Genomic DNA, 72,089 nt, shown 5'->3' with positions numbered 1-72,089 from the left:
GAGCAACACAGTCTTATTTTAATACAATTACATCACTTTTATCTAGCATTGTATACTTTTGTAGTAAAACACTCCAAATTTATAATTCATTACTGGGCAAAATTAGGGTATATCCATACATGGATGAAAATAGAGCTGGAAGCTGTCTCATGACAGGTGTATACTGTTTGAAAATGGTCCAGGGGGCTGGAGAGATGGCTCAATGGTTAAGAGCACTGACTCCTCTTCTAGGGGTCCTGAGTTCAATTCCCAGCAACCACATGGTGGCTGACAGCCACCTGTAATGAGATCTGGTGCCCTCTTCTGGCCTGCAGGGACACATGCAGGGAGAATATTGTATACATAATAAATAAATAAATCTTAATAAAATAAAATAAAAAAATTATATTCTAAAGAAAAATGGTCCAAATCCCAGATTGGTACATACATAATCATTTATTCCTAATGATGTTAAAATCACAAGTAAAGTATAATTAAAAACAGCTTAAGTCAAATACAATAGCTTAAGAGTTATAAAGAAGAAGTAACACAGGATGAAACTTGGGAAGTTTGCTCAGCATTACCATTGGTCAGAGGACACATTGAATGGCTAATTGATAACTGAGCACGTATTTTTTCTTTCTAAGAATTTATTTATTTATTTATTTTACATCATGATGGCAGTCTTCCTTCCCTCTTCTCATGCCACTACTTTCCCCTTCCCCTGAACCCTCCCTCCATCCTCTCTTCCTCCATATTAACTCAGAAAGATGCAGGCCTCCCATGGGCACAAGAAAATCAAGGTATATCAAGTTACCATAAGACCAAACACCTTCCCTTGCATTCATTGCTTGTGGCAGTCTAGCCTGAGGAATAGGTTATTAATAGCCAGACAAAGTACTGGGACAACACACACTCCCATTGCCTGGAGTCTCAGAAATAGACCAATTGTCTATTACGCACAGAGGCCCAAAATCAGTTTCATACAGCTGAGCATATAGTTTTCATAGGAGTGGAGGAAGACTGATAAGTAACCCCACTGTCATGGCCATGTATACATACTGCCCTGTGTTGGCCTGAAAGTTCTTATTAATTGTATAATTGAAATAATTGATTGCCATACATCAAATTATATTGATATTTACGTAAGTTTTAGGTTTATAGCCGTACAGTCAACATGAAAAGAGTTTACAGTGCACCCCTGAACTTTTTGCAACATTCTCTGATTGAATATGTATCTTAGATGGGTGTTTTTGTGATAAAAAGGGAGACAATTCTTTAAACAAAATAAAAGATTATATATATATATGACTGGAGTTGTTGGGAGTGGATAAAACTAAGGCTAATGTTAACCTTAAGGTGTTTTAGCTGACTTTAAGAAGGAATCCAACTCAACATAAGCTCAGAGAGCTGGCCTTGCAGGGAGGATATAATTCCTGTTCCCTAGTGTCCTGAGTTAAAGGCAAATCAGCCTCCAAGTACTAGGTCCAGTTTCTGCACAGGATGACTGGATCCTCTTCACTGTGTGCATGGGGACACTGCAGGAAAAGCTCTTAGGAACCTGACAATTCAGAGGAGGACACCTGTGGATGGATGAGCAACAGATGGGTTTTAAAACAACTTTTTAGCACTTTGAAAAAAAGGTGTCATTATCACTTGTATTAAATCAGAGCAGTGTGATTGTGAAATCCTATCCATGTAGGTGATCTAGGGTTTGAGGGTCTACAACCTCAGTGATCTGTTGGTGGGTCATGTTTCTCTGGATTTATTCTGATTGGTGAGATCTTGTCTTGATGTCAGTTACAAACTCACTTGATATTCTGGTGAGGTTATTTACCTGTACTCTTTGGATTGTTTTTGACTTCTGGACGCTGACTGGGGAGAGAGTCATGGGTTATTTGCCAGATTACCTAAATCCCAACATTTGCCCTTCAACTTAGTCTAAAAAGTAATTAAAACTAAGATGTTCACTGAGATGTTAAGAATAGCTTTGCAGTATAGAGATCTCACCCATGTAAGAGGAACAACATACAACATGTCTTTGAATTCTATGTGCAGATACACTTAACATGTTAACACTGAAGTGTTGCTAGAGTTTTCCTGCCTGGCCCACAGTCAGGACAAATCTCTCTCACCCGCCAGTCCCAAGCCGCTTAAACCTGATCAAATAAACACAGAGACTTATATTGGTTACAAACTGTATGGCCGTGGCAGGCTTCTTGCTAACTGTTCTTACAGCTTAAATTAATCCATTTCTATTAATCTATACCTTGCCACGTGGCTTGTGGCTTACCGGTACTTTACATCTTCCTTATCCTGATGGCGGCTGGCAGTGTCTCCCCCACCCAGTTTCCTGTTCTCTCAATTCTCCTCTCTGTTAGTCCCACCTATACTTCCTGCCTGGCCACTGCCAATCAGTGATTTATTCATTGACCAATCAGCAACACATTTGACATACAGACCATCCCACAGCACTTCCCCTTTTCTTTTCTTAAAAAGGAAGGTTTTAACCTTTACACATCTCCAAAATCAGTTTGGTATATTTGGGAATTTGGGAGTAGCTTCTCTTACTACTTCCTGCTGGAGGGGGGCGCTGTATCTTCTGGGAAAACAAAGAAAATTTTAGGATCATGGAGTAGTCCATGAAGCTGTATCATCTGAGCCAGTTGCCTTGAAACGGTTCTGGATGTTGGATCATCTGGGCCATGGTGTCATCAGAGACCTTTCAGGTGGTCTTGGCTGGTCAAACCTGATGTGTCTTAATCTGGAACAAATCCATAGCCTCTGGCTTTCTGTGGAAACAAAAGCAGAGTCTCCTTTCCAAGGTAACATATCCTTATATCCAAATTTTGAAGTCAAGGTACCTTTAAAATATGCATATTGGTTTAACTCAGCTTCCTTTACAATCAAATATCTCTCTGTAGTTAAGCATCCCAAAGACAACACAATCCAGATTCTCTGTGTGATATCCATCTTTACTGGGCTTATTTTTTATATTAATTTTACTGTCTCTTTAAAGACTTTATTTTTTAAAACTATGTATTTGTTTCTGTAACTGTATATATCACCTTTTTAATCTCTTTCAAGCCTATGTATATTTTACACACTTTTTTTAAAATTTATTTTGCAATACAATTCAGTTCTACATATCAGCCACGGATTCCCTTGTTCTCCCCCCCTCCCATCCCCCTCACCTTCCCCCCAACCCCCCCATTCCCATCTCCTCCAGGGCAAAGCCTTCCCCACAGACTGAGGTCAACCTGGTAAACTCAGTCCAGGTAGGTCTAGTCCCCTCCTCCCTGGCTGAGCCAAACAATCCTGCATAGGCCCCAGGTTTCAAACAGCCAACTCATGCAATGAGCACAAGATCTGGTCCCACTGCCTGGATGCCTCCCAAACAGATCAAGCCAATCAACTGTCTCACCCATTCAGAGGGCCTGATCCAGTGGGGACCCCTCAGCCATTGGTTCATAGTTCATGTGTTTCCATTCATTTGGCTATTTGTCCCTGTGCTTTATCCAACCTTGGTCTCAACAATTCTCGCTCATATAAACCCTCCTCATTCTCACTAATTGGACTCCCAGAGATCCACCCGGGGCCTAGTCATGGATCTCTGCATCCAGATCCCTCAGTAGTTGGATGAGTTTTCTAGCACAACAATTAGGGTGTTTGGCCATCCCATCACCAGAGTAGGTGAGTTCGGGCTGTCTCTCGACCATTGCCAGCAGTCTGTTGTGTGGGTATCTTTGTGGATTTCTGTGGGCCTCTCTAGCACTTTGCTTCTTCCTATTCTCATGTGGTCTTCATTTACCATGGTCTCCTATTCCTTGTTCTCCCTCTCTGTTGTTGATCCAGCTGGGATCTCCCACTTCCCCAAGCTCTCTTTCCCTCAACCCTTGCCTTTCATTACCCCCACTCATGCCCAAGCTGTTCATGTAGATCTCATTCCATTTCTCTGTCATTGGGTGATCCCTGTGTCTTTCTTGGGGTCCTGTTTTCCAGGTAGCCTCCCTGGTGATGTGAGTAGCAGACAAGTCATCCTTGTTTCATGTCTAGTATCCTGCTATGAGTGAGTACATACCATGTTTGTCTTTCTGAGTCTGGGTTACCTCACTCAGGATGATTTTTTCTAGATCCATCCATTTGTCTGCAAACCTCATGATGCCATTGTTTTTCTCTGCTGAGTAGTATTCCATTGTGTATATGTACCACATTTTGTTTATCCATTCTTCAGTTGAAGGGCATCTGGGTTGTTTCCATGTTCTGGCTATTACAAACAATGCTGATATGAACATAGCTGAACAAGTGCTCTTATGGTGTGGTTGAGCATTTCTTGGGTATATGCCCAAGAGTGGTATAGCTGGATCTTGGGGAAAATTGATTTCCAATTTTCTAAGAAAGTGACATATTGATTTCCAAAGTGGTTGTACAAGCTTGCATTCCCACCAGCAGTGGAGGAGAGTTCCCCTAGCTCCACATCCTCTCCAGCATAAGGTGTCTTCAGTGTTTTTGATCTTAGCCATTCTGACAGGCGTAAGGTGGTATCTCAGAGTTGTTTTGATTTGCATTTCCCTGATGATTAGGGATGTTGAGCAATTCCTTAAATGTCTTTCGGCCATTTTAGTTTCCTCTGTTGAGAATTCTCTGTTTAGTTCTATAGCCCATTTCTTAATTGGACTGTTGGGCATTTTGATGTCTAATTTCTTGAGTTCTTTATATATTCTGGATATCAGTCATCTGTCAGATGTGGGGTTGGTGAAGACCATTTCTCATTCTGTAGGCTGTCGCTTTGCCTTGTTGACCGTATCCTTTGCTCTACAAAAGCTTCTCAGTTTCAAGAGGTCCCATTGATTGATTGTTTCTCTCAGAGTCTGTGCTACTGGTATTCTATTTAGGAAGTAGTCTCCTATGCCAATGCATTCAAGACTACTTCCTACTTTCTCTTCTAGCAGGTTCAGAGTAGCTGGATTTATGTTGAGGTCCTTGATCCACTTGGACTTAAGTTTTGTGCACGGTGATAGATATGAATCTATTTGCAAGTACTGTGAGATGTTCTGTATGGCAAATGTGTTGCTAATTAGTCAATAAATAAAACACTGATTGGCCATTGGCTAGGCAGGAAGTATAGGCGGGACAAGGAGGAGAATAAAGCTGGGAAGTGGAAAGCTGAGTCAGAGAAACACTGCCAGCCGCCATGATGACAAAGAGCATGTGAAGATGCCGGTAAGCCACGAGCCATGTGGCAAGGTATAGATTAATGGAAACGGATTAATGTAAGCTGTAAGAACAGTTAGCAAGAAGCATGCCATGGCCATACAGTTTGTAAGCAATATAAGTCTCTGTGTTTACTTGGTCGGGTCTGAGAGGCTGTGGGATTGGCAGGTGAGAGAGTTTGTCCTGACTGTGGGCGAGGCAGGAAAACTTTAGCTACATGCAGCCTTCTACATGTTGATATCCAGTTTTGCCAGCACCATTTGTTGAAGATGCTTTCTTTTTTCCATTGTGCACTTTTGGCTTCTTTGTCAAAAATTATATGTTCATAGGTGTGCGGATTAATGTCAGGGTCTTCAATTCGATTCCATTGGTCCACATGTCGGTTTTTATGCCAGTACCAAGCTGTTTTTATTACTGTAGCTCTATAGTAGTGCTTGAAGTCAGGGATTGTGATGCCTCCAAAGTTGTGTTATTGTACAGGATTCCTTTGGCTATCCTGGGTTTTTTGTTTTTCCATATGAAGTTGAGTATTATTCTTTCCAGGTCTGTGAAGAATTGTGTTGGTATTTTGATGGGGATTGCATTGAATCTGTAGATTGCTTTTGGTAAGATTGCCATTTTTACTATGTTAGTCCTGCCTATCCATGATCATGGGAGATCTTTCTATTTTCTGACATCTTCTTCAATTTCTTTTTTCAGGGACTTAAAGTTCTTGTCATATAGGTCCTTCACTTGCTTGGTTAGTGTTACCCCAAGGTATTTTATGTCATTTGTGGCTATAGTAAAGGGTGATGTATCTCTGATTTCCTTCTCCGCTTCTTTGTCCATTGTATATAGGAGGGCTACTGATTTTTTTGAGTTGATCTTGTATCCTGCTATGTTGCTGAAGGTGTTTATAAGCTGTATCAGTTCCTTGGTGGAATCTTTGGGGTCGCTCAAGTATACTATCATGTCATCTGCAAATAGGGAAAGCTTGACTTCTTCCTTTCCAATTTGTATCCCCTTAATCTCCTTATGTTGTCTTATTGCTCTGGCTAGAACTTCAAGTACTATATTGAATAAGTATGGGGAGAGTGGACAGCCTTGCCTCGTTCCTGATTTTAGTGGAATTGCTTTGAGTTTCTCTCCATTTAATTTGATGTTGGCTGTTGGCTTGCTGTAAATTGCCTTTATTATGTTTAGGTATGTTCCCTGTATTCCTGATCGCTCTAATACCTTTATCATGAAGGGGTGTTGGATTTTGTCAAATGCCTTTTCTGCATCCAGTGAGATGATCATATGGTTTTTTTCTTTGAGTTTGTTTATATGGTGTATTACATTGATGGACTTTCGTATGTTGAACCACCCTTGCATCCCTGGAATGAATCCTACTTGATCATGGTGGATAATTGTTTTGATGTGTTCTTGGAGTCTGTCTGACAGTATTTTATTGAGTATTTTTGCATCAATGTTCATGAGGGAGATCGGTCTGTAGTTCTCTTTCTTTGTTGTATCCTTGTTTGGTTTAGGAATTAGGGTAATTGTAGCCTCGTAGAAGGAGTTTGGTAATGTTCCTTCTGTTTCTATTGTGTGGAACAATTTAGAGAGTATTGGTATTAACTCTTCTTTGAAGATCTGGTAGAATTCTGCGCTGAAACCATCTGGTCCTGGGCTTTTTTTGGTTGGGAGACTTTTAATGACTGTTTCTATTTCGTTAGGGGTTATTGGACTATTTAAATAGTTTATCTGGTCTTGATTTAACTTAGGTATGTGGTACCTATCCATAAAGTTATCCATTTCTTTTAGGTTTTCCAGTTTTGTCGAATAGAGGTTTTTGAAGTATGACCTGATGATTCTCTGGATTTCCTCAATGTCTGTTGTTATGTCCCCCTTTTCATTTCTGATTTTGTTGATTTGGATGCTCTCTCTCTGTCTTTTGGTTAGTTTGGATAAGGGCTTGTCTATCTTGTTGATTTTCTCAAAGAACCAACTTTTTGTTTCATTAATTTTTTGTATTGTTCTCTTTGTTTCTATTTTATTGATTTCAGCTCTCACTTTGATAATTTCCTAGCGTCTATTTTTCCTGGGTGACTGTGCTTCTTCTTGTTCTAGAGCTTTCAGGTATGCTGTTAAGTCTCTAGTGTGAGATTTCTCCAACTTATTTATGTGGGCATTTAGTGCTATGAATTTCCCTTTTAGTACTGCTTTCATAGTGTCCCATAAATTTGGATATGTGGTGTCTTCATTTTCATTGATTTCTAGGAAGTCTTTAATTTCTTTCTTTATTTCTTCCTTAACCCATTGGTGATTCAGTTGGGTATTATTCAGTTTCCATGAGATTGCAGGTTTTCTGTAGTTTTTGTTGTTGTTGAAATCCAACTTTAGACCATGGTGGTCTGATAGAACACAGGAGGTTATTCCAATTGTTTTGTATCTGTTTTGATTTGTTTTGTGGCCAAGTATGTGGTCAATTTTAGAGAAGGTTCCATGGGGTGCTGAGAAAAAGGTATATTCTTTTTTGTTAGGATGGAATGTTCTGTAGACATCGATTAAGTCCATTTGAGTCATGACATCAGTTAAGTCCTTTATTTCTCTGTTAAGTTTCAATTTGGGAGATCTGTCCAGTGGTGAAAGTGTGGTGTTGAGGTCTCCCACTATTAATGTGTGGGGTTTTATATGTGATTTAAGCTTTAGTAATGTTTCTTTTATATATGTGGGTGCCCTTGTGTTTGGGGCATAAATATTCAGAATTGAGACTTAATCTTGGTGGATCTTTCCTGTGATGAGTATGTAATGCCCTTCTTGATCACTTTTTATTGATTTTAGTTTGAAGTCTATTTTGCTGGATATCAGGATGGCTACACCCGCTTGTTTCTTAAGACCGTTTGATTGGAAAGTCTTTTCCCAGCCTTTTATTTTTAGGTAGTGTCTATCTTTGAATTTGAGATGTGTTTCTTGTATGCAGCAGAAAGATGGGTCCTGCTTTCGTATCCATTCTGTAAGCCTATGTCTTTTTATAGGTGAATTAAGTCCATTGATATTGAGGGAAATTAATTGTTCATTCCTGTTATTTTTTGGTGGTGATGTATGGGTACTTCTATACGTTGGGGTTTACTGCTGTGGCTTTATCTGTTGCCTGTGTTTTCGAGGGTGTATCTGACTTCCTTAGGTTGGAATTTTCCTTCTAGTGCTTTCTGTAGGGCTGAGTTTGTGGATAAGTATTGTTTAAATCTGGCTTTGTCATGGAATGTCTTGTTCACTCCATCTATGTGATTGAAAGTTTTGCTGGGTATATTAGTCTAGGCTGACATCCATGGTCTCTTAGTGTCTGCATTACATCTGTCATGCATTACACACATTTTAAACTATTACATCTGAATGTGTCTTATTGTGAATCTATTGCCTTAAACTGCAGCAGCTGTGGCTGCTGGCTCTGCCCACCTCAGCTTCCCAACATGGCGGCGGTATGCTTACTGCCAGCTCTGGGAGCCATCATGGGTCTATGCTTTTATCCAAGCAGCATGTAGCCCAGAAGCCTCTTTTTTTTGTTTTGTACTAGCAAAGGCTAAATCCACCAAGCAGCTTAATGTGCCACTTGCAGAGGCCTCATTCCCGCCATACCGCAGGTCGAGCGTGCACACTAGGAACCCACCAGTAGCTCAAACCCGCAGCTGCCGCTCATTTGAGAGAGACAATTAGGAACTGTTTTTAGCTCCGTTTTAGAATCTTTTCTCAGTTTTTAGGTGGAAACTCTTGCCCCACATTGGGCACCATTTGTTGCTAGAGTTTTCCTGCCTGGCCCACAGTCAGGACAAATCTCTCTCACCCGCCAGTCCCAAGCCGCTTAAACCCGATCAAATAAACACAGAGACTTATATTGGTTACAAACTGTATGGCCGTGGCAGGCTTCTTGCTAACTGTTCTTACAGCTTAAATTAATCCATTTCTATTAATCTATACCTTGCCACGTGGCTTGTGGCTTACCGGTACTTTACATCTTCCTTATCCTGATGGCGGCTGGCAGTGTCTCCCCCACCCAGTTTCCTGTTCTCTCAATTCTCCTCTCTGTTAGTCCCACCTATACTTCCTGCCTGGCCACTGCCAATAAGTGATTTATTCATTGACCAATCAGCAACACATTTGTCATACAGACCATCCCACAGCACTGAAGATGCAGGAAACTGAATTGCATCACTGTAGTTTAGTATTTTTGAAAAACAGCTTGTTTGAGGGTAGTTGGAAGATGGAACTGCTTGGATGGTGATGGATTTAATATACAGCCATTCCAAAAGTTCCATAAAGGATAGTTACTTACTCGGTTTTCCAAACACAGAAGTGGCATATTTATTACTGGTTTTGTAATTCCTTATTGTCTCCTTCACAGCAAGAATTTTATTATTTCTTCCCTTGGAGGTATGGATTTTTTTAAGAATGTGAATAGTATGGGTCAGTATCAAGTAACAGTGAATGCTGAGTTATTTTGATGAATGATTACAAACCTTGAAAGACCCATTATATCAGAGACCTGCAACATGATATATCTGTATAAGGAACAACACACTCTAAGCAGTCACATGATTTATTCATTGATCAGACACCACCAAATACTTGTAAAGATATGGTTGAAGGAAAAAACACATTACTCTTTCATAAGATGATCTTAAGAACCAACATAGCTGAACTAGTGACATTATTATCATTGAAAAAAACTTGTACACTAATTTTTATAACACAAGCTGTTTACACAATCTGATATATTTGTGACATGAAGCTATGGGGACCCAAAACAGCTTGACCACACAGCTGTCATGAAAGGCTTAGGTGTAGTGAAGAAAACTCTCAATTGTGTTAAAAAAGTACTCACTAGCTGGGTGTTGGTGGTTTAAAAAACCTCACATCTTTTATCCCAGCACTTAAGAGGGAGAGGCAGGTGGATATCTGTGAATTTGAGGCCAGCCTGGTCTACAGAGTTAGTTCCAGAACAGCTACAACTGTTAAACTGAGAAACCCAGTCTCAGAAAAAAAAATCACTAACTTTCTAACAGGATTGTTTTCTCTTGATGTTGACTCAATGACTAAGTGTGGTGATTTAAAATGCTGCAGATATGCATCTGTGATTCTGTACCCTCGCCTCTCCTCAAAACGGCAACTATCTTTTCACCTGCCATAGCAAAGGACATACAGACTCCAGCATCAAAGACCCTTCCTGAGAGATGTTTGCCACAAATAGCAGGGATCAAGAATAATTACAAAATTATTGCTTTCATCTTTTAAGGGAACATTGTAAATGATGATCTGATAATTCTGCATCATGGGAGATGCAGTGAGAAAGGAACATTGAGTTATGACATATGAAGGACTGGCAGTCATCTATGGAAGTCCCATTGCATCCTTTTTTCCACCAGAGAAACAGATTTAGCTATTTCCTCTTTGTTATCCTCAAGAGACTACATCACTTAAGTTAGTAAAGAGAAAGGAAATGAGACAAATGGATGATAAAGATGTCATGAATCATAAGAAAATGGCAATAATCCACACTGAATGTTATTTTGTCCTCTGTTCAATCACACTCCGACACTGTGTATATGCCCATGTCTCATTGCCAATGGGTAGTTATATTTTGTAGTAAGGTGTGGTTTATTTAGAGCGCTATTGGTCACAGGAAAGAAGCTAAAAGAGTAAGTATTGAAAAAACATTGGAGGTTCTCAAATCTCTCAAAAGACAGTCTCAGTAGCAGGTGCTGTGACAGGCCAACTCTACCACGTCTGTCAGATACACCGTTGCTGCCCAAAACTGTTAAAAACTACAGATGATGTTCTCATCAGAGTTTTCTCCATTTCTTCTCACATTCCCAAATCCACAAAACCATCAAGGACAGTATTTGATTTGAGATAAAATGAGAAAGAGCATGCAGAGACAGGGATATTTGTCTTCCTGATGACAACCATTGACTGAGGGATGGGGAATAGCAAATATTTTTACCTTGAATTTAACTAATACAGATGGAAATAAACACTATGTTTCTTTTTTTCTTTTGGCAATTTGTGTTTCTTCTACCAAGATCTCTTTGTACTATTCATTAATATAATAGGTAATTCTGTAATTCCTGGGATACAGTGAATTTAATTTTTCATGTCTTTTCCTGATTTATACACTAATATGCTCTCAAATATTTTCTTAACAAGAATTTTATTCTCTTTTTGCTGTTTGTATTCTTATTACATTTATTTCTTTGTTTTAAAGAGGTGCTTTTTTTAAATGAGTTTGGAGGTTACAGGACAATTGTTCTCTCCATTCACATGAGGGCCACCAGAATTGAACACATGATCAGGAAGATGATTGATTCAGTGAGTGAGTTTTGCTGAATTTCTTTTCTCTCTGGTTTTTAGAATACTCTTCAAAACATTGGTGTCAGCTCTTTAAAGGTTTGGGAGAAGTCAGCAAAGGACCCATCCAGTCCTAGGATTCTTGTGTAAGGACCATTTTTATGATGATTCCTCAGTCTTCTATAATTGCTTATACCTTTTGGACTATCCATATCAGGTCATATGTATATAGGAATTTATCTACTTATATATGTTTCACTTTTTTAAAACAGAAAATTCAATATATTTCCTAATAATTCATTGAATTTTACTGGGATCTTCTAAGACACCTGTTTTCACTGCAAATTTTATAATCCTTGCTCTTAGTTCTCCTTCAGTTTTACAAATGGCTTCTCTTAATGCAGAAATCTTGGCTCTAAGTTGTTTCCTTATATTTTTTATTTAATAACTCATTTATTTTGAGACAGAGTCTCTCCATGTAGCCCTAGCTGCCATCTACTTTTCATCTGAGAACAAGCTGTCCTTGAATGTATAGAGATCCAACTGTCTCTGACTTGCCAGTGCTTGGATTAAAGCAGTGCTCTCGTTAAGTGTTGAACCACATTTTTCCATTGCTGCTAAGTAGATGGTAATGAGAGTCCTGACATCCCTCTGTTGTGTTTTCACTTGCAGAGTGATGTCATTTTCCTTTATATCTTGTTAATTGTTTTATTAGCTATGTATTTCCCATTATCTGACTACCAGATGAGGGACAGAGTTTCTCCTCTGGCCATATCTCTCTAGACTCTTAAGTACCTCTCTTGTTAGAATGTCCATTTCTCTCTCTTCATTTGAAAACTTCTTCATTAAACACAATCTCTCTGATAACTTTTAACTTAGTTTTGTTCTCTTGATTGCATCCTAGAAATGTTGTGTTCTTTATTCACCATCCTTTCCACTATTGATTTTTAATCACTGAATGTGGAGTTACCAAAAGACATTAAAATAATAAAAATAAATAGAGGGAATCTGGAGAAGTGTCAAAACCAGAAATCAGATCATAATTTTTCTATATGCTTTCACTGCTTTAGAAAACATGACCACTTCCAGTTGTCCCTGTAAATAATGTTTCATAGCTATAAATTGGATGTGATTGTCAAGACCACTTCCAGCACAGACACTGAGAGAAATAATCTATCAATGGGACCTCTTGAAATTGAGAAGCTTTTGTAGAGCAAAGGATATGGTAACAAGGCAAAGTGACAGCGTACAGAATGGGAAAAGGTCTTCAACAACCCCACATCTGACAGAGGACTGATATCCAGAATATATAAGGAACTCAAGAAATTAGACATCAAAATGCCCGACAGTCCAATTAAGAAATGGACTATAGAACTTAACAGAGAATTCTCAACAGAGGAAACTCAAATGGCTGAAAGACATTTGAGGAATTGCTCAACATCCCTAATCATTAGGGAAATGCAAATCAAAACAACTCTGAGATACCACCTTACACCTGTCAGAATGGCTAAGATCAAAAACACTGAAGACAGCTTATGCTGGAGAGGAAGTGGAGCTAGGGGAACTCTCCTCCACTGCTGGTGGGAATGCAGGCTTGTACATCCACTTTGGAAATCAATATGGCGATTTCTTAGAAAATTGGGAATCAATCTCCCCCAAGATCCAGCTATACCAGTCTTGGGCATATACCCAAGGAATGTTCAATCATACCACAAGGGCACTTGCTCAGCTATGTTCATATCAGCATTGTTTGTAATAGCCAGAACCTTGAAACAACCTAGATGCACTTCAACTGAAGAATGTATAAATAAAATGTGGTACATATACACAATGGAATACTACTCAATAGAGAAAAACAATGACATCATGAGGTTGGCAGGCAAATGGATAGAACTAGAAAAATCATCCTGAGTGAGGTAACCCAGACTCAGAAAGACAAACATGGCATGTACTCACTCATAGGAGGATACTAGATGTAAAACAAAGATGACTAGACTGCTACTCACAAATCCAGGGAAGCTAAATAGAAACCAGTACCCCAAGAAAGACACAGGGATCACCCAATGACAGAGAAATGGATGAGATCTACATGAGCAACCTGGATGTGAGTGGGGTTAATGAAGGGCAAGGGTTGAGGGAAAGAGAGCTTAGGGGAGCAGGAAATCCCAGCTGGATCAAGAACAGAGAGGGGGGACAAGGAAAGAGAGACCATGATAAATGAAGACCACATTAGAATAGGAAGAAGCAAAGTGCGAGAGAGGTCCACAGAAATCCACAAAGATACCTCCACAATAGACTACTGTCAATGGCCGAGAAAAAGCTCGAACTGACCTTCTCTGGTGATAGGATGGCCAAATACCCTAATTTTCGTGCTAGAAACCTCATCCAATGACTGAGGTAACCAGATGCAGAGATCCATGGCCATGCCCCAAGTGGAGCTCCAGGAGTACAATTGGTGAGAAAGAGGAGGGTTTGTATGAGCGAGGATTGTTGAGACCAAGATTGGAAAAAGCACAGGAACAAATAGCCAAACGAATGGAAACACATCAACTATGAACCAATAGCTGAGGAGCCCCCAACTGGATCAGTCCCTCTGGATAAGTGAGACAGTTGATTAGCTTGATCTGTTTGGGAGGCATCCAGGCAGCGGGACCGGGACCTGTCCTCAGTGCATGAGTTGGCTGTTTGGAACTTCGGGCTTTTACAGGGACACTTGGCTCAGCCTGGGAGGAGGGGACTGGACCTGCCTGAACTGAATCTACCACCAGGTTGAATTCAATCCCCAGGGGAGTCTTTGCCCTGGAGGAGATGGGGATGGGAGGTACTCTGGGGGGAAAGCGGGGGGGGGGGGGGTTGTTGAACAAGGGTATCCGTGCCTGATAGGTAAAATTAAATTAAATTATAAAACAAAAAAAGAAAACATGACAACTTCCAGTTGACCCTGTAAATAATGTTTCATAGCTTTAAATTGGATGTGATTCTCAGGATGTACAGATATTAACACAAGAATAGAATCAGAGCAAGATGAAGTCAGTTTTATTTAACATGCTCATCACCAAACATACAAGAAAACCTGAACATAATTGTTCTTTTTAGTCAGTTTATCATGATCATAGTAGTTTTTTTCAGAATTCTAAATTTTATAGATAAATTTTTATTTAGCCTTTGTAGTTACAATGTGTTACCAAAAATTTGACAAGCACATTGTATGAAGTAGGGTAAACAGAATCTGAGTGAGTGTTTTTATGCACTTGCTGAAATATTGATGCATAAAAGCACATACATTAATTAAACACAAAAGTTTATATACTCACACATCAATGTTCTGTGATGGTTGTCCACAATGTACATACCCTTCTCAGGCATGAGGGGTTAATCAAGAACCATATATGGTGCTTCAGTTTATGTTTTAGTTATATCAGCTTCTGATAAATTTCTCATCCAGGGAACAGAGTGGCTGGATGCTATAGAATTATGGACATGATCAGACAGGGACTCACAGCTGGGAAACACTCAGAGATGACTATGGATGTTTTTACCAGGAGATAGCTAGGATTAATCAAGAACACCAGAAACAGTTGAAAGAGACAAGGGATTACATAAAAGAAAGCAAATGTACTCACTTCAAGAAGGATGGTCTTGATAGCCCTGGACTCAGTGGAAGATTTTGGGGAAGTTTTGGTAGTAGGCATGTGTGCATTCTCTGTTTGGGTCTATACAGGATAAGAACAGTTGAAATGCTGACCCAGACCATGAGGCCCCCCCATACAGCATCAAAGAGAGGCAGAAACACAGCATGCAGAATTTTGCCAGGTTTTTCAAGAAAAACAGAGCAGTACCCACAGTCTTCTTTACTTATGTTTCTACCTTCCAATTTTCAAGTCATGTGGATGAGATTATAAGAATTTAAGAAGATGTTCAGGATGCAACAGAAGCATAGGAATAAACCACTGTGCTTGAATGTTTTGTCTCTAATCTCTGCTCACCTGGAGTCCCTGTGGCTGAAGGTAATGGCCTGGAAAACACTTATGAAGCTGCTACTTCAAATACATGTACTGCTGTTCATTTTTTCAAGGTGAAGTAAAAGATTGCATCCACAATCAGTTACAAAAACTTTCAGCCTAAAAGCTTCCATGGTCTTCAGCAATCCTTTGTAAAGCAGAGTTAAGACAAAGGCTTGAACCTGGATGAATGGCAATTGAGAAAATGTGCAAAGTTACAGTGCAGTGCCCTGACTGCTGCTTTGATGGCTTCTTCAAATGCAGTTTACAATATTTCCCTTGTGCTTACACATAAATGCTCAACCTACAATTCTGGGGCTTTGAGCTTTTTTTTACATCATGTGTACACATGAATGCAAACTTCTATTTTCAGGTCACTGTAAGTCATGGGTGAATATTTACAGTAACTAACAGATACTATAATGTGACAACAGCTTGCCCCATAGTGAATCATGTTCAACCTTGAGGTACTACCTGGAAACCTGTATGGTTTCAAATAGCCTTTCCCAAGTAAACGTGAGGAATATAGGTGTAATGTGTTACAGAACTGTTAAAACCATGCCATGTATTTTGGACAATAAACACAAATACATTTTATAATATTAAGTGTGAGAAAAATAACTTATCTTCAGTCTCAGATCACACACAAAAATCTTAGTGAATACCAGCAGAATATAAAAGTATTGGCTATTAACACAAGAATGGAGAAAATTTAATATACAAGATGTATATGCGAAACTGTTGTGTAAAAAATGAAAGTTAATTGTCTAAACTGGGAAGAGTTCAAATGCAGACTTTTTAGACCATTGCTTAGGATCACTTTCAGTTCAGAGATGAATTTTAGGATGTCAAAATGTTTTCCACATCCATCTTATACATATCCAAACTCATTACTTTCAAAATCTTACACCCACGGTGCTTTAATTTCCATGTGATTTCAATATTTTGAAAACTGACTGCAAGACACACCGCTAACAGCTGGCATCAGATCGACAGCATTTCCTTAACTCTCCTTACCTACATTTATAGAGAAAATGACCCAAGGGACCCCACACTGTGCACATTTGTCAAAGAAATTCAAACATTTTATCAATTTATTTTGTTTTACTTAAATTTATGTAAAGACATCTTTCCATTAACATATGGACAGTCATTCTGGGAACAATTCCATTAATCTTAGAAATAAATGCTAGTTTTTATTACAAGTACAAAACCATCATGCAAACTACAAACTCCAGTATAAATATATTTCATGATTCTTATAATGCTAGTTAAAAAGCAGATTGTTAACATAATATTGTGTTTCCAATGTACTTTGTTTCATTTCAATTTTCTTTTGTATAATTTAAAACATTTAATTAGCAAATACGTCACATGACAAGTGAACAATGGGAAGACTTGGGATATGTGAATTTGGTATTTTAATCACTACAATCACATTCAGTAATATCTCTATCACCAACCACAGTGACCACTTTGCAAATGAGACCTAAGGTCAACAAAATATGTACTTAATCATGGTTCAGTAAAGAGTACTGATTATTAACTGCACTCATCGTCCTTTGTTCTGCTCATTCATATTCTCCATAATTAAAAGATTAAATCATTTTAGGAGATTTGGAGATCACCTTAAACCACTCTTTTCTTTACTCCATAAGCATTGTCACTATAGAATATATTACATATTTGCAGAATTCAGCAGTGTTAAATGTCCAGAACCACATGTATGTTTGCTGACTAACCCTATTCCTCAGTGGTGTCTCTCCTTTCTTCACAATTTTGACCTACACACAGGTTCAGTCCACACTCCCATTTTGATAGGGCCACTGACCCACACTCTTGACATGGGATTTCCTTTATGAACTTTTGTTTTGGGCTATCTTTCTGTATACTGTGAATAAGTGTTGCTCCCATTGGTTAATAAATAAAGCTGCATTGGCCTATGGCAGGGCAGAATGGAGCCAGGTGTGAAATCCAAGAGAGATAGAGAAGAAAAGCAGGGGGAGGGCAGGTGCTGTGAGCCACTGCCAAGTGAATCAACACATGAGAGAACAGGTAGTGTCCCAAAGCCATGTGGCAACATATAGATAAATAGGAATGGATTGAGTTGAAAGAGCTAGCTACTATAAGCTAAAGCCATAAACCATACAGTTTGTAATTAATTTAAGCCTCTCAATGATGATTTTATAAGTGACTGTGGGACCATAGTTAGGAAAGATTCATCCCCACATTCGGTCTGGGCAGGACCAGAGAAACTTCTGGCTACATTTGATCCACAATGTTTTAGCAATATTTTCCACCTAAAACAGGTGGAAACTTTAAAGAAGCATTCTAAAATGGAGTAAAGAGCAGCTTCCTAGTTGTGTCTCTCAGTCAAGCCATAATCCAAAGATGTTTCAGCATGGAGGCTTGAGCTATAGTATGGTGTGTTCAGGGCATGTGGACTTGACCTACAGCATGGCAGATTCCCACCACAGTGCACAGAGATGTCTCCAAGCCATGAAGTGCACTGTGTGGTGAATTTAGCTTTTGCTAGTACGGACAAAAAAGGAGGTTTCTGTGCTACACAGTGCTTGATGGAGGCATAGACCCACTGCTTCCTAGAGTTGGTGGTAAACATAGCTCCCCAATGTTAAGAAGCCAAGAGGAGTGGAGTCAGCACCCAAGTCTGCTGCGTTGGTCCTAGCCACACTGCAGCTTAAAACAATGGTCAGAAGGTATAGACAATCATAATATGTATAATATCTGTATATATATATATATATATATATATATATATATATATATATATATATATATATATAAATTCCCTAAAAGGAGAATAAAGTAATATAAAAAAATTAAGCCACACAAAGATGGGAATTACACAGCCAGTCTAGACTGTGTTGTCTTTGGTATTTTTAACTGGAGAGATCATTTGATTATAAAGGCTCCTCAGTTAAACCAATACGTATATTTTAAAGGTATCTTGACTTTAAAAGCTCTGTCTAGGAATATGTTGCTTTGGAAAAGAGGTTCTGTTTTTGTTTCCACAGAAGATTAGAACCTGTGGATTGCTTCTAGGCTAGTATGGTTTGATCAACCAAGAACTCCTAAAAGATCAATAATGTCTCAAACACTACTACAGCCATATTTTAACTTTAACACTTAATTTTCTCAGGATCCCCATAAGATTGACAGAACTCCCAACCAACAGGAAGTAGTATTAGAAGCTAGGCCCAAATTTCCAAATATTGTTTGTAAATGTTTATTTTTATTTAAAGGTGGTTGATTATAAATTCATTCTCTTTCTAAAAATAAAAGGGGATATAGATATGATAGGATAAAAAGGATAGATTATTGAACCTACTTTTAAACAGCAACAATTCGTTTGAAATGTTTTACATTGCTATGGATTTGGGTTTTTTGATACAAATTTAAAGTTAATTTTGTTATACTGTATATATATTTTTATTCCTGTTGAAGGTATTATGTTTATGCATGTCATTTAAAAATGTAATATATAGTTAAGAAATACAAATTAATAGTCAATTGTTTTTTGGTTTTTCGAGATGAGTTTCTATGCATAGTTTTGGTGCCTGCCCTGGATCTCACTCTATAGACCAGGCTAGCCTCAAACTCACAGAGATCCACCTGGCTCTCCCTCCAGAGTGCTGGGATGAAAGGCATGCTCCACCACCACCCAGCTAATACTCAAATTTTTAGTCATGGTAGTTAAGTTTTTTTAGATATACAAAGATATATTTCAAGTGGGTAGGAGTCTTCAAACACTTCAATGACATATAAAATATGGCATTTGAAGTGTTTTAAGAACTTAGACTTTTCTGGACATTGAGACATGTCTTCTCCTGGCAGCACCAATCTACTTTGGAGAAGATGATGGGCATTGAAGAAACTCCACATGGAGCTTACTTTCTTTATGGCAAATGTTAGCCATTTGGGGAAAAAACTGTTCTTGCCTGGATTGCTTGATAGTATGTTGTATAAACTGGACATGCAGGACCCATAGGAAAATGAACAATGAATTTTGCAAAAACAAGGCAAGGTTGTCCTCCAGGTTATTGCTTTGCAGAGGAGACTGCCAGACATTGTTCAGGAAACAGGGAGAAGTAACTGAGAAGCTATAGGCCTATAGGCTGAAGATAGATGCCCCAACATTGAAGAGGAACTTTGAATGACTTTCCAGGCAGCTAGATGTCTCTGTCATTTCTAGAATTTTGGAAGTTGCTTATAATGCACTGCCTGTTTACTTAGGTAATATCAGATCTTTCTGGGGTCTTTGATGGAGTTGGACTAGATAGTTATAATTATAGTTTTTCCTTAGTTATGATAAAAGATAAATTAGAGATAAAACTTTAGATTCACAAATATAGGATAGATGATGGAATATTTTCTTTAATTTTACCAAATACAATTAGATTAGATACTGTAACTCTTGCTTGATAACTTTTGTTATATAAAACTTTACTGTTAAAGTTAAAACTCTCCTTCTAGTTTAGACTGAAAAAGGGAAGTGCTGTGGGATGTCTTTCTGTACGCTGTAAATATTTGTTGCTCCCATTTGTTAATAAATAAATCTGCATTGGCCTATGGTAGGGCAGAATGGAGACAGGTGGGAAATCCAAGTGAGATAGAGAAGAAAAGTTGTGTCAGGGCAGATGCTGTGAGCTGCTGCCAGGAGAAGCAAGATGTGAGAGAATAAGTAATTCCACAAAGCCATGCAGCAACATGTTGATTAACAGGAATGGGTTGAGTTAAGTTGAAAGAGCTAGCTAATATAAGCTAAAGCCATAGGTCATAAGATTGTAAATAAAATAAGCCTGAGTGATTACTTTATAAGTAGCTGCAGGACCATGGGTGGGAGAAATTCATCCCAAATGCAGGGTCAGACATGATGAGAGAAACTTCCAGCTACAAACTCTACTTGCACAATGCAATATGAAGCACAAAACACTAGAACTTTTCTGAGTTACTGATCCCACTTCCAAAATCTCTTTATCTGGGACATATGCTATAGGGAGGCAGCCAAGGCCTGAGATATGGCTGTGTGATTCCATGTGTTTCCCCCCAATTATCATCTCACCTGTGAAGACAGCAAGTGTGCAGCTAGGTGGAGCATATTGTAGATGTCTTGCTTGTCAAGGCCAAGTAACAGGGTGTTTGGTCAAAGGTGTGGTTACTAAATGTTTTGATACTTTAGCTGACCTGTCCAAGAGTACCTGAATGAGGGAGTGAGAATTAAGACAGAAAAAGACAAAAGACATAAGATAGAATCAGGAGGGCTCTCAGTGAATACTGCAGCAGCCCCAAATTTATTTGTCATTGTTTTTATACCCAAAACAAGGTTGGGGAGGGGGAAGAACTTCTTACCATGGTTCAAGGAACAAACAAGCATAAACACCTCCTTAATTATCAAAACATTGCTCCAACTAGTCTCTTTCCCACAGAGGGAAAATCTGTGAGGTACTTGTTTTCAGGCCTTCTTTTTCCTATTGGCAAGAAAAAATAAACACTATAATGGCAAAAGTGACCTCCTTGTCACAAGATATAGTGTGGATAAATGGCCAAACACCCAGTCACAGGTTTATTTTGGAAAAACAGATAGGCATTTCTCAGCTGGATCCAGAATAATTAATACTCACAGGGGTCTGGAAAATTGTGTAGCATGTCTATCAAGAAGCTGAGAATCATTAACCATAACCATAATCTCCTTCATTTTCCAGACTAGAGGATGAAATATTGGGGGATTAGGAACATGGGTTCAGTAAGTCTCACTCCATCCCCTCTGGGAGAGCATCAGCAACCACAAGATCATCTGGACTGGCATTCCTCTCTTCTGAATACCACACCAAATGCTGAGGCAGCCATCTAGCTTCATTTTCTTCCTGTGAAAAAGTGGAAGCATGCCCTCGACCCCATATCAAAAGAGGGTTGTGGCCCTTCCATAACCCAGTGCAAAGATCCTTCCATTTCACCTCAGCAGAAGTTGTTCGAGTGCCATCATGCCAAAATCTAAATGTGGCAGATTGCTCATGGACATCTAATTTCAAAATATTTCACATAAAGAGTGAATAATTGAATGCATTATATGGTGACTGAGAATATTAGTCCCCTTTTTATTTTTTGAAGATGGACCTTGAGAATGTCATGGGCTCATTCAACAATACCTTGTCCTTTAGGATTATAAGGAATGACTGTGTTATGCTCAATTTTCCATTGGGAACAAAATTGCTGAAATGATTTACTAACATATCCCAAACCATTACCTGTTTTTATAATTTTAGGAATTCTTAGATATGAAAACCATTTTAAGAAATGAACTATCCCATGCATGGCAGCTTCCCCAATTTGCCAACAGCCATCAAAAAACCTGACTAGGTATTGACTGTAAAATGCACATATTTTAATTTGCCAAATTCTGCAACATGAGTAACATCCATTTGCGATAAATGATTGGGAAGACAGACTCAAGGACTTACCCCTAAGGAAGGCACAGGAAAATACTGTGGACACACATCACATTGTTTAACAATCTGACTAGCAACTCCGCAGGGAAGTCCAAATTGTTTTCCTAAATTTCTGCTATTCTGATAATGAAGGGCATGTGACTGTTGAGCCAATTTTACCTGTGACAAGGTGACCATCTGTGTTAATTTATCAGGTGATGTATTATCATCAGCTACAGGGGCAAGATAATTGTAATGAGCCCTCATATGAACCACAAAGCAAGACAGCTTTCTTTGATAAATGGCATCTTGAATTTGCTGAAATAACATCATAACATGACCATTAGTAGTCCCAAAGCAGGAAACAGTCTCTATAAACTGAAGGGCTCGAAAATATAATGACTATCGGAATACAAATTAAATGTGTTATTTACAAAAAAAAACTGGAAAACCATAGCCAAAGCTCAAAATTCTACTACCTGAGCTGAAGTTGGAGCTGTTTGTACTTCATTACCTTTACCATTAATGACATAAGCAACTCTTCCATTAAAGGAACCATCAGTAAAAACCAGCATAGCATCACTTATGGGATCTTTTATCACAACTTTAGGAAAATAAATGAATGCATTTGTGCAAATTGAAACAATCAATCAGCTGGAAAATGATTATCAATTTGTCCCCAAAACTGAGCAAAAGCAATTATCCAAAAATCATTATATTAAAAGAAACAATCAGCTTGTTGTTTAGTAAAAAGAATGTGCATCACACTTGGTTCACACTACAAAAATATCACTTAGAATATGTCCAGGTTTTCTGTGTTAAACAAGCTACTGCTTCATAATAAGAGTTCAACACTGAGGCTGGTGAAACAGCTAGATTCAAACACAATAACAGCCCGATTTGCAATAACACAGCTGTTGGAGTATGTCATGTAGGAAGTACATAGATTCCCCATGGTTTTGCATAGGCAACATAGCAAAGTAGCTGATGTTGAATGGCCTGCTCCACCTGAGCCAGTACTTGTCCAGCAACATCTATAAGATAACTAGGGAAATTAGGATCACTGTTTCCTGTAAGAATCTCACTGAGGGTCTCCAGATCTCCCACAGACAACTTCAAATAGGGCTATAGCCATTGAATATCCCCAATAATTTTTGAAAACCATTCAAAGTTTGCAAGCTATGTTTCCTCATTTTCATTTTCTGAGATTTAATTTCTTTAGAATACAAGATATGTCCCAAATACTGAACAGGCAGCTGTCTTTGCACTTTCCTGTAGCAACTAACAACCCTGCATGAACAAGACTCTGCTGAAGCTGTATAGATGTGGCAAGCAAAACTCCTTCATATTTATGGGTAAGCAAAATATCACTTATATAACACAGTTGATTCCTCTTGTTATCCTTCTTTGATTTACATTTATTAACCCAATGCTTCCCTCTCTTGAATCCACAACAGGTAATCTTCTCGTGACAGGCAAACTTTGGTCATCTGTTTCCAATCTCTGGGAGGCAAGGCTTCTATCAGTCCCTGGGAATATTTGAAATCCTTGCACATCCTTCCCTCTGCCAGCTGCTTCTCGAACACTAGCTTGCTGGGGAGATGCATGACTAAGGGTGAGTGTTTGCCGTGTTCCAGGAGGACTTTGCACCATAGCAATCATAGGCAACTTTCTACATTGATAGACGGTCCCCCAGGTAGATCTAATCCAGCCACTACAGTAGAAAGAGGAGTGCTCCTCCAAGCAGAAGTGACCTGCAGACTCTCCAATTTCGTGAAAGGAAAACTACTAATTCTCTCAAGTCCTTCAGCTCCTCGTAAGTTTCATCACAAAATTTGTGCTTCTTAATATTCATGGTCAGAAGCAGAGCAGGTGAAAACTCAGGATTGAACTGATCATTATCAGTTTTGAAAAGGAGTCTGTGTCTAGTGGCTCCTCTGGTGTCATGGAGTGTTTTCTTTCACTTTTAACCATTTCAAAGGGAAATATCTTCTGCTGTTCATGGCACAAATTAAAAGTGTCCCTGAAAGATGCCCACAGAATAAGTGCAACCATTGTGACCTTCCCAGGCCCATGCTTATTATGATGCTGTTGGATTTTGACTAAAATTATCCCCCATGTGTCTGTGTCCAATGTCTCTTGCTTGGGAACCAAGGACACACTTGCTCTACAAACTAAAAATTTCTCTGCAGGCTGCTACCCTACTTTAGCTCCTCTGGCTTTAAAATATCTTTAACCAAATGTATAAACAGTTGTCTACTATTACCCTGCCCCATATTTACAATTTCACTCCCCAGTTACTCATTGCATTTCTTCTTTAATAATATCTGAGTGCTCCAATCATCTGAGTGTCCTTCATGAAGCCCCTGTTTTCAGATACCCTGTTTGGGCACCACATGTCAGGACCAACTGACCTGTCCAACAGTACCTGAAATGGGGAGTGTAGATTAAGAAAAAAAAGAAATGAGACAGAAGATAGAATGGGGAGGGCTCTCAATGAATACACCAGTAGCCCTAAATTTATTTTGCAAAGCGTTTTTAACACACAAAGGAGGCAGAGGCAGGGGCGGGGTGTGGGGGGAACCTCCTCACCATGGTTCAAGGAGCAAACAAGCATAAACATCTCCTTATTATCAAAACATCCAGTAACCCGCCTTTGTCCAAACATCCTGTTATTCAGCCGTGAGGAGCAAAAACAAGCTTGAACTATCTGACCTTAAGTCAAGATGGAATCAAACCACAAGATGGAGTCAGTGCGGCTCCCACAAGTATGTCCTCATGTTTCTCTCAGTTTCCTCGGGATCTGTTGTAAAGTCATCTCTTTCATATCTAGCTTCATTAATTTAGATATTCTCTCTCATTTTGTTGACTAATTTGGCTAAGGCCTTGTCATCTTCTTGATTTCTTTGAGGAAACAACCTTTCATTCCTTTTATTCTTCATTTGGTTTATGCTGTTGCTATTTGTTTCTATCGCATTGATTTCATCCTTTATTTTTACAGCTCTGATTTTTCAGTCCTCTTATTTCTTTTTATCTACCATTTTCAAGTATTGTTTTTCTAGAGATGTCAAGTGTATACTATAATTATTAATAAGAAATCACTCCAGTATTTTTATGTAGGCATTCAGTGCTTTGAACTTGCCTCTTATAACTGCCTACATTGTGTCCCATACTTTGGATATGCTGTGTTTTCATTTTCATTCTTGGTTTCTGTCTTGACCCACTGTTCCTTCAGTAGTGAGTTGTTCAGCTTCCATGAGTTTGTATATTTCCTGTTGGTATTGTTGATATCCACCTTTAATTCATGGTGGTAGGATATAGTCTATGGTATTATTTCAGTTTTCTTATAACTGTGGAGACTTATTTATTCCTTATTTGTGGTCAATTTTGGAGGAAGCTTTGTGAATTCTTGGAAAAAGGAATATTTTTTTAGTGTTTGGTTGTTATATTCCATAGATATCTCTCATGTTTTTGATTCATGATGTTATCTACCTCTAGTGTTTCTTTGTTTAGATTATGTCTGGGAGACCAGCCTATTTGTGTGAATAGGATATTGATGTCAGCTAGTATCACTGTGTTCAGATCAATAAGTGATTTTAGCAGCAGTACTGTTCCTTTTACAAACCTTTGTGCCTGGCATTTGATGCAATGCTCAGAATTGTTGTATGTTTTCACTATATTTTGACTTTGATTACTATGTAATATCCTTCTCAACCTATTCTGTTTAGTTTGGGTTTGAAATTTATTTTATCATATAATATAAAAATAGCTATGCCTGCTTCTATCTTAGATTCATTTCCTTGTAATATTTTATAATATTTTTAAAGTATTCAATGACTGACCTTGATTGTGAAGTGTGTATCTTGGAAGCATCAGAAAAATATACTTTGTTTTTACTCAAACTGTTAGTCAGTACAGGCTGTTAGTAGAATGTTAGGCTCTCCTGTCCCATAGTTAAAATGAATAAGTTATTATTTTCAACACGTTTGTAAAACCAAAAAAATGTCTATACTGTGAGAAATTTTAGTCTCATTTTTTACTATTAGATTAAAGCTGAGAGTAAGAAGAATTATCTCCATGCATTCATTGTCATTCAAGTATAAATTAATTTATTCCATTGTTTTTATTAAAGGAAAACTTTTTTCTTTACTCTCTATTGATTTTATTGTCCAGATTCACCTTTGCTTAAGTATCTTTATTCTTTGGAGTGGACCAGCCTTAACACACATTCCCTTGATTAACATATTTGGTGTACTCTCTATCTTTATTTATTCATTTTACATACCAGCTACAGACCCCCTCTCTTCCCTCCTCCTGCTCTGCCCCTGCCTTCCCCTCTCCCCAACCCACCTCCAACAGGGTAAGTTCATCTACTCCTCCAATAATGTAAGTTCTCCCATGGGAGGACAGCTAAGTCTTGTACATTTGGTTAAGGCAAGACCAAGCCATTCCTGGCTGCATCAAGGATGAGCAGGGTGAACTCCCACAGGTAATAGCATCCAGAAAGCCAGTTCCTACACCAGAGATAGATCCTGATCACACTGCCAGGGTCCCCTCAAACAGACCCAGCTACACCATCATCTCCCATATGCACAACGTCTGCTCTGGTTTCATGCCGGACCACAGCTGTAGAGGACAACTCTTTAAAAAGAGTTTGATGTGAATTGAATGATAATTAACTTCACAACATATTTAATTACTTGGTAAGGAAAGCTAAAGAACAACATTAGAAATATAGAAGATATAAATCAACTTTAAATGCCATATTAAAGTGGAATTACATCATTTTCCCGTCACTTCTCTATGACTAAATGATCCTGAATACCTATTCTTTCTCTATTACAAACTCATGAACTCTTTTTTTAAGTTGTTATTACATATATACATTCAAATATCTGTGAGTACATATTAGGAATATAAATGTATGTATAATTCCTATACATGATATACACCTTATATAATATATAAACTATTCATATAATTTTAATTATAATATATAAATTATGTAATATATGAATCATGTATACACATACATATACATATAAAATCCTAAATTGTATATGAATACCATTAGTCTTACAAATCATTTAGTGTGCTCTGCGTCATAGAAGACTTTTCCGTCCTCTGTCAGCTTTACTTTGTTACCTGTAATGCATGTATGGTTGAGGTCTAATGAGGTTTGCCATTCACATATGCATGCTTATTGCTGTGTTCCTAATTCAGCTCACAATTATGAAGTCATGTTGATCAGACATTATGTGTCTTTATGGATAATGTATAACATTCCTAAGAGACATAAACTCACAGCAAACTCGCAGGTCCTCAGGCACTTAGAGTCTTTCTGTCTCATCTTCATCAATGAAATCTGAACCTTAGGGGAATATTTACTGTAAACTATCAATTGGAACTGGGATCCACAATTATTCAGTTTGGTTGCTTGTGGTGTTGTATAATTGTATGCATCTGTTTCAATATGACATATCCTTAAAGAAATCTGAAGAATAGACTTAATTGTATGTATGAGAACAAATATTTATAACGTTTAGGGACTATGCTATTTTAGTAAAGTGGCAGCTGTAGCTTCTCCTCTGGGATCCAAGAATTCACTAGTTCTTGGTTGTTGCTCTGTTTTCCATACCTAGGGTGGGTTTTCCTCTTGACAAACAGTAATTATGTTCAATTACAGCTAACAATAGCATTTGTGAAACCTCCTAGCCTAGTATACAGACATAAAAGCAAAAGAGTCACCACAGCTAGGACAAAACTCAGAGTAGTAAAAGTCTAACAATTTTATACAATTTTGATTTTATTTAATTATTTGGAAATAGAAAATATTTTACTTCATATATTGTATGTATTTGTCTGAAATGGTGATGAATTCTGGAGAAATATGTAATAATAATGTGGCACGTTTTAACCTTTTCATGATTCCAAATGAAGAGTATATACTAATACAAGGGAAAGCAGTTAATTGCAAGAAGCATTCAGATAAATGATGCGCAAATGCCCAGATTAAAAGGGAACTGGGGGTAGTCAGCAAGAATTAAAACAGGTGGAAATGTGACATAGGTCATATGAGGGTAAATAAGGGATACAGGCAGTTAGAACTAGTTATTGTTCTGATTGACTGACATTTGATTGGGTAATAAAATATAATTCGTAGTAAGTCTACATTCTAACTTAGCATGCAACATATTATTCAATGACTAATGAAATATGTTCATAAAAGATTACATTTACATTTTGAAAATCTCATATTATTCTGGATAATTACATAAACTTGAATGAAAACATAATAATTTAGTGAAGGGCCTTGGGACATTAAGAAGCAGATGGTTGTTCTTGTAAAAGTCTGTTATATTAAAAGTTGAATAGAAAATAAAATTTTGATCTATATATTTTACCACAACTATTGAAAGACAAGATAAAATTTTACTAGGAAACACTTACAAAATTTAAAACAACATGTGATGAGTACAATCGGAAAAGAGAATAGACTTGATGCTTTCAAGCAATTTAAATCAATAACATAATTCTTAGTAGTCTATATTAAAGAAGAATATGGTGGGGTGGTGGGACTGGCCATCTTTAATCCCAGAAAAGGTGGTGTGAAGCTGTCCATTTTAGAAGAGCACAGGCAGATGCAGGTATATCTCTATGCATTCAAAATATTATGATATTCACAGAAGGTTTCAGACAAGCCCAGATACATACTGAGGTTCTGCTGTTATGAAAATACAACCTGGATTTCAAGTGTGGATAACTCCAATAGCTCCAGTATAAAGAGGCTCTAGGACAATTAGATGACTGTAGACAGAGATTTTCCTGTAAGCAGATGACCATGTAAAAGCACAAAGAATATAACCTATACTCTAATTGCATAACACATATTTTCAGTAGAGATCAACTGGACTTCATCTTTGAAATTTATGTCTTCATATGAGAACTGTTGAGTTTTGAACTAGGTTTTGAGAGGGTTATTCCTTCTAGAATGTGGCCTGTTCCTGATATGATGAACTGAGTTCTTATCTGGCCTTAGTAAGATAATATAACACTTAGGGACAAAAATGAAGCCAAGGAGGGCTGCACTAGAAGCCAAGATAGAGAAGACTTCCATAGCCACCATGACCTTCCCCTTGGTACTGTGGTAGACAGGGAGGAATGTGACCCAAACACAGAAGAACACCAGCATACTGAATGACAGGAACTTGGCTTCATTGAATGTGTCTGGAAGATTCCGTGACATGAAAGCCATAGTAAAACTCCCAAGTGCCAAGGAGCAGAGATATCCCAGTATACCATGGAACGCAAAATCTGAGCCCTTGTTACACAAAATAATGATATGCCCATATTCAACATGAGCATCTTGGTCAAGGAAGGGAGGAGAGGTCCCTAGCCAGATTCCACAGAGGACAAGGTGGATCAGAGTACATATGGGGATGATGAAGTTCGGAGCCTTTGATATTATTAACCACCTCACCACTCTCCTTGGAAAAGTAACCTTGAAGGCAATAACCACAGTGATAGCTTTGGCCAACACAGTGGCAAGAGCCACAGTGAAAGCACCTCCAAATATGATCTGCTGCAGGATACAGGTTGTGGTGTTTGGATGGCCAATGAAGAGCAAGGAACAGAGGAAACAGACAGTGAGTGTGATAAGCAATGTGTAACTAAGGGTCCTATTATTAGCTTTGACAATTGGAGTGTCTCTGTGCTTCACAAAGAGTCCAAGAACCACAGTTGTGAGTACAGAGAAGCACAGAGCTATGGTTGTGAGAGACATCCCCAAGGGGTCCTCATGGTTAAGAAAACTCACAGCTTTCTGGAGGCAGTGTTTCTTCTCTGTCTCTGCATAATGACTCTCTGGACACTTCATGCAAATTTCCATATCTGATCAGAAATGAAGGTGAGATTTAATCCAAGCTGAAGTTATCCCTTTTATTCTCAGCCATTTTTCTGTACTTTTTGACAGAATTGCTATCTACATCACTTTTCTTTTTTCTCAGGAACAAAGAAACACAAACTCCGTAGTGAACATTTTCATATTTATACCACTCAACTTCCTTATCTTATATTTCAGTTATTATTTATGTGAACTTATAAAGTGTGTTGAGCCAACTCATCCCTCTTTCCTCTTGCTCCATTCCTCAACTTCTCCCACTTTTACTTCCCAACTTAATGTGCTCTCTTATCTCTTCTTTATACATTGTAATACTCATTGAGTCTATTCAGTGATGCTAGTATTTACATATTATGGGGGTAACACCTGGAATATGGGCAACATTTCAGAATCCACCACATTAAAGAAAAGTGATGTTCCTCTTTTTGTAGTAGTTATCAATTACTAGTAGCTTCTCATACAACCCATCTTCTTTATAGTGATGTGAATTAAATACACCTTACAATTTTCTCTCTTATATAGCCTCAGGCCTCTTGTGCTATTGGTGTATCTCTTTTGGAAGTTATTAGAATACTGAATTACAATACATAAACATGCTTTATTTCTGAAACCACATCATAAGTTATACCACATTATTAATTTGAAGAGTGCAAAAGAGGGAGTATGCTCTTGAAATTATTTTCATAAAATACACTTCTTAAACATAGGGTCTCAATTTTCTTATCATTATAAAATACTTCCTGTTTTCTGATATTGACACTTCTCTGTGGAAGCTTTACTGAATAGGCATTACTATGTTGTAACAGGCTTGATTACTGCACTAGTCAATAGTCATCATTCCTATTGGGGAAAGGTCAGAACTACTGAGACAGTTTTAGGGTATGAAATAAAACAGTGTTATAATATTCTGCTCTTAAAAATTCATAAAATTCATAATCTTGTATTTGAAGTACAAGAACAGTGATTTATGCACGCCAGATTGCCACTGTCAGTTTTTGTATGATTTAAAAAAAACTCATTACCAGATTTTCAATATTATTTTGTTGACAAATTTTATTAGCATATTATTGAATTCACTTTAGTAGAATGAAACTTATTTCTATATACCTTGTAAATAATGTTTCCTTCAGCTATTGTGACACATTGTTGTACCTGTTCTTCAGACCTACTTTCAAGGTATAAGCGCAGGCTCTGTTATTTCCTTCTCTTTTATGTGGAGATGTTCATTTTGTTTCAGTTTTCTAAGTTTTAATGGATAACTCACATGTATAACTCCATTCCTTACTAAAGGCACATGATACATGTAATAAAAACTCCAGTCTGTGTGTGTGTGTGTGTGTGTGTGTGTGTGTGTGTGTGTGTGTGAATGTGTGCATGCATATTTACTAAAAGTGTGTTTCTTTTGAATAACAGCTTGAGGGCACAGTCTTTTTTTTCCAGAGCTGAGGACTGAACTCAGGGCCTTGCACTTGCTAGGCAAGCTCTCTACCACTGAGCTAAATCCCCAACCCGAGGACACAGTGTTTTACATCTCAATGTGAGAAAGTCATGAAAGAATTTGCAAAAAGAATGTAAAAGTCAGAGGTCATGAAATACTTCAAGGGAATAGAAACTTCCAGACACAGCTGGGCAATTGAATATATAAATTTGAGGTTTGATATCATGCATATAACATGTGAAACCTCAGGGCAGAACAAATATCATTATGTATGGAGAGTTGGCATAAAGTACTACACTTAACTGAGAAGCTATTTGACTTCATAGTTGTAATAAGGGGAAGACACTTTAAACTTTAATAATGTGGTAGTAGGAATTAGTCCATATTCTATCAGGGACTACACTCCAAAGAGTATTTAGGTAGCAGAAACTGAATTCAATGAGTTTTTCTTATTTTTTTTAACAAGAGAGAAAAGAAGTTAGGTATGAAAGTGTAAGATTTTGGAGGATATGAATATTATCAAAATACATAGTATGAAATTCTCAAAGAATAGAAAATATTTCATAATTTAAGTAAACCTGGTCACAAATTTAGTAGTATGGAAATACTAGCTTTTCAAGAATTTTCTTCCCAATGAAACATGCTGTTAATTTGTTCATGATCTATTCTTCTAAATGGAGATTCTATATTCCATCGCAGCTCTTAGGTCTTGATACAACTCTCAGTAACAGACCGTTGGAACTGCTTTGAGGATATTGTTTTATATACTGTTAATAAGAATTGGAGCATAAAATGGACAAAATCCTATTCATTAAGGAAATTTGAAATTTTAGTTATGCTGTATAGTCAATAATTATAGAGTGGGGATATCAAACACAAATTGCTAATTATCTGTTCTTTCTGGGAAGAATCATTTTTATAATAACCTATCCTACATTTAGGTGAGTTTTATTCATTATTGAAATATAGTTAAGAAAAAATCCAATTTGTGTACTTTATTACTATGTGTCAAATTATGTGAGGAATTAAAGCATATTGATTAGTACAGAGAAAAGGGGTTTCTTGCAGGAAACAATAGCTGAAGTTGATCATAAATGTAAATCAATTATAAATTTCTGTGCCTACTCTGCACTATTTCAAGACATGGTGATGCACATTTCATATCCTAAATTAGAGAAGGAATAAATTTTTCTGACTTCTCTCTAGATATTTTTCAGTTTTAAGATAATGCAGAATCCTGCAGAAATGTGGAACCATTTCTGTAAGATTTATTCTTACCTGTCTCATTGGAAATCTCATTGTCTGCACAAGGAGTGCAATCATAGCAGCAAACAGCCTTGCCCTCTAGGGAAACTTTCCTGAATCCAGGACCACAGCTCTCACTGCACACAGACTGAGGAATCTGAGAGAAAATGGAGCAAAGTTAACAAATTCTCATGGTTAATTGAAAGTCTCAATAATATTTTTAATATCACATAATTAACTTGCAAGTTTTATTCTTATAAAATTAGAAAGGAATTTGAGCATCTGTGATCTATACAAAATTGGTCTGAGGATTATCCCATTATTAGATAGTTTGGATCATAATGAGATAGGAACAAGTTTGATGCAGGGATTTAATTTCCAAAGTAGAAGTTGTTATACTAGAGGATATATCTGTATTATTATAATAAGTTTAATGCATTGAAATAATATATAACCCACCTCTGAATATCTTTCTGGCCATTGTATCATCTTCTCAGATAAAGTCAACTGTTGACTCTGGGGAGCATTAGGCAAAAAAATTCCTACTTTCACTTTAAGTCCAAGACCCTTTGGAAAATTCCAAAAGTTGAGAATATCATACTTATCATCATCTAACTTCTGTTTCCATTCTAAAGCCATATTGACTCCCATGTGGATATTCCTCAAGAAAGGATGAAGCTGAAAGTGATGCAAGAACATGTTTTAATGTAGGTCTGAGAGTTTGAAAACCAATGGATTATAGAATAACACTCAATGTTCATTATCTGTGGTGTAGGACATGATAATAATGTAGCTATCATTGAAAGACAGCAATGGTGATCTAAGTTAATGGGATACAATTCTACATCTGAGGAACTGTCAGCCTCAAGAACATCTTTTATACAAACTTAAGAATGGAATCGGTGAGTATTGATTGAAGCAAATCTCAATTTCTTTAAAAGAAAGCTACACCCATTTACACACAGGGTTCATCCTAAAGTTCATCGAGTAAAATGTGGGTACTTATGACTACATAGTAGTTGAAAGACATCATTTATGTACTAATAACTTGGGATAATGAGCTTACACTGTTTCACTGAGAAAATTCTTAGGTTTCTGGTATAATCGTTACAGTGAAAAAAATGTGCAGCTATTTGTGACACAATTGTTATATTTATTAAAATCATTTCCTCTTTGCCACTAGCTCCTTATTCCTCAGCAACATGAACAGAAAGATCTACACTGACCTGGAAGATAGGATAACACATGAAGAATCTATTGTGGATGGATACACACACACACACACACACACACACACACACACACACACACACACACATGTATATACTATATGTAAAATACTGAAATATGTAATACCTAATTTGGTGGCTCTGAAGAATCAAAATTTCACATTGTTGATGCTCTTATACAATGGAAGGGATATTACCTGCCAGGGGTAGAACACCATTTTTTCTCCATTTCCAAATTGTTGCATCTGTGTTTGATGAAGACTCATCTCATGGAGACTGTGCGCCACAGTATATACAGCCTTGTATGTATTGTAGCTGTCTTCATTCATTACCATGTCAAAAATATGTCTAGGCAGTAATTCCAAGGAAGCATTGGGTTGGCAGTTCTCCAAAAGATGACAATCAAGCTCTGAAAATTGGCACTTGAAGAACAAAAACCACAATTTAGGAAGGTAATTGTCTTCTGGGTATTTATAAGGATTAACTGTTTGGATAAAATTTTTAAATTCAGCCACCTGCTCATGGTGTTGTGAAAAAATAAGACTTCCATGGAATGAATCTAGCAAGAAATAATCAGCGATATTAGTAACATCCCACTCAGAGGTCATGACCCAGACTTTACTCGTCAAAATCTGTTGCCCTAGATTCGTCAATAAACCTTGTAGTGAATCATTGTCACCATAAATGATGACAATATTGGCCAATGTTTCCTGGATGATGCCAAGACTTTTCCAGTATTTGTATGAAAATGAGTTCCAGGTGCTTTGAATCACTTCAATAAAAGCTATGCAGACTTGATTTTTCTCCATCTTTTCTCTGATATCTGCTAGAAACTGAGTACCTCTGTGATCATCTGGGATAAGCAGACCAACCCAGGTCCAGCCAAAATGAAGCATCAAAGAGACCATGGCTAGAGACACAGTTGTGCCTTGGGGGGCCATCTGGTAGAGAGAAGTAAACTGACCTCTGTCTGTGAAGATAGGCTCAAAAGGACCAACAGTGAGCTGAAGAGAAAAAAATTGGAAACAAGAGAAAGAACAATGGCATTATGCAAATCCTTGTTCTGCAGAAACAGAAATGGTTAGTGCAATGATGTATTCACCCTGATTTTAAAGGCAAATTTCTGTGAGAGATGTTTTCAGAAAATGACTGGCCTATTTTCTATTTTTATTAATCCTCCTTGTATACGCCAACCTCCCCCTTTTTTAACCAGTGACAGAAATAGTGGTCAATATCCAATTGTCTGGACAATTGTCATTGATATCTAACTAATCCAAATACACTTTTTAACCTATGAACACACCTGAAATGACAGCAAAGGAGATCTGCATTTTTAGCCCATACACCTCCTCACCTGTGGAAGTTTGTAGAGCTGAAGCAGTGTCCCAATATGGGCAGATTTTGCCCACGATGGTCCTGTTATTGCAGCAGTTAACTTTCTCTCCTTTACACAGTTATAATTACAGTGAAGCCTGTGAAGTCTACTCAGGCCTGTGAGCCAAAACAGAGCATGCATAAGAATGTTTTTCTCACTGTATGGGACATTATAGAAGTCAAATCCCAGAGATATGTTTGGTAAAAGATGAGGGTTCCTGTTGATCTCCTCAATGGCAAATACCAGGGCCAGAAGCAACTGGTGTATTTTAAAATTATACCTGCAGAGATTGAATAAAAACATACCTGAGGAAATTACAGACCACACAAAACTGCAGAATCAACTACAAAGACTAAGGGACAGATTCCAGAATTCCTGGGTGCAGCTGGGTATTTCAGTGTTTGTGGAAACTGCAATGCCTCCATACATAAGCACAAAGCAGGAGAACTAAGCCCCTAATCTTGACTGAGACTAAATCAAAGACATTCAAGGCTTTAAAAATGGTGATGCATGCCTTTAATCACAGCAATCGGGAGGCAGAGCCAGGTGGATCTCTGTGAGTTCCAGGCCAGCCTGGTCTCCAAAGCAAGTTCCAGGAAAGGCACAAAGCTACACACAGAAACCCTGTCCGGAAAAATTCAAAAAATAAAAATTTCTCAATTTGGTTCCAACCCTAGAACTTCCAGATGCCTCAAAACATTTTCATTGCCAAAGAAAAAGGTGGCTTTTCCGAAATGTTGGGACCTTGGAAATCCCCTGTGATACATCAGTCCAAATGATTGGACCCTGTAGCCATAGGATGGCCTCTCTGTCAAATATATGTGGAGAGTACTGTTAGCTTAATAAAAGAATGAAATCAAGTTAAATGTGTTAAGATCTGATACTCCTAGTATCTAGGAAAATGAGGTCTTCTACTGAGGAAAAAAATCATCAACTGTTTAAGGACGGTTTGAAACAGTACAAGACTCTACCCCTGGCCCCAACTTGAGTTCAGTTTGTCATCAATCCAGCTATCCTGCTTGCCTGATGATGACCTATAGGTGCTCATACAAGACTGTCACCAGATGAAAGATGAAACCAGGAACGTGGGAAATGCAATATTACTTTTAATAAAATAATTTGTGCCTAAACAAGGAACCTCATCCCAGGTAGAGGAACTGATTGATCTAGCCCAGTATCTCATATGGGGAAAAGGAAACTCCACTACTATATACATGAACCATCAGTTGATATGATTTTACAAGTAGGTGTCTCAACTGTGTGATCTATAGAGAAAGATGGCTTTTCACTGCTGGAAAAAAAGGACATTAAAAAATCTGGGCCCTCCTACGGACTACATGGATTCCCTAGAAATTGCTATCCTCCATGGGCACACAGTTTAACTTACTGTCTGACAGATGACACTAAAACTTATTGATGTTCTGATGACACATACCACAAACAGTGCTACATGAGACTACAGGGTAAAGAAAAATGGTCAGTACAAAACTATATGTAGTCAGGAGATTTCCTATGTCCTGGCCTGATGGCAATTGGGGCAAATCCCTCCCACTTGCATCCCCTCATAATCACACAAAGGCTTATATTAATTATAACTGCATGGCCATGTCTCAAGGTTTTTGCTAGCTAGCTCTTAGATCTTAAATGAGCCCATAACTGTTAATCTATGTATCACCACATATTCTGTGGCTTTACCCCCGTCCCATTAAATGTTGCTCCTTGAATGGCTCGCTGGCGTCTCTCGCTGCCTTCTTCCTGTCTCTCTCTTGGAATTTCCTGCTGCCTTGCCATAAGCCAAATGGCTTTATTTATCAACCACTCAGAGCAACACATATTTGTAGTATACAGAAAAACATTTCTCCATTACCTATGTGTTGATGGAAGGTACCAGAGGAAAAGTTCATTCTCTCAGAAATAACTGGCTGGATTCTGGTAACAAACCTTCACCAGGCTATTCCCCTGGGTACAACAAAACTTTCTGAGTTGTTCAGACCAAGGGATGTTATATCTATACTCGACACACTAGCATGGCATAACTCAGCGATATACCAGGATTGTATTAAAGTAAATCGAAAATACAGAGTCCTTACCCAGGAAGGGATCAAAATGAAAGACCAACACTCTGTCAAACTTTGGAAAAACTGATTTCAACTAAGATCTGGCTTGCTGGGGAAGGGAAAAATACTTGCAACTTTCTTAAAGATACCATTTTTGAGTGGTTAAAAGTGTTCCCCACATAGACTAAAAGTGTTCAAATAGTAGCTAAAAAGCTCAGGCATAAATGGGTGCTCCAATTTGGCTTCCTTCTAACAATAGGGTCCAACAATATCCTTATTTACATAACCCAAACCATCTTAATTATTAGCTATGGCTTTAGACATAGAGCAGAAACTTCATTGTATATCTAGACCTCAGATTTCTGAGCTGGCAGAAAGAATGAACAGGGAATCAAATGAAACTCCAACAAAATTCTCATTAGAGTCCAGAAAAAGATGGATAAGCTTCCTCCTTTACTGTGCCTCATTTTTCTATTCCCCATATACAGAGGGATTAAATACCCATGAGATTATATTTGGAAGAATTCTCCACCTGCTTCCCAGGCTCAGAGACAAGCAATTGACAAAACTCTTTAATCATTCCCTTATCAAGTCACTAAAGGCCTTCCAGTTCTACACACAGGTTATTCACTGAATTATCTGAGATACCCAGCCATCTTCTGAGTCCACCACCAATTTCACCTTGCTTAAGTAGAGTGATATCCTCTGTGTCAAATGAGTAGCTAAAGGAACACTGGAGCTAATCTATTAAGGACCCTACAAGGTCATTCTCTCCACTCCTCTGGTGGTGAATGTAGGTGCTCTTATATCACAGACCCACACACCCAGATAAAGTAAGTGGAAGCCACAGATGCTGTTCTCAAATGGAATGTCTCTGAACTATGGGCCCATTAATAATAAGGTTTCATTGGTCCCCAGGTTTTTGCACTCCCTGCTCTTATACCTTTTACTGAAACTTGTGTTTTTCACTATGGGTATGAAGAACAAGGGTCACAGTCCAAGCATCACTGCTCTCAGGGCTGGACAGGAGATTGAGGATGACAGATACATGGAGGGTATTAGCTAATGTGACTACACACCAGCAGCCTTTATCTCATCTTGACCTTTACTTGCTGATGCCTACTTTAAGTGTTTGGCTGTATTGGAGAAATGAAGGACGTGAGAGTTTATCTTTTTAGATAGTAATACAGAGTTTATGATTCCATGCATTCCCCATGGCTTTGTCTCCTAGTTGCCAACATCAAGGAGGTTTCCATTATAAAACTGGAGAGTCCTAAAATGATTGATTTAAAAAGATTGTGGTCTTTGGGAAATAGGAATAACCTAAGAAATCAGACTGTATTATGTAGGTCGAACCAAACTCAGCCACAGAATTGCTGGTTATGCTTAGACCATGCCCTCATACTACATAGTGATATGAAATAAACAGACTGTCAGCTCATTGACTGACATACTTACAGTGACTGGGGGTAGCCTTAATTAACATTAGGAGACTTACAAGCGACAAAGAAATCTAATATCCCAAATTTTTAACCTACACACTTCTCCTTATTTTGATAGCTGATATTCAGCCTAATGGGATGATATATTATATATATATATTTATATATATATATAAATATATATATGCAATATATATGCAATATATAATTATATATAATATAAATATATATTGCATATATATTTATATATAATTATATATTATTTGTATATTTATATATAATTATATATAATTATAAATATATATGCAATATATAATATGCATATATATATATAAAATATATATATGCAATATTACTGGGCATCTGGGACTACTTGGTGGACATATAGTAATGGTTTGACCCAATGGCTCTTCTAATTGTTTCCAAACTTAGAAGATATGTTGATCAGAACTTATAGGCATTAAAAGTTCCTGTTTCTGAATTAAAACTGATCAGGAACAATTAGAGAAGTTCTTGGCATGGTTGTGAAAACGTTTGCTCTCCCTGGCAAACTACTCTGCTATCAGCACTGGGTGGGCATCTAACTCTCATTCTGATTGGATCATACACTAAAATAGTCATGATTTGGCTCATTCCCTGAGAACAGTGGTGAATATAGCAGTGCCCCAGTCCTTAGTAGGCCTCCAGAACTTAGCACATCTGACTGGATGGTGGAAGTGCCATTCAGCTTGTAATGCTCAGCAAATGGACTTGCTTTTTGCTTCTGTAGTTCCAATTCTAGATAATGTTCTTGTTATCTGATGCATTTTAATACAGAACATGTTTTTTTTTTTACTTAAAAGCTCATCCTGAGAAAGTCTCCATGCTACCCTGGGATTCTGATCATCCAGTAGAGTTGCAGGCTGGCTAAGAAAGGTTTTTTATTGGTTTAAATCATGTTCCAAAATTCTTCTCTGGTGAGTACCGTAAACACTAAATTGTACACATTAAGCCAGGAATAAAAATTAGTTGACATCATCCGGTTATGAGCCCTACAAGATGCAAAAATAACTGACCTAATAAGACATGCCCTCTGATGCAATAGAAAAAGAAATGTTACATGAATATTCAAATCATTTTCTTTTTGAATCGAGGGCATGTTTCATGAGAAGAAATTCATTCATAGCATGGTTATTTGGAACACAAAAGAGACCATAAGCCCAAGGAGAGAATATAATAACATTATTCTACTAAATGGACATAGAATTAGTATGATTTCTAATAATTTATTTGTCAAACCATAGATGAGAACATTGATCCATTTTCCTGTCACAGAAACCTCTCCTGGTAGGTGTAAATTAACAGAGACCTTCAACTGATCATTTTGGAGAGAATGAGGGACTGGATAATGCTCAGCTTCAGATGAGGGACACACATTATTCTCACACACAGAAATCTCAATGATCTTACAGAGGTTGCAGATAATTAAAAGAAAATTATTTTCCAAAAAGAACAGAGTAATTGTAGATAGAAATTCGTAGTATCAGTGGCACCAGAGCTGCAAAAGTTCATACTAGAAAAAAAAAACTTCAAGCATAGAGAAGAGAGTTTTGTGTGAAATCACACCACTAGCTGTGGGGATTTTGTACTTGATAGGTTTTTTGATAGTCGGTTATAATCAAAGCTTTGAATGCCACTAGGTTTACCACAGTCCAGAGAAGGCTCCAGTTTTATGAGTAATACAACAACATACACAGGACTCTGGGGAAAAAGAAGAAATGTCAAATTGGGTGAACAGGAGGTTAGTATAAAGGAGCACATATGGAAAGAGTTGGGGGGGGTGAATGTAATCAAAACACACTGTACTTAAGTTCTCAATTAATTCATGAAAGCATTTGAAAACCAACAAGTAAGCAGCCAGAAACACCAAAATGATAAATAAAGAAAAGCTTGTACTGGAAGGGAAATGAGCATGAAAGTCCTTCATAGTGGAAACCAAGAAAAAATAGTGGAAAACAAGTTTTCTTTTCTAACAGAAAGATTTGAATGTGTGTGTACATACAATGCATGCATTTTGAGAATTTCTTACATATATGTAGTCTTCTGAGCACATTATATTCATCATCCCTGTTATATTTTCCATAAAAAGACAGCAGAGGTGCTCAAAGCCTCCAACCACTAAGCAATGATAAGGGGATGAAGACTTTAATCACAAAATCTGATCAGTATTTGTTATATCTCTGTTTTTTCTATATATAGAACATCAAAAATTATGTCAAATTCATATATGATACTAAAATGTGTTTTTTTACAGCTTGAATGCTTTATTATTGGATTTTTAAAATGAAAAAGCACCAAGATAGGTCTGGAGTACATCATAGTAGTTTCTTGTTAGACGACAATGGGAGAGTGAAGAAAGACAGCCATGCTTAAGTACATGAGTTCATCAAACTTGGAGGTCAGACAGAGATGGAGAAGCCACATTGCAGGGAAAATGGCTTCAGAGAAAGAGAAAGGGAGCCCAAGATACCACAGAAGCATAGTGAAGATCTGTCCAGAACCCAAAAGAAAGAAATAGAAAGAAAAAAAAATGATTTTAGGATTTTCTGAATGAGCACTCAGCTGTGTTCAAAACCAAGGAAAGTTATGACATACTCAAGTACATAAATGTTGTGATCTGGATACTCACTATTGTTATACACAAGAAAGTTTAATCCTATCTCCTATGTACTAGTTAAAATTGATTTTGGATTTTAATATATTTCATGCACATTAATTTTTAAAAATTTTGATTAATGTGAAAAACTTCAGAAATTGGCAAAAATGGTGAGAAATAAAAATACAAGATTCAGACTCTTCATAAATATATTTTAGTAACCTATGATGTACAATATTGTCACTGGATGACAGCTGTAGAAGATGGACAGACATATTGAAAGGTTTAGAAATCTGAGAATGTGTTGTAGGAATTATTGTCCCTGCATTGCCTAATTTCAACTGGAAATCAGAGATGTCATTATTTATTTATTCAATCACATTACATATGAGAGTGACACTGGATAATTTAATATTCATTAATCTTATTAGACAAAATCACTCTAAAATGGTCCAAATTATTACTGAATGTGAATACAGTGATAGATAGAGACACATATTTCTGCAAGTGACACATTGAGGTAAATATTAAAAGAATTCCCATAGTGCTAACAATGACAGCCATCAGTACTCACTTCTGTGAGAACCCAAAAACATTCTTACACCAGGTAGGCTTGTGTGTCTCTGATTAGTTGTATGTGTGTTTCTTGCTGTGTTGTAAATACCATGGCAGATTAAACATTCTTTGTGAAACACCCTAAGAAAAGGGGAGCTAGCAAATAAGATCTCCATGCTATTGAAAAGTACAAAGTGAGGATAAACAAAGCACAGTGGCTACAAAAGAATGGACACCAAAGAAGGACATTCTAATAAATTAATGCAGTCAACATAGACCTTTATACAAGGATGTAGAGAGCATTCAAAGTTCACTGTGCCCTTATGAAGAGAAAAGGCCACAGAGCTTCAATTCATGGAAAGAAGAGATCAATTATGAGGCCACAGGCAGCAATGGAGGGAAGAGCTCAGAATCATGATATAGATAGGCATCGAGATATTTTCACTGCTAATACACAAAAGGAAGATAGATTGGGGAAACATTAGAGCTGACTTTACTGTCTGAGTTATGCTCCAGAAAATTGATAGTTATATCTCTTTATTGCTTTTTTTCAATTCCCCAAAAATACAATGTATATATCTTTATGTGTATGTGGTGTTACTCTTAACTATTTGTCTTGAACAAGATAATAAAAGCATTTATTGCTATTATTAAAAAGCAATGTTAATAAATCTTGGTCATTCCAAGTTAGGTTATTTGTTTGAAAATTTTTACATTTTATAATTAAAGTCTTATCCTGAAAGTTTCATGAACATGACTGTCTAAACATGAAATGAATTAAGAAGACAATAATAGATATACTAAAGTGGCTGGGAGAAAGATCACAGGGTCTTATTTCTAGACAAAGAACTAAAGACAACTAAGGAAATCAAAAGTCAGAGAAATAGTCTTCTACAGGGAAAAGCAAAGACATCGGATATCCAATAGCAAATGGTCATCCTCAAAACTATGCATAGGAGCATATTTATTATTTATAAATTACAAACTGATCTGTTTGTAGTTAGGAATATGTATATATATGTACTCACACATGTTTATGTATTAATAATTTTTTAAACAGTCCATAAGTTTGGAAAGGAGGAAGAAGAGTTATGTGACAAAGTTTGGAGGTAACAAGGAAAAGAGAAATACTCCAATTATATTACGATTTCAAAAATAAATGAAGAAATTAAAAATTTTAAAACAAGAATCCCACTGAAAAATATTTTAGGATAAGCTGCAAGAAATGCTTTTTGATTTTGGTGTATGAAACTGCTCACAAAAGGGCATATATTTATAGCAGAGGAGAAAAACCGCTAAAACTCAAATTGTAAAGGATAATATTCATATGATAAATGTATTTTTGTCATATTATTAACATAAGAAATATTTGGACATTTGGGGTAATCTACTTTGACATATCTAGTCAACCACAATTTATAATCAATGGGATAGACATGTTCTTCATCTCATACAGTAACAATTTTAATTTGGAAGGATAACAGGCATCGTGTAAAACAGGATTTGTCACATGTAAAAAATATAGTTCACCTAGGACAAAAAAACCAGCACTGAGTATTGAATGAGTTTGATGTCAACACCCACATGGTGGGAGGTTAAGTTGTCCTTCCACAGATGATCACTCACCTGCACGTGAGACGTGAGGCATGAGTGTGCATGGACACACACAAAATGTTTTGTAAAAATGCTTTGGAAAGTCTGTGTCATGTGCAGTTCAATAAACTAAGTCATTTGGCTCAAAAGAAAACTTACATTAATCTGGAAATTGATATATAATTCTATGTTTGTATATCATATCATATCATCTGAATAGTTATAATAGTCCTAAAGTAAAATCTGTTTAAAAATTTAGACCACACAAAAACCAATGTAGTGAAGCAAAATTCCTGCCCACAGCTAACACGTTTTGTAATCTTGATAATTAAGATGATCATTTCTAGGCATGTCAAAATTCTATGCATGAAAAGAGACAAAGAACCTTAGAGAGCAGACATATTCCCTCTTTGAATACATATGTGCACTCTCACAGTGTAATAAAGGATGTAATCAGAAGCCTTACAAAATAATTTTAGCTTTGAGATACATACACTTCTTGTTCCCCAGCTTGTATGAAAAATTAGGAAAGGTATTTTACAATGGAAGATTTTGAGGGAGGAATGGAAAGGGAGAAAGACACACATATTACTCTTTTGCAGTAACAAAATATTTCCCTACCACAAACTTAATTTTATTTCTGACTTAGTAAAGAAACAACCCTAAGTGGCCACAATCTTGTCATTGTGTATTATGACCACATCCATGAAAATGAGATTAAAAACTTGTTAGAAATGCATGGGAAGACATGTAAAAGAGAAAAATACTTCTGGTAATAAAATATTAGCAAATAATTAATTTAACTAAAAACTTTGAAGACAGGCATAGCTGTTTTGACAACAAGAAACTATTGCCAAATTCTAAATCTGACACCCTTACTGCTAAATCAGTGGTATCTCGCAGATGCAAACTTGTTACTCTACCATCACATCCCTCCATAGTAACAGCTTTTGGTGGCATCACCTCTTTTTACAAGAGTACAAATAGACTTCTAGACTGTCCTGAAAAGCCAGATAAACTTTGATAAAACCTGCCTCCCTCTGAGACCTAATATGAGAAACATGTGGCTGTAAAGGCATGACCAAGGAAGATCCAATATTTCAATTGTCATATTTGGAAACAAAAATCAGTAAACAAACAAGCAACTTAATGTATCATCATTGACAATAGAAAATAAATGAAGAGTAACATATAAATAAATAAGAAATTTTGGATTGGAAGAGGGTTTTTCATGATAAAAAAAGAGCATAGGAACTTGAATACACATATCACCTGGTTCATTAGTAACATGAAATCTGAAACAGCATAAATGAAAAAACAACACTTACTGTATGTGAAAGTCGGTGTAAACGTTTGGCAGATAAGGATGTGGAACTTTGTTGCCTGTGTACATAGTATGAACTGGGAAAAATACACCAATGGTTACATCTCCTTCATGGTGAAAATCTCCTTTGATTCTGAAATAACACTCAGAGGAGTTATAGGCATATGCATGACTGTGATTAAACAAGATCCTGATAATAATAACAAAAAGAAAACATCCCACCAACACACATGTCTGCTCAGACATAAGTCTGATGGATCCAGATCTCACAGTGTCCTGCAGGTTTATACTTAGCTCAAATGTTTGTGACCATATGTGCTTCTAACTTTCTTGATGGGTAAGTCTGTCACAGTAACCCAGAGAGCTGTCACACTCTGAGCACTTTCTTATACCTCCTCCACTGCCACTGAGAATTCTGGAACTCTTTCTTGCCTTGGGCTATGCATCTGAGGCCCTGTATTCAGGTGAAAAACAAGCTGGAAAATATGTTTATAGATTTTCTTCTGCACCTGTAGGCACCATGACTTCACCTAAAACAACAGGCAGTAAGAGCTCAGGGATGAACTCCTCTTTTTACAAGAGTACAATTTGGTCACAAGAATGAATCAAGAAACTTTTCATATGAAAACAACTGAGATTCGTGTTAACAGTCTACATCAGAGGATGACATTCCAAGTGTAGTGGGTAGAGAAAGGGCCAAAATCCTATGATGGGCAAAATGATGGCGACATCATGATTTTCGAAAACCAAAGGAAGTCAGTGGATTCTAACTTGCTTAGTGTCTGTGTCTCAGAGATTCTTTGCTTGTATGATACATCTGTATGTGAATATTAATATAATGTAGACATCCAGTAAAATCTGTTTCTCACTTTCAGAAAATTAATGATCTTACTAAATTATTCAGTTCCAAATGGATCAACTAACTGAGTCATGAAGTTTCCTGTTTAGATTCTATGATTTGAGCTACTGCACCTCTGCTGTCCTAGCTAATCCTCAGTAAATAATTGGGTAGATGTGTTGTTCTGATAAATACCTGTACCTAGTGCAGTGGGTTTACCAGCTACTTACCCTGTTCTGAGAATATGAGGATCATAGGAAATCCTTCTCTTTTCTCTATAAAGCATAATAATTTAATAGCCTCTAAATGTACCCTTCACCTAATAAACCAAATGAAGCAGTTATGATCAGTGTTCTATTTCCTAGTTCACAGGATAAGCTAACACAGTGAATCTGTTGTATTATGTTGTGTAAATGAGTGGATGCTCCAACACATTAATAAGTTCCCTAAAGAAAGGACAGAATAGTAGAGTGAATAAAAACCCACAGACAATTATCTGAGGATTGATAAACATTATTATTTCTTTTTCAGTCATGTGCATTAGAAGACAAAATGAAACATCTCAAATAGTTCAGGTGGCAGTGAAATTAGTAAATCCCTCCATCATTTGTGCTTCACATCAGGAACATAGAAGGCAGGAGGAACTGAATTAACCAAACAGGATATCTAGATGCTGTTGAATGTCTTCTAAGGGATTGCTATTTATGCACAACACTATTTGGACTTTGTCACTTAGATCCTATATGTTGGTTTTTGTTTTAGCATATTATATCTTATTTTATATTTTGTTGTAACCTCTTAGAAGCTCATTCTTTTTAAATGAGAGACAGAAATCAAGTGGATCTCGATATGATGGAAGAGGGGGCGGGATTGGTGTCTGTAGAGGGAAAGAAAATTGATCAGGATATATTGTATGGGAAAAGAATCTGTTTTTAATAAAAGGAAGAAAGTTAAAAAGAAGAAAGCAAAAATGCTTTCACCTTAATGAACTAGTTACTTATTCTTGTTATGAATTTGCTTATCGAGAGCATAATGCACATGTCAAAACTAACATTCAGTGCCTTATTGAGTATTTTACACACCATCATGGCATTCCAGATGCATTGTTTCTTTGTGTGTGTGTGGGTGTGTGTGTGTGTTTGCATGTTTGTGTGTGTTTATTTGTTTTTTCTTTTTAAATGCCAATCAAGTTTCCCTCCCTCCCATCTTCACAAGTCCTACTCTTGTTCCTATTCACCCAACATATCCATCCAAGTCTCCTTCCCTGTTTCTCTCTAGATACATGGGGGCCTCACATGGATATTAGTCAGCCATGGTATATAAAGTTTCAGTAAGACTGGGCAGTTTCTCTTCTATAAATATTAGAAAGGCAATCAGAAGGAGGAACCAGGTAACATAGCCCCTCATTTCACTGTTAGGATTCTCACAAGAAGACTAAACTATACCACTGTAACATATATGCACAGGGTTAAGGTCAGTCCCATGTTGGAGAAATAATTGGAATCTGGGGGCCTTTCTTCAATGAGCTAGAAACCTAGAGCACTGGAAACTCACAGGAATAGATGAGGGTGACCCTAGGCAAGTCTCTTAGCAGTACAGGATATGGAGACTAAACCAGTCATCTCCAGTAACAAGACACATCTTTCAGTGGAGGGACTAGGACACTAACGAGCATTACTTCTTACAAAGGAACTCTCTTCACAGGAAGAGAATTAAAACATTAGGCCCATATTCATGGAAACCATTAGTTTAATATGTCCTCCACCATCCTTTATCAACAAGCATGGTGTAATGGTAACATAGCTTTTCACAGGTAAGATACCATTTATGTGGTGTTTGCATAAAGAGCTGTGACAGTGCTTTCCAGAAGGTGGTAAATGCTTTGAATCAGGATGCAGTATATTTTATGCTGTCTTTCTTAGCCACCAGTTATGGGACAATGAATTCTGGTGTGGAAATTGGAATATTCCCACTCAACGTCACATGCTGTGGGATGGTCTGTATGTCAAATGTGTTGCTGATTGGTCAATGAATAAATCACTGATTGGCAGTGGCCAGGCAGGAAGTATAGGCGGGACTAACAGAGAGGAAAATTGAGAGAACAGGAAGCTGGGGGGAGAGACACTGCCAGCCGCCATCAGGACAAGGAAGATGTAAAGTACCGGTAAGCCACAAGCCACGTGGCAAGGTATAGATTAATAGAAATGGATTAATTTAAGCTGTAAGAACAGTTAGCAAGAAGCCTGCCACGGCCATACAGTTTGTAACCAATATAAGTCTCTGTGTTTACTTGATCGGGTTTGAGCGGCTTGGGACTGGCGGGTGAGAGAGATTTGTCCTGACTGTGGGCCAGGCAGGAAAACTCAAGCAACAAATGGCGTCCAACGTGGTGGCAAGAGTTTCCACCTAAAAACTAAGAAAAAGGATTCTAAAACGGAGCTAAAAACAGTTCCTAATTGTCTCTCTCAAATGAGCGGCAGCTGCCGGTTTGAGCTACTGGTGGGTTCCTAGCGTGCGAGCTCGACCTGCGGTATGGCGGGAATGAGGCCTCTGCAAGTGGCACATTAAGCTGTGTGGTGAATTTAGCCTTTGCTAGTACAAAACAAAACAAAACAACAAAAAAAGAGGTTTCTGGGCTACACACTGCTTTGATAAAAGCGTAGACCCACTATTTCTGAGACTTGATGGTTCTCAGAGCTGGTGGAACCGCCATGTTGGGAAGCTAAAGTGGGCGGAGCCAGCAGCCACAGTGCCGTTTCAGGCTTAAAAGGCTGCAATTTAAAGCAACAGGTTCACAATAAGACAGATTCAGATGTAATAGTTTAAAATGTGTGTAAAATATACGTAGGCTTCAAAGAGAAAAAAAAAGGTGATATATACAGTATAGAAACAAATACATGGTTTTAAAAAATAAAGTCTTTAAAGAGACAGTAAAATTAATATAAAAAATAAGCCACGTAGAGATGACTATTACACAGAGAATCTGGATTGTGTTGTCTTTGGGATTCTTAACTACAGAGAGATATTTGATTGTAAAGGAAGCTGAGTTAAATCAGTATGTATATTTTAAAGATACTTTGACTTCAAAATTTGGATGTAAGGATATGTTGCTTTGGAAAAGAGTCTCTTTTGTTTCCACAGAAAGCAAGAGGCTATGGATTTGTTCCAGATTAAGACACATCAGGTTTGACCAGCCAAGACCACCTGAAAGGTCTCCGATGACACCATGGCCCAGATGATCCAACATCCAGAACCGTTTCAAGGCAACTGGCTCAGATGATACAGCCTCACGGACTACTCCATGATCCTAAAAATTTTCTTTGTTTCCCCAGAAGATACAGCGTCCCCCTCCAGCAGGAAGTAGTAAGAAAAGCTACGCCCAAATTCCCAAATATACCAAGCTGACTTTGGAGATGTGTAAAGGTTAAAACCTTCCTTTTTAAGAAAAGAAAAGGGGAGGTGCTGTGGGATGGTCTGTATGTCAAATGTGTTGCTGATTGGTCAATGAATAAATCACTGATTGGCAGTGGCCAGGCAGGAAGTATAGGCGGGACTAACAGAGAGGAAAATTGAGAGAACAGGAAGCTGGGGGGAGAGACACTGCCAGCCACCATCAGGACAAGGAAGATGTAAAGTACCAGTAAGCCACAAGCCACGTGGCAAGGTATAGATTAATAGAAATGGATTAATTTAAGCTGTAAGAACAGTTAGCAAGAAGCCTGCCACGGCCATACAGTTTGTAACCAATATAAGTCTCTGTGTTTACTTGATCGGGTTTGAGCGGCTTGGGACTGGCGGGTGAGAGAGATTTGTCCTGACTGTGGGCCAGGCAGGAAAACTCAAGCAACAGTCACATCTTATGACCCAGGGAAAAAAATGCTTACTGCTGTAGTGACTTTATGGTTTGCTCTCCTAGAAATGTGCTTTCAGGAGCTGGAGAACTACTACCTGGAGACACAATAAATATTTCTTCAAATTAGAACCTGATATTTCACCCTGGCCAACTTGAGCTTTCAATGCTGTGATATGAACATATTACTAAAGGATTAACAGTGCTAGGAGATGTGATTAGTCCCCACTAGTGAGGGAAAACTTGCTTTTTTTTCTACAAGGAAGGAGTAGAAGATTATGTCTGGATTACAGCAGAACCTTTAGGACTATGGTCTGTATTACTATGTCCTGTGATTAATGCCAGTGGGAAACTGAAACTAGAACTAATCCATGTAGAATGATAGAGAGCTCATGATTTTCAGAATGAAGTTAGAGATTACACATTCAGGGAAATTATCAATACCTTCAAAGGCGCTTGGCTATTGTGTGGAGAAATAAATAATGAGAGGTAGTAGTGTAAGTTCAGTAATACCAGCTAAGATTATATGAACAGCTGTGGAAATAAGAATTTTTTTGGTTAAGAACAACTTTTTGTGTATAAACAAGCATATATATATATATATATATATATATATATATATATATATATATAAGTATTTATGATTTAATTCAATATTTCTTATGGGTGAAGACAGTGATTGATATATTTATTCATGGTTACTAAAGTTATGGGGAGCAAAGACTAAGTATTCCTCAAGGGACATCACCATCTACTTTTAAATGTATAATGAATTTGACATTGTATTTAAGATTGTTGTATCATATTAGTTGAAACATGTGACCTGGTGATTGTTTTTATAAGGAATAAAACATGGCAGAAAGAGATTTGATTGTGTGTCATGTTGATGTACAATGGATTTTGATTGGTTAACCTCTGTTTACAACTGTATTGCATCAGAAATAATCTAACAAGCTATTAGGAAATCCTGTACCATATTATCTTAATGAGATTACTGGAAGCAGAAAGACTATCATAGACATGGGCATCATTTTCTAATAATAGACCACACAATATGTATAGGACAAAAAGTACAATTTTCGGAGACATTTCCTCACTCTTCTACCAAGTCAATCTTTACTGCTGCTCTGGAATTATTTCACTGATATTAGATCCAGAATCTTTATAATTTCAAGACAAAATGACAATCAGCATCTCTCCAGGAAACTTCACAGACTACAACACCAGATTTGGACTGCTGAGACATCTAGTCTCTTGAATTGAACTACTGAATTTTCAGTCTCTCCAGTGTAAGATATCTATTTCCATTGCTGACCAGCCTGGAACACAACATGGAAACCTATCTCATAAATCCCATAAATATAGACATATACGTACTCATTCTCTATGCTGTCTTACTTTAAAGAATCCAGACTAATACAATGCATTTTCTGTAGCTTCATCCTCTGCTGTGTAAGTAGTGGATATTATAAGTACTTATTAGCCTACTCACCAGACCTACTACTATTTGTTCATTCATACAATGGTCTAAACTCTCTCTAAAACAAAGAAATAAATAGTACTGTGTGTTTATATAAGCTTTATACCCCATAAACTCTCATAAAGACAGAAGTAGATAAAGCAAATACCTAACAGTTATTTTCTGCTAGACATACCTTTCTTTCTTTGGATCCATGCACTGATGTATTTGCAAAATTCTGCTGCAATAATGAAATGCTTGGCAGGTGGTGGTGGAGCACACCTTTAATCCCAGAACTTGGGAGGCAGAGGCAGGCAGATCTCTGCGAGTTCGAGGCTATCCAGGTCTACAGAGATAGATCCAGGAAAGGCACAAAGCTACAAAGAGAAACTCTGTCTTGAAAAACCAAATATATATATATATATATAATGAAATGCTTCACCTGCAGATATAAACATTACAGATGCTAATTTACTTAATATGTTTATAGTCTGAGAACTCAAACATCATTGGAGTGTCAGAGAAGTACTTGTCACCAGTATCTTTTGGTAAATGTAATGCAAATGAATGGAGAGAGAGACACACACAAAAGGAAACAGAGAGAGAAAGGCAGAAAGAGACAGAGAGATGAAAGAAGAAAGAGTAACTTTGAGCATAGTAAAATTTTTGCATGTTATTTTAATTCATTGGTATATTTTTGTAATGTAAAAATATTTCAAATTCAAATGTATTTCATTCATATTCTTCCCCTCTCACAAGTCCTTCCAGAATTTCTCCTTCTTCCTATCCTCCAAATTCATGTTCAGTCTCAAAAAACAAACAAGCTCAGTAAAAGAAAACACCCAAAACCCAAGATGTAGACAAATTTCTAAATAGTCTTTTAAAATAAACAACACAGAGACAAATATAGGGGTGAAAGCCTTAGATTTCAGGAAAGTAGGAATAGACACCAGCTACCTTACCCATTCAGCTCTGCAACTTCCAAAATTGAGCTACTCCCTGTCCACCCATGCCTTCATTACCTTGCTGTTCTGCCCTCTCATTGATTCTTAGCAGAGCTACTTCACTTCCTTGTCACTGCCTGTCTGTACGGACCTCCAAGTCTCTATGGCTGCAACATGGATTAAAGTCATGTGTCACCATGCTTGGCTGTTCCATAGTGTGTCTTTGAACACACAGAGACACTGCCTGCCAGGTGTTCGGATTAAGGGTGTGTGCTAACCCTGCCTGAATTGTGTTAATGGCTTATTATTTATGTCTACATTAGTTAGTCCAACGTTTACCGTTACCACACCTTCTGCATAATCCAGAAGGGAGGGGCATTGTGTTGTCATTGTTCCTTGAATAAGCATCCTTTCTAGGAATGCCGTGTTTACACTCCCTTTTCAAATGGCCTTGTTTACCACAACCACAACATCGGATATTTTTTCCTCAAAGCTTTTGAATATAACTGTCCTATCCACATAACATCATGGTCATGAGACTCAATATTAATTGTGTCCTTGATCCAATCCCCCAAGGGTGCTGACCTTGCCTTTAACAGCAAGATTATTCTTTGACATGCTGCATTTGCATTCTCAAAAACCAAAGATTCAATTATTACCTGTCTGACTTCTGAATTTGGTATTTTTCCATTTACTGCTGAAGATAGCCTTTATAAGAAATCCATCAAGGTTTCTCTGGGTCCCTGTAAAACTTTTGTGAATGATTCAACCTTTTTTCCTACTTTCTCAATTCTGTCCCATGCATTCATGGCTGCCATGGGGCATAGAATTAAGGTCTGGTTATCATATAAACATTGTCTTTGTATATCAGAGTATTCACATTCTCCAAGAAGCTGATGCTGGGAAACTTCCACACCTCTATTTCTCCATTGGTGTTCTGTTTTCTTAAGCTCATACTTAAGCCACGTTTGCCATTGCAATTGTAGTACAGACTCCAGGACAGATGTTACCAAACCTTTCCAGTCCTGAGGAATAATTCTATTACAAGTTCACTATGAGTTTAACATTTGCTTTACGAATAGAGAATACATGCCACATGATACTATCGTTCCTTAAATCTCCTTAAATCTAACATTTCCATTGGAATCTAATCAGCAAGTACATGCCCAGGAACAAGTAGTTCCTAGAAGGCTATCAGATAAATTAAGTTTGGTTGTTTAAAAACAGGCTGTCTCTCTGTATCCATATAATTCTACCCTGAAATAATTTCACCTTTAAATTTATTTGTCTGAATGAATTTCACTATAATTCATTTTAACAGGTTTTTCTAAAGCTTTTATCTTGGCACTTAAATTGACCAACAATTTAATACTGAAATAAGGACAATTAAATAATATCCATAATTGATGTTACATACAATCAACCTTCATTATACTCCCATTCAATTTTTCCATTTTCAGACTGCTTAATGGGTTATCAAATAAAGACCAATTGCCTTCCATTGTAAAAATATTTCCCAATTTTAATGTGGATAAAATTCTCCTTTAACTAGTTTCTCCCTTTAAGTTATCTTAATGGACTTACCAAGTCTGCATATAAAAGTAGAAGTCCAAGGGAATTTCAAAGCAACTACCTAGTGTGGTATCAGCAAAAAATCTGGAGAGAGAGAGAGAGAGAGAGAGAGAGAGAGAGAGAGAGAGAGAGAGAGAGAGAGAGAGAAGCAAGCATACTAGCCATGAAGAGAAAAAAAGCTTAAGAAAGTCTAGTCACATGTTCCGACCTGAGCCATGCAGGGACTAAGACAGAGGCTCTGTATCCCCATAAGCGATTTGGATGCCTGTAGCTAAGGCTGCTTGCACCTACAGTCAAGTGCAGCTCTGGCTGCATGTAGCCTGGATTGCTTGTAGCAAAGGCCAAGCCTGGGGGCTTGTAAGCTCCAACCAAGCCAGGGGCCTGTAACCGCTGGCCTGTAATGCCACCTATGGTGATATTTTATTTGTATTAAAATGTTATTTGTATGTTAATAAATAAAGTTGCCTGGGGGTTAGGGCTATTAGCAAGCTATAGGAAAGCAGGGCAGTGGTGGCATATGCTTGTAATCCCAGCACTTGGTAGGCAGAGCTGGGTAAGTCTCTGTGTGTTCAGGGATACAGCCAGTATTGGATACACATGCCTTTAATCTCAATACCAATCATAAAAAACCTGGAGGTCTATACAGACAGGCCATGACAAGGCGGTCATGTGGTTGGGTTTACAACCAATGAGAAGGCAGAACAGAAACTCTATATAAAGACTTTAACACAGGGGTAGCTCTGGTTCAGAGAGGTAGGACCACCGCAGGAGGAAGGGTAAGGTTTTAGCTCTTAGCTCTGATCTCTTGGCTTTCTTCTTTGCTTTGATTCTGTGTTTCTTATTTAATAAGATGGTTGGTTACACCTACAGCCACCAATGGTTATTTAATGAATTCTTGCCACCTGGGCACCAATTGTAGACAAATTTCTAAACAGTCTTATAAAATGTAAAACACAGAGCCAAATATAGGAGTGAAAGCCTCAGAGATCAGGGAAATAGTGATAGGCACCAGCTACCTTACCTCACTATCTCTATAACTTCCAAAAATGAGCTACTTCCTGTTTACCCATGCCTCTATTGACTGGCTGTTCTGTCCTCTCATTGGCTCTTGGCCCAGCTACCTCACTTCCTTGTCACTGCCTGTCTGTACAAACCTCCACATCTCTATGGTTGGTACTGGGATTAAAGGCACATGTCACTATGCTTGGCTGTTCCTTATTGTAAGTAAATTGGTCACAACAATTCTGGGTTTAGTCCCAGATTTTGGCACCAAAACATGAGTTTTACAACTTTGGGAAATGTGTCCTGACTACCTGGGAATCAGGCAACACCTTGAGCTGCTCAGGACATCTCAGATGGCTGAACTGCAAGGTATCCCAGACATCTCGAGCTGCTCAGAAAAACAGCTCTTCCCTGAAGGAGTCCCTGACACCTGGAGCTGTTTAGCACAGCTCTGATGACTGGAACTCCTAGGAGACTGTTTAGCTCTGGAACGAAGTTTTTCTGATTTTTCAGGAAAGTCAGGCCTGGAACTGCTTCAGCAAGGAAGGGTATCGTGACTGTTCAGGAAAGTCAAGGTATCCGGACTGTTCGGAAAAGTCAGGCTATACCTGGTGTGATGGGGGATGGTATCCCCTCAGGATATAGCAATCCTGCTCCTCTTCTGAAGAGCCGCTACAGCTGAGCTTTGCTCAGCCCCCACTTAAGGGGCCTTCCTAACAGAGCTCTGCTTCTCAGGCCTAAGAAATTGAAAAATGTAACAATCTCCTCCAGCTCAGGAGAAAACCATTACTTTTCAGCTCTCTCTTACTCTGTCCACTGAGGGATGTCTCAATACAGATCTTCTGTTCAGCTCCCCCTTGATCAATCCTCTATGGGATGTCTCAGCAAGGTTCTTCTGTTCAGCTCCCCCTTGCTCAATCCACTATGGGACATCACAGAAAAGTTCTTCTGTGCACCAGTGAATGAAGGTCTTCACACCCAAAACTTTTGAGAAAGAGAGTTATTTGGGAAGGAAGTATAGGACAATAGCTACCTCTACCAGGGTGGAGAGAACAGCTCACAACTGACCAGGCAGGGTGGTTTATATAGGATGTCCTGGAAGCAGAGTCAACCTGTGATTGGTTAGATATATTCATCTCCCCTAAACATAGAGATCTTTGGCGAAGGTCTGTAGAACGATTGTAAATCCAGAGTGTGTGAACAGACTGAGGGAAACATTGCTTTCCAAACACCACAGGACAAGTGAGTATATGAAGTTACAGTGATTGTGACAGTATTCACAAGACCTGTGATTGCTTAACTGAGAAAAAAAAATCTAGCATGGCACTGGGAAGTAGGCACAAAATCCCATGTTTCTTTTATTTTTCTTTTATAGAAAATAGATTTATTTCTCAAACAATATATACTGATTATAATTTACCCCCCCCCCACTCCTGGTTCCTTCTAACAATTCCTGCTCTCTGGATCCACTCCCTTTTTGTCTCTCATAAGAAAAGAACGGGCTTCTAAGAGAAAGCAACCAAACATGACAACCTAAAACATAGTTAGATGAAGCCAAAATATAATATCCAAGTTCAATATAGAGTGAGTTGCCTCGATTTGTTCCTTGTTTTCAGGGAGTTTTTATGATTTTCTCTCTATTTAAGTTCATGTTTTTTCTGGGCTAGCTGCAAATTGCCTTTATTATGCTGAGGTATATCTCTTGTATCTCTAATTTCTCCAGTAATTCTATCATAAAGAGGCATTGAGTGTTGTCAAAGGCCTTTTCTGCATTCAATAAGATGGTCCTGTGGGATTTTTTTCTTTCAGTTTGCTTATGGTGGATTACATTTACTGATTTTCATCCGTTGAAGCATGTTTGCATTTCTAGGATGAAGCATAGTTAATAATAGTGAATGACCATTTTGATGTGTACTTGGGTCCATCTGTTTAGCATATATTGAGAAAATATTCATCCCTGTTCATGAGGGAAATTGGCCTGTAATACTTTTTATTCATTATGTGCTTATTTGGTTAGGACAATGAATTGGACAATGTTCCTTTCTTTACATTTTGAGAAATAATGTGAGATGTATTCATGTTAAGAATTTTTTGAAATTCTGGTAAAATGCTGCACTGAAACTATCTGATCCTGAGGTGTTTTTCTTTTTCTTTTTGGTTGTGAGAGTTCAAATTTTTGCTACTATTACACGACTAGCTATAGGTCTGTTTAAGTTGTTTGTCTGATCTTGATATAACTTTGGTAAGTGGTATGCATTGAGAAAATTATCTGTGTCTTTTACATATCTAAGTGGAATCAAGATATTTAAAATATGTCCTTACATTTTCTGCATTTCATTTGTGTCTGTTGTTATGTCCTCCTTTTCATTTTTGTTTTCTAATTTGGGATTTTTTTTCTCACAAATTTGATTAATTTGGACAAGGGTATTTTAGTCTTATCAATTTTTTTATAGAACCAACTCTTGTTTCATTGATTCTAGGATTCATATTTGTTTTAGTTTCTAGTTTATTGATTTAAGCCTTGAGTTCAATTATTTCTTGCTGTCTAATTTTGGGTGTGATTTCTACTTTTTCTCTACAGATTTCATGTGTACTGTTATGTTAGTAGTGTATGTTATTTCTACTTTTTTCATGTAGGCATTCAGTGCTATGGACTCTCCTCTCAGTACTGTCTTCACTGTTTCCTATACCCAGTTATGGTATGCTTTGTAATAATTTTCCATCGATTTTAGCAAGTCTTTAATTTCTGTCTTAACCCATTTTTCATTCAGTAGTTAGTCCTGTATTTTCCACAGGTTTGTAAACTTTCTCCTGTTTCTATTGTTGTTGATTCCAGATATAAACATGGTGCTCAGATAGGATGCAAGGTGCTGTTTCAATTTTTCTTGTATCTGTTGATACTTGCTTTGTAACTGAGCATGTGGTCAATTATGGACAAACTTAGATGAGCTGCTGTGAAAAAGTATTTTTTGTGCATATTTGAGTCAAAGATTCCAAAAATAACTCTTAGAACCATGTGGTTTTTTTTTTTTAATGTCAGCAAGCTTCAGTATTTTTCTGCTTAATTTTTGTCTGCATGCCTGGTCCATTGATGAGAGTGGGGCATTGTAGTCTTCCACTATCAGTGTTTGAGAGTCAGTATGTCACTTAAGACATAGTAGTATTTTATTTATGTACTAGTGTATCCTTAATTTTAGTGCATAGATGTTAAGAATTGCAACGTCCTCTAGGTGAGGTATTTCTTTGATGAGTATGTAGTGACATTTCCTATTTCTTCTCATCAATTTTATTTTGAAGTGTATTTTATCAGATATTAACATGGCTGCACCTGAGTGCCTGTTAGGTCCTTTGCTTGGAATATATAGTTCTGATAATTTTACCTGAGGTGATATCTATTCTTGATGTAAATGTGTGTCTCCTAAGCAGATGAATGGATTCTGTTTTCACATCCATTCTATCAGTGTGTGTAATTTTATTGTGGAAATGAAATCATTGATATTGAGAGAGAGTAATGACAAATGATTGTTGATTCCTGTTATTTTGTTGTTGTTTTGGTGGTGGTGGTAGTAGTAGTGCCTGTGTTGTGTGTATGTGTGTGTGTGTGTGTGTGTGTGTGTGTATGTGACGTGTGTGTGTGTGTGTGTGTGTGTGTGTGTGTCTTTACTCTTCTGATTTGCTTGTCTGGAATCATTTATTTCCTGTGTTTCTAGGGTGTGAATAACCTCTTCAGGTTATATGATTTCTCTAGTGCCTTTTGTAGGAAAATATTTATAGACAGTTATTTATAAATTTACTTTTTTATAGTTTAATGTATTTTAATAGCAAACTTACAGGAACAGCACAGAAGACAGACAACATTAAAAACATGTACTTGCATGTAGGATAACTTAGTTACAAAAATATAGTGAATGGATGGAATCTGCTGTATGATAAAAATGCTACAAACACCATTTAGTTGCCGTCAATAAGAAAATTTACTTATTTATAAAAAGCCCAAATGCTGGCATTGTCCAGAAAATTTTAACAGGTTTATTTATAATTGTTATAAAGTTGAACTGTTGAAATGTGTTCACTGAAACATTTTGCTTGCATTAATGCTTTACATCTTGCATTTATGTTAAATATTCACACACAAATGAAAATGGAAAAACTGCCAATACCTGATTTCTGTCCCCTATTTTTACACTCACAATCATATACTTAGGTACCTTTTGACCCCATGGAAAAAATATCTAACATTCAGAATTACTGATAACAGGAAGAAGAGGAAAAAATTTTTTGAGAATGAAATGTTTCACCTCATAGTGGACTCTTAAGCACATTCTCTGCATATGCAGCATGCTAGCTAGATATCTTGTGGCATAATTGTTACACTTTGAGCATGTATAGCACACAGGTTGGTATCTTCAAAAAGGCCAACCAGATAAGCCTCACTTGCCTCCTGCAAAGCACCAATCAAATATCTTATTTTGTCCATCAATGGTGACAGTAAATTTTACTGGGTATAGTAGTCTGTTTTGACATCAAATGCCTCATAGAGTCTGTATAATATTTACCAATGACTTTCTGACTTTTACAGACTTCACAACCACCCCCCAAATGCCAGGCGGTGGTGGAGCACACATTTAACCCCAGCACCCAGGAGGCAGAGGCAGCCTGGAGGACAGAGTGAGTTCTAGGAAAGGAGCCATAAATACACAAAGAAATCCTATCTCAAAAAAACAAAAAAGAAAGAAAGAAAAAAAAAGACTTCACAGAGAACTTAGGTGTTAGGCTCTGCCTTTATGTGTTAATTGGTTAATTGATCATTTTCCATTTCATCTTTTAATAAACTTCTTTATTTTATATATTCAGTATTTTTATTATGTACCAAGGGAAATTGTCTTTCTGGCTCAGTCTACTTGTTGTTCTGCTTGCTTCCTGTACGTTTTTAGGTACTTACTTCTTTATGTTGGGTAAGGGCACCTGATATTTAAATAATTTCATGCCTTTGACCTGAGCTTCTTCTTCTAGTCCAATTATTCTTTTTTTTTTTTGCAATACAATTAAGTTCTACATATCAGCCACGGATTCGCTTGTTCTCCCCACTCCTGCCCACCTCATCTTCCTCCCAGCCCACCCCCCATTCCCACCTCCTCCAGGGCAAAGCCTCCCCTGTGGACTGAGATCAACCTGGTAGACTCAGTCCAGGCAGGTCCAGTCCCCTCCTCCCAGGCCAAGCCAAGTGACCCTGCATAGACCCCAGGTTTCAAACAGCCAACTCATGCAATGAGCACAGGACCCGGTCCCACTGCCTGGATGCCTCCCAAACAGATCAAGGCAATCAACTGTCTCACCCATTCAGAGGGCCTGATCCAGTTGAGGACCCCTCAGCCATTGGTTCATAGTTCATGTGTTTCCATTCATTTTATCTATTTGTCCCTGTGCTTTATCCAATCTTGGTCTCAACAATTCTCGCTCATATAAACCCTCCTCTTTCTTGCTAATTGGACTCCCAGAACTCCACCTGGGGCCTAACCATGGATCTCTGCATCAAGATCCCTCAGTCTTTGGATAGTGTTTCTAGCACGACAATTAGGGTGTTTGGCCATCCAATCACCAGAGTAGGTCAGTTCGGGCTGTCTCTCGACCATTGCCAGCAGTCTATTGTGGGGGTATCTTTGTGGATTTCTGTGGGCCTCGCTAGTACTTTGCTTCTTCCTATTCTCATGTGGTCTTTATTTACCATGGTCTCCTATTCCCTGTTCCCCCACTCTGTTATTGATCCAGCTGGGATCTCTCAGTCCCCCAAGCTCTCCTTCCCTCGACCCTTGCCCTTCATTACCCCAACTCATATCCAGGCTATTCATGTAGATCTCTTCCATTTCTCCATCATTGGGTGATCCCTGTGTCTTTCTTGGGGTCCTGTTTTCCAGGTAGCCTCCCTGGTGATGTGAGTAACAGTCCAGTCATCCTTGTTCCACATCTAGTATTCTCCTATGACTGAGTACACACCATGTTTGTCTTTCTGAGTCTGGGTTACCTCACTCAGGATGGTTTTTTCTGGAAACATCCATTTGTTTGCCAACCACATGATGTCATTGTTTTTCTCTGCTGAGTAGTATTCCATTGTGTATATGTACCACATTTTGTTTATCCATTCTTCAGTTGAAGGGTATCTAGGTTGTTTCCAGGTTGTGGCTATTACAAACAATGCTGATATGCACATACCTGAGCAAGTGCCCTTGTGGTATGATTGAGCATTCCTTGGGTATATGCCCAAGAGTGGTATAGCTGGGTCTTGGGGGAGATTGATTCCCAATTTTCTAAGAAAGCGCCATAGTGATTTCCAAAGTGGATGTACAAATTTGCAATACCACCAGCAGTGGAGGAGAGTTCCCCTAGCTCCACTTCCTCTCCAGCATAAGGTGTCTTCAGTGTTTTTTCTCAGCCATTCTGACAGGCGTAAGGTGGTATCTCAGAGTTGTTTTGATTTGCATTTTCCTGATGATTGGGGATGTTGAGCAATTCCTTAAATGTCTTTCAGCCATTTGATTTTCCTTTGTTGAGAATTCTCTCTTTAGTTCTATAGCCTATTTCTTAATTGGACTGTTGGGCATTTTGATGTCTAATTTCTTGAGTTCATTATATATTCTGGATATCAGTCCTCTGTCAAATGTGGGATTGGTGAACACCTTTCCCAATTCTGTAGGCTGTCACTTTGCCTTGTTGACCATATTCTTTGCTCTACAAAAGCTTCTCAGAGCCGGGCGGTGGTGGCGCACGCCTTTAATCCCAGCACTCGGGAGGCAGAGCCAGGCGGATTTCTGTAAGTTCGAGGCCAGCCTGGGCTACCAAGTGAGTTCCAGGAGAGGCTCAAAGATACACAGAGAAACCCTGTCTCGAAAAACCAAAAAAAAAAAAAAAAAAAAATCTTTGCCGGGCGGTGGTGGCACACGCCTTTAATCCCAGCACTCGGGAGGCAGAGCCAGGCGGACCTCTGTGAGTTCGAGGCCAGCCTGGTCTCCAAAGCGAGTTCCAGGAAAGGCGCAAAGCTACACAGAGAAACCCTGTCTCGAAAAACCAAAAAAAAAAAAAGCTTCTCAGTTTTAAGAGGTCCCATTGATTGATTGTTTCTCTCAGTGTCTGTGCTACTAGTGTTATATTTAGGAAGTGATCTCCTATACCAATGTATTCAAGACTACTTCCTACTTTCTCTTCGAGCAGGTTCAGAGTAGATGGATTTATGTTGAGGTCCTTGATCCACTGGGACTTAAGTTTTGTGCACGGTGATAGATATGGATCTATTTTCTGCCTTCTACATGTTGATATCCAGTTATGCCAGCACCATTTGTTGAAGATGTTTTCTTTATTCCATTGTGCACTTTTGGCTTCTTTGTCAAAAATTGTATGTTCAAAGATTAATGTCAGGGACTTCAATTTGATTCCATTGGTCCACATGTCGGTTTTTATGCCAGTACCAAGCTGTTTTCATTACTGTAGCTCTATAGTAGAGCTTGAAGTCAGGGATCATGATGCCTCCAGAGGTTGTGTTATTGTACTGGATTCTTTTGGCTATCCTGGGTTTTTTGTTTTTTCATATGAAGTTGAGTATTATTCTTTCCAGGTCTGTGAAGAATTGTGTTGGTATTTTGATGGGGATTGCGTTGAATCTGTAGATTGCTGTTGCTAAGATTGCCATTTTTACTATGTTAGTCCTGCCTATCCATGAGCATGGGAGATCTTTCCATTTCCTGACATCTTCTTCAATTTCTTTTTTCAGGGACTTAAAGTTCTTGTCATATAGGTCCTTCACTTGCTTGGTTAGTGTTACCCCAAGATATTTTACATCATTTGTGGCTATTGTAAAGGGTGATATATCTCTGATTTCCTTCTCAGCTTCTTGTCCATTGTATATAGGAGGTCTACTGAATATTTTGAGTTGTTCTTGTATAATGCTATGTTGCTGAAGGTGTTTATAAGCTGTATCAGTTCCTTGGTGGAATCTTTGGGGTCACTCATGTATACTATCATGTCATCTGCAAATAGGGAAAGCTTGATTTCTTCCTTTCCAATTTGTATCCCATTAATCTCCTTATGCTGTCTTATTGCTCTGACTAGAACTTCAAGTACTATATTGAATAAGTATGGGGAGAGCAGACAGCCTTACCTCATTCCCGATTTTAGTGGAATTGCTTTGAGTTTCTCTCCATTTAATTTGATGTTGGCTGTTGGCTTGCTGTAAATTGCTTTTATTATGTTTAGGTATGTTCCCTGTATTCCTGATCGCTCCAAGACCTTTATCATGAAGGGGTGTTGGATTTTGTCAAATGCCTTTTCTGCATCTAGTGAGATGATCATGTGGTTTTTTTCTTTCAGATTGTTTATATGGTATATTACATTGATGGACTTTCATATGTTGAACCACACTTGCATCCCTGGGATGAAGCCTGCTTGATCATGGTGAATAATTGTTTTGATGTGTTCTTGGAGTCTGTCTGACAGTATTTTATTGAGTATATTTGCATCAATGTTCATGAGGGAGATCGGCCTGTCGTTCTCTTTCTTTGTTGTATCCTTGTTTGTTTTAGGAATCAGGGTAATTGTAGCCTCATAGAAGGAGTTTGGTAATGTTCCTTCTGTTTCTATTGTGTGGAACAATTTAGAGAGTATTGGTATTAACTCTTCTTTGATGATCTGGTAGAATTCTACACTGAAAACATCTGGTCCTGGGCTTTTTTTTTTGCTTGAGCGAATTTTAATGACTGTTTCTATTTCGTTAGGGGTTATTGGACTATTTAAATAGTTTGTCTGGTCTTCATTTAACTTAGGTATGAGGTACCTATCCAGAAAGTTATCCATTTCTTTTAAGTTTTCCAGTTTTGTGTAGTAGAGCTTTTTGAAGTATGATATGATGATTCTCTGATTTCCTCAATGCCTGTTGTTATGTCCCCCTTTTCATTTCTGATTTTGTTGATTCAGATGCTCTCTCCCTCTGTCTTTTGGTTAGTTTGGATAAGGGCTTGTCTATCTTATTGATTTTCTCAAAGAACCAACTCTTTGATTAATTAATTTTTTGTATTGTTCTCTTTGTTTCTGTTTTATTGATTTCAGCTCTCACTTTGATAATTTCCTGGCATCTATTTTTTCTGGGAGACTTTGCTTCTTCTTGTTCTAGAGCTTTCAGGTGTGCTGTTAAGTCACTAGTGTGAGATTTCTTCAACTTCTTTATGTGGGCATTTAGTGCTATGAATTTCCCTCTTAGCACTGCTTTCATAGTGTCCCACAGGTATGGGTATGTGGTGTCTTCATTTTCATTGATCTCTAGGAAGTCTTTAATTTCTTTCTTTATTTCTTCCTTAACCCATTTGGTGATTCAGTTGAGTATTATTCAGTTTCCATGAGATTGTAGGTTTTCTGTAGTATTTTTTGTTGTTGAAATCTAACTTTAGACCATGGAGGTCTGATAGAACACAGGAGGTTATTCCAATTGTTTTGTATCTGTTTAGATTTGTTTTGTGGTCAAGTATGTGGTCGATTTTAGAGAAGGTTCCATGGGGTGCTGAGAAGAAGGTATATTCTTTTTTGTTAGGATGGAATGTTCTGTGGATATTGATTAAGTCCATTTGAGTCATGACATCAGTTAATTCCTTTATTTCTCTGTTAAGTTTCGATATCGGAGAAGTATCCAGTGGTGAAAGTGGTGTGTTGAGGTCTCCCACTATTAATGTGTGGGGTTTTATATGTGGTTTAAGCTTTAGTAATGTTTCTTTTACATATGTGGGTGCCCTTGTGTTTGGGGCATAAATGTTAAGAATTGAAACTTCATCTTGGTGGATCTTTCCTGTGATGAGTATGTAATGTCCTTCTTGATCTCTTTTGATTGATTTTAGTTTGAAGTCTATTTTGCTGGATATCAGGATGGCTACACCCGCTTGTTTCTTAAGACCGTTTGATTGGAAAATCTTTTTCCAGCCTTTTATTTTTAGGTAGTTTCTATCTTTGAATTTGAGATATGTTTCTTGTATGCAGCAGAAAGATGGGTCCTGCTTTTTCGCATCCATTCTGTAAGCTTACGTCTTTTATATGTGAATTAAATCCATTGATATTAAGGCATATTAATAACCAGTGATTGTTCGTTCCTGTTATTTTTGGTGGTAATATGTGTGTACATCTCTTCATTAGGGTATACTTCTGTGGCTTTATCTATTGCCTGTGTTTTTGAGGGTGTATCTGACTTCCTTAGGTTGGAATTTTCCTTCTAGTGCTTTTTGTATTGCCTGTTTTTTGGATAAGTATTGTTTAAATCTGGCTTTGTCTTGGAATGTCTTGTTCACTACATCTATGATGATTGAAAGTTTTGCTGGGTATATTAGTCTAGGCTGGCCTCCATGGTCTCTTAGTGTCTGCATTACATCTGTCCAAGTCCTTCTGGCTTTCAAAGTCTCCATTGAGAAATCGGGTGTTATTCTGATGGGTTTGCCTTTATAAGTCACTTGGCCTTTTTCCTTTGCTGCTCTTAATATTCTTTCTTTATTCTGTATGTTTAGTTGTTTAATTATTATGTGGTGAGGGGACTTTTTTGGAGGTCTAGTCTGTTTGGTGTTCTATAGGCTTCTTGTATCTTCATAGGCATTTCCTTCTTTAAGTTGGGAAAGTTTTCTTCTATGATCTTGTTGAATATATTTTCTATGCCCTTGAGTTGGTATTCTTCTCCTTCTTCTACCCCTATTATTTGTAGGTTTGGTCTTTTCATGGTGTCCCAAATTTCTTGGACATTTTGGTTCATGACTTTGTTGGTATAGTGTTTTCTTTGACTGATGAATCTATTTCTTCTACTCTATCTTCAAAGCCAGAGATCCTCTCTTCCATCTCTTGCATTCTGTTTGTTATACTTGCATCTGAAGTTCCCGATCATTTACTCAGGTTTTCTATTTCCAGCATTCCCTCTGTATGTCTTCTTCATTTTTTCTATTTTCCTTTTCAGGTCTTGGACTGTTTCATTCATTTGTTTCATTGCTTTTTCTTGATTTTCTTTCAGTACTTTATTGTTTTCTTCCAGGACTTTATTGTTTTCTTCTAATTTGTTTGCCCTTTCCTCTAGTTGTTCACAGCGTTCTTCCCATTTTTTTTGTCTTTTCCTCTACACAAGCCTCTACCTTCTTCATGATGTCATTCATAAGGCTGTTTTCTTCTGCTTCTTCCAATTTTTGTTGTTCATGTCTAGATTTTGGAAGAGGGCTCAGTTCTGGTGATGCTGTATTGCTCTTCATTTTATTGTATAATTTTCTGCCTTGATATCTGCCCATCTCCTTGTGGTTCATTCTTGGTCTTATCAGCGCACTTGGTTCAGGAAGTCTCTCGCTCTTGTCCAGATGGGAGCTCTCTTGTCCAAATGGGAACTCCAGTGCAGGATGGGAGCTCTTGTCCAGACAGGAAGTCCGGGGCAGTATGGGTGCTCTTGTCCAGAAAGGAAGGCCGGGGCAGGATGCAAGCTCTTGTCAAGAAGGGAAGTGTGGGGCAGGATGGGAGCTCTTGTCTCTCTCTCTCTGGTCCAAAAGGGAAGTCCGGGGCAGGATGGAAGTTGGGGCCAGCCTCTAAGTCTCAGGAAGTGGCTGGTGTCTCAGGCGGATGGGTGTTGGGCAGGGCATGGAGATTGCAGGATCTTCCGAGGGTCTTGGAGAAGGGGCTCCTTCCATGTAGGGCTAGAAGGGAACCTGCCCGGTGACCAGAACCTGTGGCCAAGTTTGGCAGGTCTTCCCCAGAGTGGCTGGTGCCCAGGGATGGGGTCCGGGCTGAGTTACCTCTGGTCCAGAAGGGAAGTCCGGGGCAGGATGGGAGCTGGGCGCCGGTCTCTAAGACTCAGGAAGTGGCTGGGGTTTCAGGCAGATGGGCGTGGGGCAGGGTGTGGAGATTGCAGGGTCTGCTGGGTGTCTTGGAGAAGGTGATCCTTCCAGGTGGGGCTAGAAGAAACCCTGCCTGGTGGCCAGAACCTGTGGCCAAGTTGGGCAGGTCTTCCCGGGAATGGCTGGTGCCCAGGGACGGGGTCCTGGCTGAGCCAGGACACTTACCTCTGGTCCAGAAGGGAAGTCTGGGGCCAATTATTCTTAAATTTGGTCTTTCCATAATATTCCAGATTTTCTGAATGCTTTGTGCCAGGACTTTTTAAGATTTTACGTTTTCATTACTAAGGTATCTGTTTCTTCTATTGTATTCAGCATCTAAGATTCTCTTTTCCACCATTTATATTTTGTTGGTGAGGTTTGTATGTGAGGTTGTTGTTTGACTTCCTATATTTTTAATTTCCAGATTGTCCTCAGTTATGGATTTAGTTATTGATTCTATTTCCATGTTCCTCTCTTGAACATTTCTATGCATTTCCTCCCATTGTTTATTTATGTTTTCATAGATGTCTTTAAGGGATTTATTCTTTTCATCTTTAAAAACCTCTATTATATGCCTAAATGATATTTTCAGTTCTTGGTCATGTGATCCAGCTGTGTTGCCCCACTCAGTGGATACTGCAGTAGTGTTGTGTGGCTCTAGTGGAGACATAGTGTTCTGATTATTATTGATTGTGTTTTTACATCAATGTCTAGGCATCTAGGTTTAGTATTACTATAATTCTAGGTGTTGATATCTGGACTAGTCTTTATTTTGTGGACACTGTGTTTTTTTAATTTCTATTGCCTTCTCCCATTGTTAGGAGAGTAGTGTGTCTGATGTTACCTGGTAGGAACTTTGTCTATGATCGTTATAACTTTGGTCACTGACCGTTCGGGGTAAAATATGTTTCTAGTTATTGTGAGATGACACTTAGAAATGGAGATGAGCTTAGAGGGTATCTGAATGAGTCCAAAGGCAGGAGGAGACAAGGTATTCCACTGATATCTGCTTATTTTCCAGGGAACAGGCCTGAGGAGAGTCTTGTTGGCACTGCAGATTGAAATAACAATGTATGTGGTGAGGAAGGCTGGAAGAAAGGGTCTATATGATTCACTGGAGACGGGTCTATTGGAGAGGGGGGCCTCAGTAGGTGATCTGTTACAGAGCTGGGGGTGAGTGCAGGGGTTGGAGGTGGAATGAAAGAGTCAGAGATGAATATCTGCAGTTAACCTACCTGCATCTCTGCATTGGAAGGAATCCCTGCATTCCTACCAATGGGAGGAGATGAATAAAACAGTTCAAGACATGGAAGAAGAAACAGAATTAATAAAGAAATCCATAACTTAGGAACATCTGGAAATTAAAAATTACAGATTTTACTTGTATTAAATCTTCTCATTTTGCTTTTTCCTACCTCTACTCCACTGAGTTTCTCCCTAGCTCCCCTCCCATCTGGATGCACCCCTTCTGTCTCATTAAAAAACAAACAAGCTTCTGAGGGATAATAATAAAATAAAATGAGTCCAAAAAATAATGGAGTAAAACAAAGTCAGCAAAGAGATGGAAAAGATTCCAAGAAAAGGACCAAGAAGCACATAGTCACAGAGAGCCACTTTTTCACTCACTCAGGACTCAAAAAAAAAAAAAACAGAAGCTACAATATTTATTTATGCAAAGGGCCTGAATGGCCAAGATACTGAGAGAGAGACAGAGACAGAGACAGAGACAGAGAGAGAGAGAGAGAAGCAGAGAGACACAGAGAGGAAATAAAAATAAAAGAAAAAATTCAAATGCATTTAAAAAACAGAAAGATTAAATTTAAAATATTTTCTAAAAGTCCTGGCACAACACAATGAAGCAAAGAACCTCCTCTCTACTCTGTGAAGATAGAAGAGCTGTTTGGACCCAAAATTCATCAAGGATGTCTTTCCAGTCTCAAGCAGCCATTGTCTGTGGCACTCCTCTACACAGGGGAGTTAACAAGTTGGCTGCAACCAAGTGCTGCCAGATCCAGTCTGTGGACCTTAACCTGAACCCAATGTGGTGAGGAAACAGAAATTGGTAGAGGAAAGAAGAATTTCCCAGGATTCCAACCATAGTCTATGCAAAGAATATCACCTCCATGGCCATCTCACCTGCAACCATGCTCTCAGATCCTGCTTGCTAAGGATGAAACTGTGCCTGAAAATGTTAAGCACAGGCTGCATGCACCATGTGAAACCAAGTCTTCCAATTCATAGTTAGTCTCTCACTGTGCTTCTTTAACTTGTTAGGTCTTAGGATAAAGATTTATTTAAAAGAGTTGCTTTATAATTTTAGACACATTATAGTGTATAGGAATTTACTATGAATGCATCACTCAATTCTTCCACGAATCTCAATTAATTGAAAGTCACTGCTACAGAGAAAAGTAATGACATCATGAGGTTTGCAGGCAAATAGATGGAACTAGAAAGTATCATCCTGGGTGATGTAACCCAGACTCAGAAGGACAAATGTAGTATGTACTCACTCATAAGTACACACTAGATGTAAAGCAAAGTATAACCAGACTGCAATCCACAGCTCCAGGGAGGCTAGCTAGTAAGGAGGACCGTAGGAAAGATGCAAGCATCGCCCAGCAATGGAGAAGTACTTGAGATCTCCATGAGTAAACTGGGGTTGAGAGGTGATAATGGAGGGCAAGCGATGGGGGAATGAGAGCCTAGCGAAATGAGAGGCTCAGGCTGGAATGGGAACAGAGTTGGAGAACAAGGAAAGAAATACCATGATAAATAAAAACACCATGGGGGTAGGGAGAAGCAGAAAGCTAGGGAGGTTCCCAGGAATTCACAAAGATGACTCCACCATAGATTACTGGCAATGATCAGTGGGGTGACTGAGTTGACCTACTGTGGTGATCGAATGGCTGAATACCCTAACTGTCATTATAGAACTCCCATCCAGTGACTGATGGAAGCAGATGCAGAGACCCATGGCTGGGCCCCAGGTAGAGCTCCAGTGGTCCAATCAATGAGAGAGAGGAGGGATGCTATGAGCAAGAGATATCGAGACCATGATTGGAAAAAATAGAGACAACTAGCCAAACTAGTGGAGACACATGAACTGTGGACCAATAGCTGAGGAGCCCCCATGCTACTGGACTAGGCCCTCTGGATAAGTGAGACAGTTGTTCAGCTTCAACTGTTTAGGGGGCCCCTAGGCAGTGGGAATGGGACTCAATCTTAGTGCATGATCCGGCTTTTGTAGCCTAGTGCCTATGGTGGGTCACTTTGTACTTTGTGCAGCCTTGGTGCAGGAAGAAGGGGCTTGGACCTGCCTTAACTGAGGCTCTGCTGACTCTCCATGGGAGACCTTGCCTGTAGGAGGTAGGAATAAGGGATAGGTTGGGTGGGAGGGCTTGATTGTGGGAGGAGGCAGGACAGAGGAATCAGGGGTTGGTATGTAAAATGAATACAAAATCTCAATTAAAAATGGGGAAAAAGAAAAAAAAAGAAAATCACTGCTACAACTAACATTATACTAGTAAAGTGAGAAAAGTTTTGCTCAATTAAAAGTTTGTATATTAATACTTGATTAATGTGATCAAATAGGATTTAAACTGAAACAAAGATACAGAATAACATGATATATAAATATCTCAAATAAAACATTGGTTAATTATAGAAATAAAGAGCAACACAGTCTTATTTTAATACAGTTACACCACTTTTATCTAGCATTCTATACTTTTGTAGTAAAACACTCCAAATTTATAGTTCATTACTGGGCAAAATTAGGGTATCTCCATACATGGATGAAAATAGAGCTGGAAGCTGTCTCATGACAGGTGTATACTGTTTGAAAATGGTCCAAGGGGCTGGAGAGATGGCTCAATGGTTAAGAGCACTGACTCCTCTTCTAGGGGTCCTGAGTTCAATTCCCAGCAACCACATGGTGGCTAATAGCCACCTGTAATGAGATCTGGTGCCCTCTTCTGGCCTGCAGGGACACATGCAGGCAGAATATTGTATACATAATAAATAAATAAATCTTAATAAAATAAAATAAAAAAATTATATTCTAAAGAAAAATGGTCCAAATCCCAGATTGGTACATACATAATCATTTATTCCTAATGATGTTAAAATCACAAGTAAAGTATAATCAAAAACAGCTTAAGTCAAATGCAATAGCTTAAGAGTTATAAAGAAGAAGTAACACAGGATGAAACTTGGGAAGTTTTCTGAGCATTACCATTGGTCAGAGGACCCATTGAATGGCTAATTGATAACTGAGCATGTATTTTTTCTTTCTAAGAATTTATTTATTTATTTATTTTACTTAATTGATTTATTAATTTTACATCATGATGGCAGTCTTCCTTCCCTCTTCTCATGCCACTACTTTCCCCTTCCCCTGAACCCTGCCTCCATCCTCTCTTCCTCCATATTAACTCAGAAAGATGCAGGCCTCCCATGGGCACAAGAAAATCAAGGTATATCAAGTTACCATAAGACCAAACACCTTCCCTTGCATTCATTGCTTGTGGCAGTCTAGCCTGAGGAATAGGTTATTAATAGCCAGACAAAGCACTGGGACAACACACACTCCCATTGCCAGGAGTCTCAGAAATAGACCAAGCTACACAATTGTAACATATGCACAGAGGCCCAAAATCAGTTTCATACAGCTGAGCATATAATTTTCATAGGAGTGGAGGAAGACTGATAAGTAACCCCACTGTCATGGTCATGTATACCTACTGCCCTGTGTTGGCCTGAAAGTTCTTATTAATTGTATAATTGAAATAATTGATTTCTATACATCAAATTATATTGATATTTACGTAAGTTTTAGGTTTATAGCCGTACAGTGCAACATGAAAAGAGTCTACAGTGCACCCCTGAACTTTTAGCAACATTCTTTGATTGAATATGTATGTTAGATGGGTGTTTTTGTGATAAATAGGGAGACAATTCTTTAAACCACATAAAAGATTATATATATATATATATATATGACTGGAGTTGTTGGGAATGGATAATACTAAGGCTAATGTTAACCTTAAGGTGTTTTAGCTGACTTTAAGAAGGAATCCAACTCAACATAAGCTCAGAGAGCTGGCCTTGCAGGGAGGATATAATTCCTGTTCCCTAGTGTCCTGAGTTAAAGGCAAATCAGCCTGCAAGCACTAGATCCAGTTTCTGCCCAGGATGACTGGATCCTCTTCACTGTGTGCATGGGACACTGCAGGAAAAGCTCTTAGGAACCTGACAATTCAGAGGAGGACACCTGTGGATGGATGAGCAACAGATGAGTTTTAAAACAACTTTTTAGCACTTTGAAAACCAGGTGTCATTATCACTTGTATTAAATCAGAGCAGTGTGATTGTGAAATCCTATCCATGTAGGTGATCTAGGGTTTGAGGGTCTACAACCTCAGTGATCTGTTGGTGGGTCATGTTTCTCTGGATTTATTCTGATTGGTGAGATCTTGTCTTTATGTCAGTTACAAACTCACTTGATATTCTGGTGAGGTCATTTACCTGTACTCTTTTGACTATCTTTGACTTCTGGACTCTGACTGAGGAGAGAGTCATGGGTTATTTGCACCAGGTTACCTAAATCCCAACATTTGCCCTTCAACTTATTCTAAAAATTAATTAAATCTAAGAGGTTCACTGAGATGTTAAGAATAGATTTGCAGTATAGAGATCTCACCCATGTAAGAGGAACAACATACAACATGTCTTTGAATTCTATGTGCAGATACACTTAACATGTTAACACTGAAGATGCAGGAAACTGAATTGCATCACTGTAGTTTAGTATTTTTGA

The 72,089-nt window shown here is 38.0% G+C and overlaps 1 protein-coding gene and 1 pseudogene across 1 annotated transcript; both read right to left on the bottom strand.

The window, feature by feature from the left end:
- Positions 1–14,901: 14,901 nt before the first annotated feature.
- Positions 14,902–68,420, bottom strand: LOC128124287 (vomeronasal type-1 receptor 4-like; annotated as a pseudogene).
- LOC128094678 (vomeronasal type-2 receptor 116-like) lies at positions 28,908–48,290 on the bottom strand. The gene is made up of 7 exons (XM_052713159.1): positions 48,247–48,290; positions 44,744–44,911; positions 35,113–35,413; positions 33,956–34,762; positions 32,989–33,207; positions 32,563–32,686; positions 28,908–29,836 (listed from the first exon to the last, which is right to left on the bottom strand). The coding sequence occupies exons 1-7, from the start codon at positions 48,288–48,290 to the stop codon at positions 28,908–28,910; spliced, it is 2,592 nt and encodes an 863-aa protein (XP_052569119.1).
- Positions 68,421–72,089: the final 3,669 nt, after the last annotated feature.

This window comes from Peromyscus californicus, unplaced genomic scaffold, assembly GCF_007827085.1.
Source record: "Peromyscus californicus insignis strain IS unplaced genomic scaffold, ASM782708v3 Scaffold_4__1_contigs__length_199733344, whole genome shotgun sequence".
NCBI lineage: Eukaryota > Metazoa > Chordata > Mammalia > Rodentia > Cricetidae > Peromyscus > Peromyscus californicus.
The sequence above is the reverse complement of the archived record's forward strand: the minus strand, read 5'-3'. Positions and strand labels throughout refer to the sequence as shown.

What these genes read in the sequence shown, in the direction of transcription:
- LOC128094678 (XM_052713159.1), bottom strand. Translation starts at nt 48,290, where the DNA reads ATGGCGGTTCCACCAGCTCTGAGAACCATCAAGTCTCAGAAATA. An exon ending in ACCATCAAGTCTCAGAAATA is followed by an intron (nt 44,912 to 48,246) that starts GTGGGTCTACGC and finishes GTTTAATCACAG; the next exon opens with TCATGCATATGCCTATAACT. An exon ending in TGAGATTTCCAATGAGACAG is followed by an intron (nt 29,837 to 32,562) that starts GTAAGAATAAAT and finishes ATTTCTGATCAG; the next exon opens with ATATGGAAATTTGCATGAAG.